This window comes from Trifolium pratense, linkage group LG5 (genome assembly GCF_020283565.1).
Source record: "Trifolium pratense cultivar HEN17-A07 linkage group LG5, ARS_RC_1.1, whole genome shotgun sequence".
Lineage (NCBI taxonomy): Eukaryota > Viridiplantae > Streptophyta > Magnoliopsida > Fabales > Fabaceae > Trifolium > Trifolium pratense.
Genome location: NC_060063.1, coordinates 13,407,974 through 13,480,062, shown reverse-complemented (window position 1 = coordinate 13,480,062; position 72,089 = coordinate 13,407,974). Strand labels below are relative to the sequence as shown.

At 35.1% G+C, this 72,089-nt stretch overlaps 3 protein-coding genes across 3 annotated transcripts; 2 read left to right on the top strand and 1 right to left on the bottom strand.

The window, feature by feature from the left end:
- Positions 1-27,479: 27,479 nt before the first annotated feature.
- LOC123882908 (eukaryotic initiation factor 4A-10) lies at positions 27,480-31,285 on the top strand. The gene is made up of 5 exons (XM_045931560.1): positions 27,480-27,706; positions 28,888-28,960; positions 29,073-29,179; positions 29,413-29,843; positions 30,439-31,285. Exons 2-5 carry the CDS (start codon positions 28,893-28,895, stop codon positions 31,072-31,074), a joined length of 1,242 nt encoding a protein of 413 aa, XP_045787516.1. The 5' UTR covers positions 27,480-27,706; positions 28,888-28,892; the 3' UTR covers positions 31,075-31,285.
- Positions 31,286-34,937: 3,652 nt separating this feature from the next.
- On the top strand, positions 34,938-45,395 carry LOC123882906 (diacylglycerol O-acyltransferase 1C-like). The gene is made up of 16 exons (XM_045931558.1): positions 34,938-35,540; positions 35,966-36,046; positions 36,396-36,469; positions 36,569-36,644; positions 36,809-36,876; positions 38,448-38,580; positions 38,835-38,933; positions 40,768-40,869; positions 40,989-41,125; positions 42,328-42,409; positions 42,520-42,540; positions 43,085-43,147; positions 43,990-44,037; positions 44,635-44,697; positions 44,992-45,045; positions 45,133-45,395. Exons 1-16 carry the CDS (start codon positions 35,154-35,156, stop codon positions 45,235-45,237), a joined length of 1,593 nt encoding a protein of 530 aa, XP_045787514.1. The 5' UTR covers positions 34,938-35,153; the 3' UTR covers positions 45,238-45,395.
- Positions 45,396-46,126: 731 nt separating this feature from the next.
- On the bottom strand, positions 46,127-66,028 carry LOC123882907 (serine carboxypeptidase-like 45). Its single transcript, XM_045931559.1, has 14 exons — positions 65,457-66,028; positions 64,464-64,626; positions 64,298-64,341; positions 50,461-50,587; positions 49,977-50,081; positions 49,801-49,896; positions 49,605-49,697; positions 49,435-49,505; positions 48,324-48,518; positions 48,151-48,234; positions 47,936-48,060; positions 47,506-47,598; positions 47,294-47,408; positions 46,127-46,412 (listed from the first exon to the last, which is right to left on the bottom strand). The coding sequence occupies exons 2-14, from the start codon at positions 64,582-64,584 to the stop codon at positions 46,251-46,253; spliced, it is 1,431 nt and encodes a 476-aa protein (XP_045787515.1). The 5' UTR covers positions 64,585-64,626; positions 65,457-66,028; the 3' UTR covers positions 46,127-46,250.
- Positions 66,029-72,089: the final 6,061 nt, after the last annotated feature.

The following is a 72,089-nucleotide window of genomic DNA, read 5'->3' as shown; positions in this document are numbered from 1 at the left end:
TCTGGAAGCACAAAGATTTATTTGAAATAAATCTTTTATATTTTTGCAGCAATCTTCACAAGATATATTTTTGAAACAAATATTATATTTTCTAAAAATATAATTCCTTTAGAAAATAGAACTAGGGTTCAGCTGCCTTCTAAAACACATTGATCACGTGCGCCTTGTTGAGTAAGAAATCACGAAACAATTCTTCAATCAAATCTTCGAAAGATTGAGTAGAAAATAAAAACGCTAGCTGGCGCGAACAATCAGACATACAAGTGTTGTTACATCTGTCGCAACACTTGGCGTAAGCACATATGTCTCAACACTTGGCTAAAATATGTTTTTGCAAAATGTAGCCAACATACAAAAACCCAACAATCTCCCCCTTTGGCAAATTTTGGCTAAAACAATATTAGACCAGTATAGAGAGATACAGTATTACCTTTCCTTCGAGTCAACATGATCACACAACTAGGAAAGAAAGTAACACATAGTAAGACTACTTCCAAGAGCGGTAAGTAGCATCAGAGGCATGCAATAGCAGGAATAAACACATATAGCCTCACAGAGCAGATAGAGAGAAATAAACTCTCATAGTGGATTCAAAGATAGGAGAAATAAACTCCTACAATCAGAGTACATCCATTCAACAAAAGATCACCAGGGAAAAATAAATTCCCACAAACATAGAACTAGGAAAAATAAATTCCCAGCCACCAGAGAATAAAGCCAAGATGTCTCAGCATCTGGCATCACACTTGTCACTTATTCATACTACCACTCCCCCTGAATTTATGCATGACAGAGCACAAGCATACAATGTAATCAACCGTAGGAACTACAACATCCTTGTAATAGCAGAAGCATTCAATCAGAGTGATCAACGCTTAATGGTTGTTGTAGACACACATGTGTGCATTCATAAATAAGCATGTACAAGTTACCCATATTTCTATGAATGTAACTAACTAAGTCACCCATATTGCTATGAATGTGACCCAAATCACCCATATTTCTATGACTGTGATCCTAAGCATAAAAGTCATCCATATTTCTATGATTATGACTAAGCACGATGAATCATCCATATTTCTATGACTATGATTATGATCATGCCCTATGCTACAAATTTAAATGCTTTTTGGAATTCTTGCAACACATCACACAGAGCTGAAGGTAACATTTACTCCACTCAGACATAGGCCTAGAAGATTAACACATCGCAGAAAGAACCGCAACAACATACACACCAGATGTCAGCACATCTGTCCACACATCACGCAGATAGATCTTACATATCACAGATCACTACTCCCCCTTTTTAGCCACAAATTCTGACAAATAAAGTCAGTGTGCATTAAACAACAGAACAGAGGCATAGAGGTACCATAGCAGTATCAGAAGTGCAAGTTACATAACAGAGAGAACTAAACTCTCACAAAAGAACCACATAGGGAGAAATAAACTCCCACATACTGAGAAAAATAAATTCTCACACATCAGATCAGGATGTCTAGACATCAGGCATGACATCACACATCAGGAACATAGCACTCCCACAACCATCAAGCACGCTATCAGAGCATAAGCTATCAGAACACATTATCAGGCTAGCTACATACTACTTCTCCTCCTGAATATCATTACTCCCCCTTAACACATGCATATATAAATATAACTCACACTCCCCCTCAATACGAGCATAGAAGCCTAAGAACAACAATACGAGCATAGAAGCATAAGAACAGAGACTTCACCAAATGTAGGAACATCGGTCCACACATTTGTCCACACACACACTACTCCTCCTTTTTAGTCATAATTTTGACAAACATCATACATATCAGAACACAGAGTAGCAAAAACAGAAATATCCAGAGTGCACATATTACAGACCATAGGCACATACAGGTGCTAGAAATCCAGGGTCTAGCCCACAAAAGATACGGAAAACAGAAGTAGTGGAAAGAGAACATGCGAACTTTCATCCACAATACCATAACCAAACTCCAACAGTATAGCATGAAGATCATAAGTCATAAGGTATAAACTTATACTATCTTCATCACATCAACTACATAGTGCACCAAGATACTACTACTGAGGATAACACCATGGGATACATACCTTATCATATATAAATCAGTAGTGGAGGAACTATATCATATCCACCACATCAAACTCCATAGTCAGTACTTCATAAAATAGACATTTTCCCCTTATTTCCACAACATGACAAGAGCATGAGAAAATATTGTTCTTGGAAACAAAATGTACCAACCGGCAAAGAAAACAATGTTAGGAACATGTGGTCCGACAAAAGAAATCTATAGTAAGAAGTCAAAGACACTCCCTTTTTGGCTTTGGAGTGCTTCTGATCTTTCAATCTCAAAGAGTTGTCTCATAATACTCTTAGAGATTACACCCATAAAGGCTATTGGTAGCTTCACCATAAACGTTGTAGTTTGCTTCATAGTCAAAAACATACTCACAAAAAATTCAGCTTCTCATAACATTATCTCCTTTAAAACATAAATTTCTATTTCTAGACATTTTCTTCAAAATGAATTAAACATTCTCTAAGAGGACAGAAGAGATGTCAACTTTCTTCCTGTCAAGTGACATGATGCCCAGAACAACATCCTCAATATTTGGCTCATAGTCAACCACATTCTAGCATTTTGGTGACAGATGTTGTACACAATGTTGGAACACTTGAGATAACACGATGTTGAGACAGATGTTACAACATCTCGTACCAGAACAGACAAGTTATTCAACACAGATGAGTATTATTCAGTTCCAATCTCAAGAGACATATACCAAAAGCATCTTCAACAATATATATATTGTCATCACATAAGATTATCAAACTAGAGGTTTCAGAAACAGGTCTGAAATAGTCACTTACCATAGTAGTAATCACCTTTGATCATCACATTATCGCATATGATCATAACACATCTGAACACATATAATACTTCTCAACAGAATGCACATCCAAACAATCGCACCATGCTAGTTCTCTTTTTAGTCACACTTTGAGCAACAACTTTGGTCAAGTGGAAGATCATCAAGATCAGTTTCTTCTACCACATTCAAAACATCAATACTCCAAACCACCATTAGTTGATCTTCAACCTCATTAGATTAAGGACTCTCAGAACCATATAAGCATCAGTTTGGGGGATTGCAGAACAGGTTTCAACAACACTAACGGGTTGGTCCAGGATGTTTCAACATTCGATATGACATTAGACATATGTTAGGTTCCTTTGGGGGACTCAACGACAACTTTGTTGGAACAAAATTGATTTAAGAATGTTTGCCCCTAAATCTATAAAGGTTTTGATGATAACAAAGTATTAATTAACAATTGGAAGGACTAAAAATTTATTTTGAGTGCGCAGATATAAGCATCATATAAGCTCTGAGTGAAGTTCAGAGGATGTGAATTCAGAAGTTCACAAGCGCTCAGAAGATGTTGGACTTCAGAAGTTACAACATTCAGAGGATGAAGACTTCAGAACTTCTTGTCTGTCTACAAGCTTCATCAACCTCTGAAGATCTCTTTGAAAGCTGTGAAGATTCTCTTTGTTAGTCAACTCTTCTACCAATGAAGAAAAGGACCTTTCAAGCCTGATCAGTTCAGCTACCTCTGTTTTGTCTGTCCTAACTTGAGAACGTGGGTCTTCAGTTTTGTTAGCTGAATAAGGAAAGTCCACTCTGCAGTAGTCAAAGTACCTGAAACTCTTTCTTAGTTTTGGATACAACCAACTGCATCAAGACAGACTGCTTGAAGACAAAAGATTATCAACTCCAACGGTTCTTTTTGCAACGACTCTTTTCTAGTGGTATATATATACTAGAAGATTCAGCTACATGATACATACAATTATCAAGATTTGAACGTGCGCTGAACAAACTCTGAACTCTGTGTTATACAAGCTCTGAACCTCTGTCAAGTGTTTTTTGCACTTTAGCCAAATACTCTGTACTACTTTGTATTTGCTCACTTTAGGTTCATCTAAGAGCATTTGTATATTTTTATATACTTTACTATTTACTTGAGGAAACTTAAGCTTGTGTGCTTAAGTGTGAAACTTAAGCTTGTGTGCTTAAGTGTGAAGTCTTAAGCTTGTGTGCTTAAGCATTGTTGAGAAGTCTCTTGCTTGTGTGCTTGAGCAGGTGTAATCTTGTGTGATTATAGTGAACTCCCTTGGAAGTGCAAGGGGACTGGACTACTCTCGTTTTGTGAGAGGAACCAGTATAAATTGCTTGTGTGATCTCTCTCTCTCTTTATCTTGTTATTTATTGTGTTACTTTTCCGCTGCAAACGTAGTTGAGCTAAGAACTTGAAAAAGTTTTAACTTAGCGAAAACACAATTCAACCCCCCCCCCTTCTTGTGTTTTCACACCTTCAATTGGCATCAGAGCACCTGGTCTGTTACTTTCACTTAACAGTGAGACAGTAAAGATCTTGTGAGAACACTATGTCTGGAGGAGATGATAGTAGTACCAGAACTACTGGTGAAGGTGAGGCCAGTGGTGCTGGTGGTGGTCCTAGAAATGCTTTTGGTTATGACTACTTAAGTAATGAATCACATGAACATAGTGGCAATAGAAAAGCCCCTATATTCAATGGTGATGCTTCATTATTTGAGTGGTGGAAAGAGAGACTGTATAGCAATATTACTGCTATTGATCATGAGTTATGGGATTTGGTTGAGTTGGGAGTAACTTTTGAAAACTTGAATGAACATGGTAGGTTGTCCATGGAGAATAGAAAGTTACTCACACCAGCTAACCTAAAAATCTACACAAAACATCATAGAGTAAAGGACATTGTTGTTGGTGCTATTAGACATGAGGACTATGTCAGAATAGAGAACAAGTCTACTGCTAAATCTATCTTTGATTCTATGTGTGCTACCTATGATGGTAATGAAAAGGTTCAAGAGGCTAAAGCTAGTCTTTTGATAAGACAATATGAACTTTTCACTATGCAACAAGATGAAAACATTGAGACTATGTTTACAAGGTTTCAAATCCTTGTATCTGGTCTTAAAGCTCTTAAGAGAAGTTATTCAACCTATGACCATGTTCAGAAGATTCTGAGAAGTCTTCCTATTGCTTGGAGACCTAAGGTCACTGCAATAGAGGAAGCTCAAAATCTCAAGACTCTGAGTCTTGAAGCTCTGATAAGCAATCTCAGAAGCCATGAGATGGTTCTGGATGCTGACTCAGAAACTAAGAAGAAGTCTAAGTCAGTGGCTTTACAGTCAACTAAGACTACTTCTAAGGCTCTTAAGACTCAGCTTCTTGATATTGAAGAAGAATCTTCTGCTGATGGTCAAGAGGATGAGATGAATGAGGATGAGTTTGCTTTATTCACCAAGTTTCAGCAATGGAACAGATTTAACAAAAGAAATTTCAGAGGAGGTAACAGCTCCAGAAATTTTGTCAGCAAAAAGGATGATCAGAAGAACTGCTTCAACTGTAAGAAGCCAGGACACTTTATTGCTGATTGTCCAGAAATGTCTGCTAAAGACAAAAGCAAAAGATACAGCTCAAAGAAGCAACAATTCAAGAGCAGATTGAAAAAGAGTCTGATGGCTACTTTTGAAGAGCTATCATCTGAGGAAGAAGTTGAGGAAGAAGAAGAGGCAAATCTAGCCCTGATGGCTTCAGCTGACTCAGATGTAGACTCAGACGATGAATCAGAATCAGGATCAGATTCTGAAGTAACTGATGAGGTATTTTCTGACTGCTCTAAATCTCAACTTATAACTGCACTTAACAAGGTCATTGAGAAACATCTCAGAGTGTTGGGTAAACAAAAAGTTTTTCAAGAAAAGCTCAACACTCTGACTGAACAAGCAGAACATTTTCAAGGTCTATATCAAGAAACTCTGAATAGAGTAAATGATCTTGAAAAGGGTTGTGCTGTGTGTCACAAACCTACTGATGAACAAGAAATGGCTCTTCAACAGTTTGTGCATCTCAACCTTGGTAAGAGCAAAGCTGCTAATCTTGTTTATAATGTCATAAGACATAGAGGAGAAGGACTTGGCTATGAATATGGTAGAACATATTCAAAGCTAAAGACCTATCCCAAAAAGGTTGGAAAATCTTGGGTTTACTATGTTGTACCTCAGAGTGAAGAAGGAAAGAAATTTGGTACTCTGGAAGATGAGGACAATAATCTGAGAGATTTGGGAAATGACAACTCAGAGGAACCAAGTTCCTCAGGATCTGGGAAGAAAAGCTCAGAAGATAAAAGCTATTCAGAACTTGACAGTATAAGTTCAGATGTTCTGAAAGTTTCAAAATCTGAGGCTTCAACTTCTGGAACCAGAGGAATTCTAGTTCATGAGAAAAGTCAACCTAAAGGCTCAGAAGTTTTTAAAAGAAAGTCAAACCTCAAACCTCAGAGGCAACATAGGACTAAGGTTATTTATGATTCTAGAGTCAGTAAATATAACCAGTCAAATCAATGGACTGGTGATAAATACAAACTCTGGGAGCATAAACAATCCAAGTCCTGGAATAATAACAGAACTCAAACTAAGAAACATTTTCAAAAGAGTTATTATTCCAAACCAAAATCTTTCTCTCACACTCAACAACACAGTAAACAATTGTGGACTAACAAGCGTGGACCCAGAAGATGGGTACCAAAAGCTGAAATTATGTACCATTCAGATTTACCAACTAGGAAAGGATATGTCCTACCTAGTGTGTGGAAACAAGTCTTATGCAAGGGAAGAAGGGCTTATGTCCTAGATCAATGGCTGACAAGTTCTCAAGTTAACAATCAGAACTTGGGAAATGAAGAGGAAGAATACTGGGATGACTTTATCATTAACATTGATGAAGAGTTCCATCGCAATGATTAAAGTTGTTTCTCATACAGCCTGCCACTCAAAGAAATATCATGAAACATTCATGGTATCTGGATAGTGGATGTTCAAGGCATATGACTGGTGACAAACAACTATTTTCCAAGCTGACTATGAAAGAAGGAGGATCTGTTGGCTTTGGAGGTAATCAAAAGGGAAAGATAATAGGTACAGGTACAGTAGGTAATTCTTCCCTATCTATTAATGATGTTTGGTTAGTAGATGGACTCAAACATAACCTATTGAGCATAAGTCAATTTTGCGACAATGGTTATGTAGTTGTCTTTAATAAGGAATCATGTACTGTGTCTAAACAATCTGATAACTCCATGATATTCAAAGGTCTGAGAAAGAACAATGTTTATAAAATTAATCTTTCTGATTTGAATGAACAAAAAGTGATGTGTCTTTTGACCTTGAGTGAAGAAAAATGGATCTGGCATAAGAGGTTAGGCCATGCTAACTGGAGGTTAATCTCTAAGCTTAGCAAGCTTGACCTTGTCAGAGGTTTACCTAAAATCAAATATCACTCAAATACACTTTGTGGTTCATGTCAAAAAGGAAAGATTACAAAATCTTCTTTTAAACCTAAGAACATTGTCTCTACCTCAAGACCATTGGAACTTCTTCACATTGATCTTTTTGGGCCAGTTCAAACTGCCTCTATCAATGGAAAGAAGTATGGATTAGTAATTGTTGATGATTACAGTAGATGGACTTGGGTAAAATTCCTAAGAACAAAAGATGAAGCTTATGATGAGTTTAGCATCTTCTGCAAACAAATTCAAAATGAAAAAGGCTACACTATTTTAAAAGTTAGAAGTGATCATGGTGGAGAATTTGAAAATGAACCTTTTGAAAACTTTTGTGAAAAATATGGCATTCTGCATGAATTCTCTTCTCCTAGAACTCCTCAACAAAATGGGGTTGTAGAAAGGAAGAATAGAACTCTGCAAGAAATGGCCAGAACCATGATGCATGAAACAAATGTAGCAAAGTTTTTATGGGCAGAAGCTGTAAACACAGCATGTTATGTTCAAAATAGAATCTATATCAGATCTAAGTTGAACAAAACTGCTTATGAATTGTTCAAAGGAAGAAAGCCTGATATTTCTTATTTTCATCAGTTTGGATGTACTTGTTACATCTTAAATAACAAAGTCCATCTAAAGAAATTTGATGCTAGAGGCTATAAGGGTATTTTTATAGGATACTCTGAACGCTCAAAAGCATACAGACTGTATATTTCTGAAACACATACTGTGGAAGAAAGTATGCATGTCAAATTTGATGACAAAGAGCCTGACCAAGTGTCAGAGCTTGTGGAAGGTTTGTCTAGATTTCAGGTATCAGAGGATCAATATTCAGATATTCCAAACTACTCAGAACATCCATTTTCTGAAGAACCTCTGAACACAATAGTTCCTACAGACTCTGAACAACCAAGAACTGAAGCATCTGCTGAACCTAATGTTGATGAGTCTGAAGATGATGAGCCCCCAAGAAATACTTTCAAATACAAGTCATCACATCCAGAGGAACTGATATTAGGCAACAAGGATAGTCCAAGGAAGACAAGATCTCAACTGAGAAATGAGGAATCATTAGTTGGTCTTATTTCAATGATGGAACCTTCAAAGATTGATGAAGCTCTGAAGGATGATGCTTGGATTGTAGCAATGCAAGAAGAGCTGAATCAATTTCAAAGGAATGATGTGTGGACTCTAGTGCCCAAACCTTCACACAAGAACATTATTGGAACAAAATGGTTATTCAGAAACAAGCTGAATGAACAAGGTGAAGTGGTAAGGAACAAGGCTAGATTGGTTGCACAAGGTTATAGTCAACAAGAGGGGATTGACTATACTGAAACCTTTGCACCAGTTGATAGACTTGAAGCAATCAGGTTACTTCTATCTTATGCTGTTAATCATGGAATAACTTTGTATCAGATGGATGTTAAAAGTGCCTTCTTAAATGGTTTCATTTCTGAAGAAGTATATGTTAAGCAACCTCCTGGTTTTGAAGATGTCTCAAACCCAGAACATGTTTTTAAATTGAAGAAATCACTGTATGGTCTGAAACAAGCTCCAAGAGCTTGGTATGATAGACTCAGTAATTTCCTTCTTGAAAAGGGTTTTGAAAAAGGAAAGGTTGACTGCACACTCTTTAGAAAAACAACCAAAGAAGACATTTTAATTATTCAAATTTATGTTGATGATATTATTTTTGGTTCTACTAATGCTGCTTTGTGCAAGAATTTTTCTAAGATAATGCAGGATGAATTTGAAATGAGCATGATGGGAGAGTTGAAGTTCTTTCTTGGAATTCAAATCAATCAGAAGAAGGAAGGAACTTATGTTCATCAATCAAAATACACTAAAGAACTTCTGAAGAAATTCAATCTAGATGACTGCAAGATAATGAATACTCCTATGCATCCAACTACCAACATGGGCAAGTCAGATGATGAAGGAAAAGTAGATCAAAAGGTCTACAGAGGTATGATTGGTTCCTTACTCTATCTGACAGCCTCTAGACCAGATATTTTATTCAGTGTATGCTTATGTGCAAGATTCCAGTCAGATCCTAGAGAGTCTCATCTTACAGCTGTAAAGAGAATCTTCAGGTATCTGAAAGGAACAACTAATCTTGGACTTCTCTATAAGAAATCCAATGATTATGTGCTAAATGGATTCTGTGATGCTGATTATGCTGGAGATAAAATTGAAAGAAAATCCACAAGTGGCAATTGTCAATTTGTTGGTGAAAACCTTATCTCCTGGGCTAGTAAAAGACAAACTACTATAGCTTTGTCTACAGCAGAAGCAGAATACATTTCAGCAGCTAAGTGTTGCACACAACTACTCTGGTTAAAATATCAGTTAGAAGATTATCAGGTAAGCAGTAACAATATTCCTTTATATTGTGATAACACTGCAGCCATTCATTTATCTAAAAATCCTATTCTACACTCTAGAGCCAAACATATTGAAATTAAACACCATTTTATCAGAGATTATGTTCAGAGAGGCATTATAGATATTAAGTTTGTTGATACTGAAAATCAATGGGCTGATATATTTACTAAAGCTTTATCTGTTGAAAGATTTGATTTTATAAAGAAACATCTGAACATGTTTTCAATCTCTGAATGAAAATTTTTTTTTTGGCAATTAAAGTGTAAGAGGTTAAGTATATCAGAACTTATGATTCAGATCATCTGAAACACAAGCTCTGAAGTACCTAACCCTGATAGAGATTTTTAAATAACTCAGAGGCTCTGAACTATTTAAGTGGGAAACGTTTAGTATTCACTGCTGAACAGTTGTCCATTAAAATAGCAGTTACCGAGTAAATTTCTGCACGTGGTCTACGTGTGTCAGGTAGTGGGTGGTTAATGATGATTTTTGGTATTCAACTTTCTGTCAATTAGCGTAACTTCCCAAATTTGCTATTTTCGTGTTAACTGTGTGCACTTAAATAAAACTTACACAATACACTTGCACACTATTCACTTTCACAACCTACACTTTCATATTCTCTCTAAACCTTCAACAAACTTTCTTTCTCTCTCGTTAGTTTTCCAAACCTTACCCTAATCTCCAACTATGGCTGGTGCTTCGTCTTCTTCGTCAAAAAGGATTCCACCGTTTATTTTCAAGAACCTTCAGATTGTTGGGAACGAGATGGAATTCCCAGAGTCTGAACTCACATTTCTGTCAGAAAAGATAGTTGATTTCGACGGTTTGAAAGCTAATGGTTTCGACGTTAAGCCGTACTTTATCACTCAAGGTTGGGATAAGTACTTCGACATGCTTAACGGTCCTATCTACCCAGATTTGTTGAAGAAATTCTGGATGAAGGCAAAGGTGTTTGATAAGCATGAAGCTAAGAAGGAAGAGCTTGCTGCTATAGAAAGAGACCCTAGTCTGAAAGGTAAAACTAGGAAGGAAATGGGTTTGCTGGATTATACAGGTGTACAGATTAGGTCAAATATCTGTGGGATGAACATGGCACTCTCGCCTATTCATTTCAATGCTCTTCTTGGTCTGCCTAACTCTGGAATAGAGTTAGATGTGTTTGAAAAGGATACAAGATTCAGAGATGATCTTCTGCATCTCATATGCACAGACTTCTCCTTAAAAGGGAAAGTAAAGGGTTTGACTGATGAATGTCGAGTTCTTTTTAAGATCATCATAGCAGCTATCAGTCCAAGGGTTGGTGGGACTGATACAATCTCCTGGACGCATCGTCATCTGCTGTATTTTCTTCTGACAGGAAAGAAGGTAAATCTTGGAGATTACTTCTTTGAAAGGATTTGTGAAGCCATCTTTGCAAGTAAATCTCAGAGGAAAACTACTATAGTTTATCCTAGGCTGTTGTCAGACCTTCTGCATCAAGGTCATGTTGTTCAGAACTTGAAGAAATTTCACCCAGAGCTTGTGGAGAAGAAGTTCACTCCTGAAATTCTTCATGCTAGTTTCCTTACTAAGATGCGCCTTATTGCATCTAAGCCTGTTGCACCTCCACAAGAGCTATCTGTTAGACCTGAAGATCGTATGTATGTAGAAGGCTACCCAGTTATATCTGAAGCTGATGCTGAGCATGTGATTCAGGACTACTTAGAAGTGCTCAGACAAGAAGGTTTGGTTGTTGATAGAAGTATGGTTCCTCCAGCTCCTGTAAACATGTATAAGCCTAAGAGGAAACCAAAGAGGAAAGCTGATTCTCAGGATGAGCAAGTTAAGCCAGATCTTCTTGCTCAGAAGAAGGTTAAGGTTGAGCAATCTATGGCTGAACAGAGAACTAAGAGGAAGCATGAGGAAACTGCAACCAAGGCTGCTGAAGGAGCTTCCAAAAAGCCTATGGTTGTTGAAGTTGACAGTTCATCTGAGGAATCTGACTCTGAAGATGAAACTGAGTCTGATGAAGAGACAATTGCTGAAAGCCTTCGTAGAAGACCTGCTCCTATTTCCAAAGATAAAGGTAAGTCTACTAAGTATGTCTTTAATGAAAATGAGATTGGAATAGGTTACACCAAACCTCTCAGAACTATTTTACCAACCTCTGATAATCCAACCTCTGATAATCCAACCTCTGATAACCCCTTATCTGAACTAGAAAAACATTTGAGTCCTGACCCTCTTAATAATCACCCTCCTTCTCATGAAACTCAACCTAACATTCCACCATCTGAACCTCAACCAGATATTCCTGTCACTGAACCAAACTCCCCTATCAAACAACCTTCTCCACAAAAATCTCCTAACCCAACGTCTGAACAAATTGCTCCTGAACCATTCCCTGAACCTAAATCTCCTGAACCAACAGCTGAACATAAAACTCCTGAACCATCTCCGGAACATATTTACCCTGAATCAACTTCTGACATTTCATCATCTGAACCAACCCCTGAACACCATCCTAACCCGAGTGCTGAACATGCTTCTCCTGAGCGTATTCACACTTGTGCTCCCAAGCCTTCAGAGGCAGAAGTTGTGGTTATTATTGACAACCCTGCCAATGAAACACCCAACCTCTCTACCATTCCCAATCCTTCACCATCATCATCCAACCCTTTTGGTAATCTATCCGCTCAGATTCATGAAGACTTAGTTAGATTATCTCTGCTTAAGGACAGGTTTCTAGTTTGTCCTTCTGATGTGGACTTGGAAGTTTCAAACATTAAGGCAAGGATTTGCAATGCTCTGGATGGTGCTGCTGAGAAAATTAAGGCTGAAATTGGAAGAAGAGACTTGGATATGATAAGCTTCTTGAAGGATAGTATGGCTAGGGCTGAATTGAAACGGTTAACCATGTTTAATCATGCTGGATTTGAACTTGCTAGGCTGGAAGAAATTGCTGCTGTTGAACACCGTCTGAATGCCTTCAAAGTCATCTGGATAGACTCCAAGCTGTTTCAGAGTCTTGAAGCTCAGAGGTCTGAGTCTGAAAGATTCGAAGAAGCTGCTGCTAGAGTTGCCGAGTTGGCAAATGAGCTACCTAATGAGGATGTCACAGAAGAGGATGTACTGAATGTGCTGAACCAGGATGATGTCCTGATGATTGATTACCCAGAGGAAGGTGAACCCTCTGATAAAGGCAAGGCACCCTTGGTTGAAGAACAAGTGCCTATGGTTGAAGATCAAGCTCCTGTTGTGGCTGATCAATTGCAGATACTTCAAGAAGCCCTGAGGGAACAGCAAGAAGGTTTAGAACGTCAAAGAGCTGCTCAAGAGACATTGGAAACCAAGGTGGATGGTTTAGTTTCCAATGTGGGATCCTTGAATGATAAATTCGACCAACTCCTAGCCTTTCTTAAGAAACCCTAGGATTCTCTGCACTTGTTTTAAGCTTTATTTTTTTCTGAACACTTTATCTGGTTTATCTATTTTAAGTTGTTTTGTTTATGTTTTGCTTGCTTACTTCTTTCTTGTTCACTTGGTATTTATATTGTCTTGATAAATAAGAACATAAGAACACAAGATGCTTTTTAAAACGAAAATTTTTTATTAATGCTCCAACAATGTTGAGTACATTGGTAAAAAGAAAAAGAAAAACAGACAACCTAATCCTAATCAGATGGATAATACTCAGAAGAAATCTCAGATTTCTCCTCAGCATCCTCTGATGAAATCTCTATGGGATCTGGGTTTTGTGCTTCTTCTTCTTCTTCTTGTTCCTCTTCTGGAACATAGCTAGCCAAGAACTCAACATAGTCAGCATCATCTTCATTCTCTTCAGCTTCAGAGTCTGATGAGATGATTATTATCTCCGCATCTTGTGGTTTCTTGTTATCTTCTTTATCTTTCTCATCGTCTTCGCGTTTCTCTTCGTTCTTCTTTCTCTTAAACTCAGCGATGCGTAAACTGAATCTTTTCATTATTCCTACCTTCTCTTGCTTCACTTGTTTATTCTTGTTTTTACGTGAAGCAGGCATGTTAACTTGTTCCTTTTTATAAACCTTTGAGCGCGTTGGTTTTCGTTTTTTGAAATTAATTCACCTTTGTACCAACCACTCTTCTTCTTTGACTGTCTTGATTATATAAATTTTTTTTACTTTTTGATAATGACAAAAGGGGGAGTAGTTACGCATTAATTGATAAGTGATAAGTTCAAAACTGAAACCACGCTTTTATGCTTTTATCTCGCTTTTATCCGTTAAATTAAAAGTTGTTACTTTTAAGTTGTTTTACGTATTTCAATGCGGAGACTAAGTTAGTTGAAACTAAAATAAATTTCATAAGTAAGGATAAGTTAAGAGTGCAATTTTAACTTAGCCTTATGAGACTTAGGGGGAGAGCTTGCAAACCTCTCACTCTGAAGAAAGATATGAAACTTATTTTATTTCAAAATTATCTTAATCTTATACTAAATTAAAATATCATGGATAAAACATAAAGTTCAGACTTTATGAAGTATCAATCTTAGGGGGAGCTTGCAAACCTCATAAACCTAAGAGAAACATGATAAGTTAATTTAACAACAATTGTCAATTAATACTGATGTTTGTCATCATCAAAAAGGGGGAGATTGTTGGAACAAAATTGATTTAAGAATGTTTGCCCCTAAATCTATAAAGGTTTTGATGATAACAAAGTATTAATTAACAATTGGAAGGACTAAAAATTTATTTTGAGTGCGCAGATATAAGCATCATATAAGCTCTGAGTGAAGTTCAGAGGATGTGAATTCAGAAGTTCACAAGCGCTCAGAAGATGTTGGACTTCAGAAGTTACAACATTCAGAGGATGAAGACTTCAGAACTTCTTGTCTGTCTACAAGCTTCATCAACCTCTGAAGATCTCTTTGAAAGCTGTGAAGATTCTCTTTGTTAGTCAACTCTTCTACCAATGAAGAAAAGGACCTTTCAAGCCTGATCAGTTCAGCTACCTCTGTTTTGTCTGTCCTAACTTGAGAACGTGGGTCTTCAGTTTTGTTAGCTGAATAAGGAAAGTCCACTCTGCAGTAGTCAAAGTACCTGAAACTCTTTCTTAGTTTTGGATACAACCAACTGCATCAAGACAGACTGCTTGAAGACAAAAGATTATCAACTCCAACGGTTCTTTTTGCAACGACTCTTTTCTAGTGGTATATATATACTAGAAGATTCAGCTACATGATACATACAATTATCAAGATTTGAACGTGCGCTGAACAAACTCTGAACTCTGTGTTATACAAGCTCTGAACCTCTGTCAAGTGTTTTTTGCACTTTAGCCAAATACTCTGTACTACTTTGTATTTGCTCACTTTAGGTTCATCTAAGAGCATTTGTATATTTTTATATACTTTACTATTTACTTGAGGAAACTTAAGCTTGTGTGCTTAAGTGTGAAACTTAAGCTTGTGTGCTTAAGTGTGAAGTCTTAAGCTTGTGTGCTTAAGCATTGTTGAGAAGTCTCTTGCTTGTGTGCTTGAGCAGGTGTAATCTTGTGTGATTATAGTGAACTCCCTTGGAAGTGCAAGGGGACTGGACTACTCTCGTTTTGTGAGAGGAACCAGTATAAATTGCTTGTGTGATCTCTCTCTCTCTTTATCTTGTTATTTATTGTGTTACTTTTCCGCTGCAAACGTAGTTGAGCTAAGAACTTGAAAAAGTTTTAACTTAGCGAAAACACAATTCAACCCCCCCCCTTCTTGTGTTTTCACACCTTCAAACTTTAGTGAGGGATGACAAAGTGTCAGAACCAACAACCTTGGAAGATGACATATGCACAATTTCAACAACAATGTCATCAACAACAGCAACATTCATACTAGATTGACAGTTTGAGAGGTACATCTGACAGATGTTCCAACACTACCCACAACATTTGAACTGACAAAATCTTTAACATGAGTAACAACATTTGATTCGACATTAGGGTTTTTGATAGGTTCAAGATACAAACATGTCATAGTATGAGATTCATTGACAACAACAAAAGGATCACCATTCCTACCATTACTTTTGGGATTCATCTTTCGTCTTTGTTCTCTATTAGCCAAGATATGACATTTACTCCCAAACACATGGAAATATTTATCATTTGGTTTTCTCCCCTTCCAAAGCTCATAGAGGATAGATGAGAACTCATGACTAATTCTTCAGAGGAGCAGAAGTTAGAAAATTTAGCAGTTTCAAATTCCTTTCGATGGTCACTTTTTGATCCTAATAATTATACCCTCCTTCTCTCTTTGGAGGCGTTTGACAAAGGTCTTTGAAGACATTAAAAGTATTTGATTTTTCTTTAATAAAATTTACCCAAGTAAATCTGGAGGAATCATCAACAACTAAAAAGACATACTTTTTTTCGACCAAGATTTCCAACTTGGATAGGTCTCATCAAATCAGCAATCATCTATTTTCTGGTCATGAACCCAGAACTTTTCGTGCCAGATGTTGCAACATTATGTGAGACATTTGTCCCTTCAACTAGTCTATAGTGCAATGTGAGAGGAGATTCCCTCTTACAGACAACATCAGAGCTGATCAAAATACTTGGATGCTGATCAAGAATAATACTACAAAGCACAGTGGGAAATGTTGTTGGCATCTTCACAGCCAAAGACTTAGCATGCTCAGCTTCAGGTTCTCCACTCCTACCTAAAAACTTATTAATCACAGCAGGTGAAAATTCAACACATCAACCCATGTAAAAAAAAAAACCTTCATGAATTCTTTACTCAAAGGATCATCACAGTCTTCAGTTTCTTGAGAGTTCTACTAGACTCATTTAAGTCAGTTATCATTTGCTGCCTAGTGAGAGCACCAGCTTTTGCTGGACAGATGTACCAACACCTGCTGCAACATTTGTCCCTGCAAGCAGCCTTTGCTCAATATTCAGCTTTCCTTTTCTTTTACAAGGGACATCAGTGTCCACAAGAATATTTGGATGTTGGTCAAGAACAATACCACACAGTAAAGTAGGAAATGCTATGGGTAGTTGTAGAGCAAAAGATTTAGCATGTTCTAAAGTGGCATAAAAGACATAAGCACCATAATCAAACCTGGCCTTAGTTCCAACAACATAAATGAACCTAGCCAATTCTTTGGCTACATTACTGGAATGAGTGGTAGGAACCCAATTAACAGCAGCAAATTGTTCTACAAATTTCATTATCTGTGACTTCCAGCTCAGCTACTTCCTCATCACTTCTTCCCAAAAATTTGTTAATTATGGAGGGAGAGAGATGAACACACTTGCCTCTCACACAAACCTGCCTATACTCAGGGTTTTTAGGATCATCACAATTGTCACCAATATTCACTACAAATCCTCTTACCAGCTTATCAAAACAGTCACCTAGATCAGACACTGTTCTCATCACACCTTCATTCCTTTCACACTTCTTCTGAATGTGTCACCAAATGTAGCTACACTTGTCTCCCTTTCAAAGTCTGATTTACTAGAAGGGGGTTCTTTCTTTTCAGACTCTTTTTCTTCTCCCCAGTAACAGATACATTATTACTCTTTTTCCTTGGTGGACCATAAAAAGGTTTCTTCCCAACAAATCTTGTCACCTTTCATGATTTAGATTTCTGGACAAGTGTATTGACAGTTGTCACATTTTTACCAGCCCTACTTCTGATTCTTCCTACAACATTAGGATCATCACCCACACTTTTGTCAACAGAAGGTTCTTTATCAGCAAACAAAGACCTAATACTCTCATCAGATTTAGAATAACCCATAACATTATTACCAGAGTTATTATCAGTCCTTACTACTACTGGAATTCTTTCTTGCTCAATAGTATCCACCTGGTCAGGATTATCTTGATCATTCTTGCCTACACCAGTATCAGGTGCCACAAATGTATAAACATCTGGCACAACATTAGTCTCAAGAACAGTTTCCTTGATATACTCATCAATACAGTAACTATTGACCTTAGTAGAAGCATCAACAGCAGAATTAACATTTGCCGAAGAATTTAAATCATATTTCCCTTGATTAGCGTGCACCAGACAATGGAGAGAGAGATACAAGACATACCTTCTTTCACTTCAACAAAAACACACACCAGAGGCATGCAGCAGCGTAATTGGGTTCACCGAGCCCACATAGCACATTGACAGACAGATATAAATTCTCACAAAAGAACATATTAGATCGGGATGACTAGATTCATAGCATAACACATCCACAAACATCACGACAAAGACTAGCACTCTACTAATCAGAGCATGAGCTGCAAGATCACCAACAGGCTAACTATCCTCAAGATTTTTAGACACAATCTTCATACTCTCATCAGATTGAGAGTTCACAACACAGTGATCAGCAGAATTATTACCAGTCATAATTACTTTTGTAGTATTCTCTTTCTTAGTAGTATTCATCTGGTAAGAAATATCTGAAACATTATGATCTATTATAGTTTCAGGTGTTGCAGATGTATCAAAATATGTGGCAGTTGCAGGTGCCACAAATGTACCTACACTTGGTACAACATTTGTCTCAGGGATAGTTTCCTTGAGAGTTTCACCAACACAATCACTTGTGGCCTTAGTGGAAGCACCAAAGTCACAATTAACAACAGCAGGGGGACACAAGAGGATCAACCATCAGTAGTTGATTAACCTTCAATACCAGATCATCCACACATGTTTGAACAACACTCTAACCCTTTTACTTAACAAGGACACATCTTGATCACTGTCCTTGCAGAACCACACTCTGTATCATGACCTTTTGAATAGGCAAGATGTCATGCTTAATAGGTGTGAAGTCACTCACAAACTCCAAAACTTCTTAGTTTGCTTAAAAGCTTAACTAAGATTCTGATTATCAGCCCTTTTCTCGAGTGACTTGCAGTAGATAACCAAAGACAATTATCAGACCTCAGTATCTGACAATATTTTGCTGCCCTTACATCCACTACTAGTGGAATCAATAGTCATGCATTGCTAGAGCATACTATTAAAGAAAGATCAGAACCTCCACATTCTGATTCACATAGGCAGATAAGCTTCTTCTGACCATACAACTCGAGCACTCCTATGCATAATTCCAAGCACCTTACATGCCCAACTGTCATCCAACACGATTCTGCATAATCTGCAGGTCAGATGTACCAACATCTGGGAGCACATCAGTCCCCTTCTCAGGTACCATAATAAGAGATCCTTTATCAAAGCCACTGGATGTTGGCTTGTAGGATTGGAAGCAAAAATAAATTGCTCATAACTACCTTCAGATCTCTCTTCAACAAACTCATGTATGAGTGCCTTTATGAGTGGACTTGAGATCACCCTCAAGTATCGTTGGCATCTCCAACAAGTTAGTTGAACCTCACCAGAGGAGAACAGAGTGTAGCACACTCAAAACCACCAGGAGTTTTCCCATCATATATGTATGCAGCGGAATTCAAACCAGAAAACTCCTCAACAAACTTCAGGCACACCATAATGACCTTTGCACAAACTCCACACTTCAGGTGCAACAGGTTAACATAGGTTTGAAAATAAATCAAACCATATAGCAGCTCAACACCAAAGCTACACACCTTGCCATGAATAGTCCATCCCCCACTTCTAGGGACCATTCAAACAAATATGAACTTCTTCAAGTCCAAACAACTTTTTAGAATTTCTTACTTGTTCATAACCAGAAAGTATCTTCCCTAGGATCTCACCCAGATACAGAACAGGATGCCTGCTCTGATACCAATTAGAATTCTGGTACACAGTAGACAAGTGTTGTCCACGATGTGCAGACACTTGTTGCAACACTTGTCTTAGCAGTAAGAACAATAAAACAGAGCATTAAAAACATATACTGAAAAGCATAAACGACACACATAATTGTTAACCCAGTTCAGCCTAACAGCCTAATCTGGGGGATACCAATCCAGGAGGAAATTCACTATCAGCAGTATTAATTCAGAGCTAAACTCCCTCGTTTACAACTCCTCACTTAATCCCTACCCAATGCAACTTCTACCTAGGAACTCCTAGATATGAGACCCCGTCTCACTCCCCTCAACCTTACAACCAGTAAGGATTTCAATAACAATAGAATGGAGACACTCTCCTTGACAAAGATGAAGACACACTTCAATAACATCACCACCTAGCCAACGACTAAGTTCACAATTTGGAGTTGCTTAAAAGCTTCCTCCAATTACAATACTCAACTCATTACCTATAGGTTTCTGAGTGAGGACATAGTGACCATCTCACAACCCGAGTGGTTCACTTTACACCAACTCTCCTAGAGAGTGGCTTAAAGACACGAAACCCTTAAAAGACTACATCTTTGATATTCTATTTTTGCTTCAAGTTTCGGTGTATAATAAGGGTTAGCAGCACCCTTTAAATAGCAGAGCCTCGTGGGCTTTTCATAATGCTTCAGCTCCAATAAATCTTCTAGATGCAAAATATATTTTTTTACCAAATCTTTATTTGCATCAAATATTCCTCCCATAAATATATTTGTCGTAAATATATTTTAAAATTAAATCTTCTAATCTTCTGGAAGCACAAAGATTTATTTGAAATAAATCTTTTATATTTTCTGCAGCAATCTTCACAAGATATATTTTTGAAACAAATATTATATTTTCTAAAAGTTATTTTATTCCTTTAGAAAATAGAACTAGGGTTCAGCTGCCTTCTGAAACACATTGATCACGTGCGCCTTGTTGAGTAAGAAACCACGAAACAATTCTTCAATCAAATCTTCGAAAGATTGAGTAGAAAATAAAAACGCTAGCTGGCGCGAACAATCAGACATACAAGTGTTGTTACATCTGTCGCAACACTTGGCGTAAGCACATATGTCTCAACACTTGGCTAAAAGATGTTTTTGCAAAATGTAGCCAACATACAAAAACCCAACAATATGTTATATTTAAATCAACTTTTTATTTATTTTGTCAAAAAAGTCAAACTATTATTTTATAATGTTTTTATAATATTAAAATTTAATAAAAAAAATTACAATTTGTAATTTGCATAGCCAAAAATTAGTTAAAATTAAACTGCATAAAATTGAAACGGATCAAGTCAAATTTTTTAATTTATAGCAAACCGAGTCATGAATAAATTTATTGAGAATTGGATAATTAGGCTCAAGCACCAATACTCTTTCACTCTCAAGAAAAAAGAAAGAGAAAAAGAAAATAATTTTAGAGAGCGGAGGCCGCACGGTTTTTGAAAAGGAAAAGGGAACAAAATGTTTCTATAACTTAATCCCCAAGTTTAGAATATAATATAATAATAATTAATTAATTTTACTCTTCATTCACTCATTTCCTCTACTTGGTCCCCAAGTTTGAATTTTTTTTTTGTTACGACGGAATCAGAGATGATCCAATCTAGGACCTCCAGCATACTACCCAAACCCTTCACCACTAGACCAAAGTTTGAAAATTTAGTCCAAAAAAGAAAGTTTGGAAAAAATTTAAAATAACGTCTCGTTTGGTGCACATGATAGTGACAGGATAAACACATATTTTGTCATGTATTTGGTGCACATCTACTTCTAATATTAAAATCGATTTCCACAAAATTTACTAATTTATCCTCATTAGTTTTAACTACGTTGCAACTTTTATATCCTTCATTGTAATTTCATTAAAAAAATATAAAAAAAATATAAAAATAATATAAGATAAATACAATAAAAAATCATATACTTAAAAATTAGAACAAAATAGAACAATCTATACACATAAAAATAGCAACAAAGCATATTAATACAAACAAACTTAAACAAGAAAAGAAACATAAATAATTTAACTTATTTTTGAGCTTATGCAAACAACTTATTTTATGTATTATTATAACTTATAAGTTTGTTAGGGTAGTTTATGATAAAATAGCTTATAAAAATACAATTTTCATTACTGTGAACTTATAAAATAGCATAAAACTTAATTTATACTCCCTCCGTTTCAAATTACTTGTCGTTTTAGAAAGAAAAAAAATTGTTTCAAATTACTTGTCGTTTTGATAATTTAAGGTTATATTTTTTCTATTATAACCTCATATAAATTCTAAATATTTAGGAGTAGTTGTTGAAACCGTAAAAGATTTAATATATATTTGAAAAACTAAAGTTTTATTTTTTTTTTGGTACATAACATATTAATTTTTTTTTACATAATATATTAAACTTATTGGAAAGAGAAAGTGTGTGCAAAAAAAAAAAAGAAATTTATTGGTAATTAAAAAAAGGGTATAATAGGAAAATAAGGTGCAAAAATAGACTTTTTTAATTTTTTTCTTTCTATAACGACAATTAATTTGAAACAGAGGGAGTATTACATAAGTTGTTTGCATAAGGTCAAAAATAAGCTAATCCAAACAGGTATTATCCTAAATATTTCTAATTAAATTTCTAATTTTTTGATTAAATGAAGGTGATAATGAAGATGATATCATTATTTTTATCATATCATGTGTTTGGTGTACACTTGATATTGACATGATAAGATTAAATGAAAAAATTATTCTTGTAAACCAAATACATTATTTTATAAAAAAATAATTTTATATTTTTAATTAACATAAAATAAAATAAAAAAAAGAAAGACATATATTGCCAAAATTTAAATTGTAATGTATCAAATTAAAATTTAAAAAAACAAAGAAATCTTATCTTTAATTTAACACCCAACCCAAAATAAGTATTAGAATAACAAAGTGTCAATAGAATAAGATTAATGACGGTGGTTCTGCAAGTGCACAAAATTGCTACCAAGTAATAAAGTGATAAGTTTATCATTCTCCACAGGATTGTGCCAAAATTACTAGTTTCGCTTAGGAATATGGATAGTTGCATTCGCTTTGGTGTTTTGAAAGGTATCTTTGCATGTAATAGTAAATGACAGAAAATTAAAGACAGAAATTAAATGACAGAATAATAAATGGTGCGTGTGTGTCCACACGGGGTGGTTAAGTGTAGTCAGATCACTCCCTTACTCATGCTTGGTGGTTATTCCCTTGTTTCCCTCTATCAAGAATTAAACTATTAAAAATAGGTTCAGAAACAATCATTCCTTATTTCTATTACAAACTGTTCAGAGCCTAGTTAGTGGTTACCCTTACTCTGTTTAAGTATCATCGCCCCAGGTTCCACTTTTTTGTTAAAAACGTTGGTATCATTACCTTAGTGGCTCCATGTGTCACAAGCCGTCATGTGTGCCTCTAACTAGTCCTAACTCTGCCTCAGGTAGAAATTATCATGTTTTATAATCCTATACTAAGACCTCATATACTGAATTTAATGGTCTCATCTTGGCCATAGCATACCGTCCTTCGTTCGGGATTACTAGCTTCGTTTCATATGTGATTTCCACTAGGTCCTTAGATTTTATTCTAAAATGATCAATATTAAAATAAATATAAAACCAGACGATAAAAGAGTTTGAAAGTAGAAACAATTGAATATATACCCAAATTGTACAAAATACAAAACCAAACATTCGTAAGGGAGTTCCTCGACTCCACCTAACCTAGGAAAAATAAATTACAAGGACAGAAAGAAAAGAACCTTGTTGGCCTTGGAGTTCCTTGACCTCATTGCCTCCTCCTCAGAGCTCTCCTAACTCTTGGTGAATATTCAAAGTACTGAATATTTTGGAATTTCTTGGAATGAATAATAGTGGATGAGGAAGGCTCTATTTATAGTTTTTTAGCTGGTTTTGGGCTTTTATGCGCGTCCATCGTGGCCATGATGGCGTGTATTTTCGCCTCATCGTGTCCACGATGCATCATATCGTGGTACGATGGAAGATCTTCTCAGGATTTTCTGCGTTTTTTTCAAGTCATCATCGTACCACGCCGGGATTCATCGTGGGTATGATGGCTGCACTGTTTTATTATGTTTTTGCCCCTTTTTGCTGCTTTTTCCACTTTTCTTGTTTATGGGCCAGATAACTCCACTTTTCCAAGTGTTTGCTTGTTTTTGGGCTTCAACTGCTATTATTACTACTAAAAACATCATATAATTGACTGCCATCAATTAGTAATAGGTTAAACTTATCCTTTCCAACCAATTGTTAGTGGTTCAGTGTTGATTGATGCTGAACTTGGTAGGAAGGACCACAGTTCGATCCCCCGCAACTGTGATCGGGAGGGCTGGAATCACTTGATGTCAGAACTGACCCCCAATTGGTGCACCAAACAATGGATAAAAATAGGATACAATAATTTTATCATATCTTGTCTTCATATCCTGCGCGCCAAACATACCCTTAATAACTAGAGCTTCGACCTGTGCGGTGCACCGGTCTAATAACCTAATATGTAACAAAAAAATTATAATATTAAAAGTTATTTTAAAAAAACTTTATTGTAAGCAAATGATGCGAGTTTGATTTTCACTGTAGATATATTTAAAACTGCAATAAAAAGAGAGGGAATATAGAAGAGAAGATTATAAATGCATTTAATATTAGGTTAACATATTAGGATTTTAACTTTAATTACAATTGAAGCACATGCTCTAGTGGTTGAAAAACTTTATTTTAAGCAAATTATGCGGGTTCGATTCCAACTGTAGACAAACTATTTTTTTTAATATAAAACTGCAATAAAAAGAGAGGGAAACTGATTAGGTTTAGGGTTAGCTTATCAGAATAAGCTTAGAATATAAGAGATAAGGCAGTCCAATCAAATGGTCTTCAATTATTTTTTTTACTAAAAAAAAACTCTTAAAATTATCCAATTTATTTTAAGATAGAATCTCGTCACTAATAAATATTCCCTCCGTCCCGTTTTATAAGAGCTACTTTGACTAAATGACACTGTTCACTTATCTTACTTTACCTTTTTTTTAATAATATATAGATGTAAATATTAGCATATAAGATCTTGTTTGATTTGTTTTGATGGGTATTTTCAAAATATCAAGTTTTTATAATTTTTACTAATTAAGAATTAATGATATCCATACAGCAAAGTAAAAAACAGATCTCCATATTAATCATGCTTACACAAACATATAACCGTTGTATAATTTTCAAAATCGAAATCTGGAAAATTTACCATAACACTTTATACGAGTATTTTGGTTTGCGAAATACATATACAAAGTTTTTCGGTGTATAATTTACAAAATCGAAATTCGCTAAAATTAATAAACCGAGATACTTTCTATGAGTGTTTCAATATACAAAATTGAAATTCAAAAAAATTAATAAATCGAAACATTTTCTATGAGTATTCCGATTTTTAAAATTAAAATTAAAAAAATTAACAATCCAGAAGACTCACCTAAATTTTGTTCTGGTGCACAATTTCCAAAAAATTGAAAGAATGGTGAAAAAATGAAGGGTAAGAAGTTAAATGTAAAATGGTAAAACTAGTATATTAAGTGTATGATTGGTATTAGGGTGAATATTACGGTGTATTTGAGTATTTCGGTTTAGTAAAAAAAAGTATATGATTGGTATCACGGTGAATATGTCAAAATTACGATGATCAATCATGACTTTCTAAAAACTACAGAGTGTAGCTTCTACAAAATCACCACAGGTCCCCGTGATTCCGAGTCTCTCAATGTGACGCCAACCATACATTAAGTAGTTGATAAGGGACATGGTGAAGGTAAAATTGGAATAGAGATTCCCTTCACTAGTCTCACACTCGTGCGATGCACGGGTATTATGCGGTATTTTATATTATAATAATGTTGAATTCACTTCTTTCAATCACATGCGCAATAACATCTAAAACAATTAAAATAGACACATATTATCCAAATTAAAATATCAATCAATATATGAGATTTAAATTAAAACGAAAGCTAATAATCATTACTAACTATTTTTTCTTCTTCAGTTGAATTCAAAATATCTTGGAATGGCATAAAATCAAAATGGTTCATTGGAATGTGTGGAGCATCGATCTTGGTAAATGTAGTAGTGTGCGATGTACGAACATTATGCGTTGTTTTATAATGAAGCGTCAAAAAATTATTTGTATCAATAATAAATTAATAATTGAAACAATAGATATTATCAAAATAATATTAGCAATAAAACTTAATTAAAACTATTAACAATATTGTAATTGCATTTCAAACGATTTATTTGTAGTGTTTCGTAAATATCATGCAAAGTCCCACTACAGAAATATCACAAATTAGACAATAAGAATGCTAAGAAAAAAAATAAATATTGAATATTAAAAGGGAAAGAAATGAAGAAATAAGGATGAGAAAGAGGGTTTGGTAGAAGGGTTATACAATGACTATGATAAAGTGTTAAAATAGAATAAAGAGCATCAAAATCTATATATACTTGCAAAATCAACAATATAGACTCACTCGTCAAATACAAAGAAAAAGAAACATACAGTAAAATCATAAAATTTCAGAAACATATCATTCTTCTACAACACTAATAACCCTTCCAAATAGAAATTTCACATGCCCATATATGTATGAGGAGGGATGTAAGACATATATATATTATAAAATAATAAATTCACAAAACTGTTTTTATTATAATGGGAATGTCAATCAAAAGGTTTGACACTAAAAAAACATTAAAAGATGTTATTATCTAACTCTTGATTTATCCACAAAAAGAAATGATCTAAAGACTATGATTGATTGATACAATTAGGGTTAGGACTAGTGGTAGGAGAACTATCTAGAATTTATATATATAGATTTGTTTTTTCCATTTTCCTTCTTCATTACAATAGTTTTGAAGAGTTTTCAAATATATATTAATTTTTTTTATGAACATATTATATTAATCAGTTAAATGCACTAAATGTCTGTATATTTTCCAAATATTATTAGTAATGGCGAAGATAAAAAATAGAGATCTTAACTCGTCAAATTGGAATCAAGATTCTCTCCATTTTTTTTTGTCAAGTAGCCTAGTGGCTAGAAAATTAACCTTAAAGGTAAATAAGTGGAGTGTCCAGAGTTCGAACTCCAACTCCTGCACATATGGTGTGATATCTCCACCAACTGAGTTAAGCTCACGGGGACAATGACTTTGTTTGGTAAAAAAATAGCGGATAGCTGATAAGCTAGCTTTTGACGGATAAGCTTATAGCGGATAGCTTATGAGCTAGCTTTTAGCTTATAGCGAATAATGTAGCTGATTGAATTTGTAGTGTTTGGTAAAATTAGCGGTTGAACTAGCTTATAAGAATGAAATGACATAAAAAGATATATTTAATTAATATTTATTTTTTTTCAAGTAAGATGATAGAGGTAAAATCGGAAGAAAAAATGATAAGTATATAAGCTCATAAGCTACTTGAAATAGCATTTGAAATATAAGCTATAAGCTAGTAAAATAAGCTATAAGATTTTTTTTTTTTTAAAAAAAAAATTGTTACCAAACAGAGCTTTTAGCTTATAAGCTAAAAACTAGTTTATTGGCCTTACCAAACAGAGCCGATGAGTCCAATTAAATTTTTTTTTAGTCCAATTATTTAATTATTATATATACTCCTTATATATATATATATATATATATTATAGAAAATCTTCAAATATAAATTATATAATAACTTTTTATAAAAACTTTTATGAATTTGTTTTTTTTTTCTCATGTCAAATGGCGGTTTGACCTGGGGGTACGGGACCAGGGCTAAATACGTAAAATCACATACACTCCCATAGCCAAACGCAAACTAGGGTATGTTTTTTTTGTTGCTATAATCTTCTGTCTTTTCACAGTTCTCACTCACTTGCTTTTCGCAAACAAAAAAAAAACGCTCTTCGCTCTCTCTCTTTCCTCAACTCCGCGGCTTAGATCTGAGGAGTTTTGGAAACCCTAATAACCATTCTCCGATCAACAACTTCATCGCACTTTTTCTCTCCGATCAATAACTCTTTCATCTCCTTAAGGTCGCTTTTTTCTTCTTTCCTCTTTTCCGATTCGATTCTATCTTTTCGCTTTTTTCATATTCGCAGTATCGATCGTTTTCTGAGTAATTTTTTCTTTTGTTTTAATCGATTTACTTGATATAGAGTTTTTAACTTTTGGATCTGTTTGGATTTGTGGTTTTCTATTGTTGATTTTGCACACTGTTTTAATGTTTTTTGAAGTTTGATTGTTATAGATTCTGTTTCTTTTTGGTTTGGTTGTAGCTTATGGTGATTTTGATTGCTTAATTTTCGTTTTAGGTTATGGTTTTGTTAATTAATTTTAAGATCGTATTATATTTATTTTAATCTTTTTTTTTTATCTATTGAGTTAATTTATGCTAATGGTTTGTTTAGTTTTGCTTGTGTTTTTCTTCTTTGTGTGAGTTGACAGAATTATATTTTGGAAACTTGATTTTATTTGAAGTGAGTTCGAACGAAGTGATTTATGTATTGGGATATTTGAAAGTGTATTTTTTTATTGGGATGTATGTATGTATAGTTTGAAATAAATTACTTTGAATTTTTAATAAGCAAAAGGGTATGCACTTTTCTTGAGGTAGATTGAAAATAGTTAAAAGTGTTTGTTTGGTTTGGTTTAAAGGAGGAGGGAGGTGAGTGATCGAAATTGATAGTAATAGTAATTTTTTTGTTAAGACGCGAAGCATGCTAACAAATTATCTGTTTAGTATAATGGGAGGGAAGAGATTTTAATGCAGAAAAGTGTTTAATTTGTATACCATTATAGCTTTTATCTTTTATTATAACAGTTTTTATTATAAAAATTAATTTTTTTGAAACTAGTATTATTTTCCTTCCGAATCTTCCCAGTACTGAAGGGAGCTAAATTGAATTTGGAGGGATTTTGCTGTCCTTCACCCGAATAAACTCCGTGCAAGTTTCTTCAAAAGATGATGTTATCTTGAAAATATTAGGTTACTTCATTTGACACTAATGAGATTTTTATAATTGCTGAAGGAAATAACATTGTCTCTGAGTAGATGCCATGTATGCTACAAACATGAATTTTTGTTTGCTTAACATGTTTTAAGGCAATGAATGGCACATTTGAGCTGGAAATGGATTTTGTTTGGATTGGCTGATTGCCAAATTAAACTTGCTCTAGAAATTGCGTGGTAATATTATTTCTTTTCATCTTGCAGCAATCATGGCAGGCGTTGCACCAGAGGGTTCTCAGTTTGATGCTAAGCAATTTGATTCCAAAATGAATGAGTTGTAAGAACTTATTGTCATTGCTTTGTTCTTGTTTTGAAGTGAAGTGTACAATTCTGTTTTATTATGTTATTCTAATTATGTTTGTTTGATTTTGATAACTCGGCGGCTACAGGCTCACAACTGATGCACAGGACTTCTTCACATCTTATGATGAGGTTTATGATAGTTTTGATGCTATGGGCTTGCAAGAGAATCTTCTTAGAGGCATTTATGCATATGGTAGAATTTATCTTTTTTATCTTCCTTTTTTACTTTCTTCTTTCCTATCTTTAACTTTTAAACAAAATGGGATTTTTTTCATGCTTTCATCTAATTAAAATTGAAATGTAATAGTTTGGGCTCTTTTGGTCCTAAATTTTGTTCGGTTTGGTGCCACTTGCTCTTGATTTCTTTATTGATATAAATGTATGGCCAAATGGCAAATACTTAACCTAATTAGGTTTGTATTTTAGGTTTTGAGAAGCCATCTGCAATTCAGCAACGTGGAATAGTTCCATTTTGCAAGGGACTTGATGTTATACAACAGGCTCAGTCTGGAACAGGAAAGACAGCAACCTTCTGCTCTGGGATTCTGCAGCAACTTGACTACAGTTTGACAGAATGCCAAGCCTTGGTCTTGGCACCAACTCGTGAGCTTGCTCAGCAGATTGAGAAGGTCATGCGTGCACTTGGAGATTATCTAGGTGTGAAGGTGCATGCCTGTGTGGGAGGAACCAGTGTGCGTGAAGACCAACGCATTCTGTCAAGTGGTGTTCATGTCGTTGTTGGTACCCCTGGTCGTGTATTTGACATGCTGCGCAGACAGTCGCTTCGACCTGATGTCATCAAAATGTTTGTATTGGATGAAGCTGATGAAATGCTTTCTCGTGGTTTTAAGGATCAGGTGCCTTTTAATTTTTATTCCTCTTACGATTTTTTTGAACAAGTTATTTCTCTTACAATTAATTTTTAACATTTAATTTTTTTATAGTATAGAATCACTACTTTTTCATACGTGATTTTTTTTGTGGAGTTCGTTGAGTTATAGAATCACATTTCTAGGTATACTTTTTCTGGGAATTCTATCTCTAGGAGTTCAAAATGGGAAATATATTTTCTGGGCATGTTTTTGCATACCTGGAAAACAAACACCTGTACTGTCGGTAGCTAAACTATTACATGGAAATAAGTTCCTTTCAGTTATCTTAAAGATTTAATTTTTATTTGCCTATTTAAATTTAAATAATAACAGGTAGGATTAGTTTTAAAACTTGTTTGAATCATGGGAATATATATTCTGAAGCGCACTTTACTAGCAAAATCATTGCTTGAGTGTAAATAAACACACTCTTATACTGTTGAAGCGAAATTAAAAAAATGAAAATAACTTCCTTTCATTTATCTTGAAGATTTAATCTTCATTGATTTTTATTTGCTTATTGATTTAATGTCCTAAAAGAATTAATGCGTACATGTTATAACCTTCATTTTATTTTCAGATCTATGATATATTCCAGCTGTTGCCATCTAAGATTCAAGTGGGAGTTTTCTCTGCTACCATGCCTCCTGAGGCGCTTGAGATCACAAGGAAGTTTATGAACAAACCTGTGAGAATTCTTGTGAAGCGTGATGAGCTCACCTTGGAGGGTATTAAACAATTTTATGTCAATGTTGATAAAGAGGAATGGAAGCTCGACACACTCTGTGATCTTTATGAGACATTGGCAATCACTCAGAGTGTCATTTTTGTCAACACCAGACGGAAGGTTGACTGGCTGACTGACAAGATGAGAAGCCGTGACCACACTGTCTCAGCAACACACGGAGACATGGACCAGAATACTAGAGACATTATTATGCGTGAATTCCGTTCTGGATCTTCCCGTGTTTTAATTACTACTGATCTTCTTGCACGTGGTATTGATGTGCAGCAAGTGTCTTTAGTTATAAATTATGATCTCCCCACACAGCCTGAAAACTACCTCCATCGTATTGGTCGTAGTGGAAGGTTCGGTAGGAAAGGTGTTGCCATTAACTTTGTGACAACAGATGATGAAAGAATGCTGAGTGACATCCAGAAGTTCTACAATGTGATAATTGAGGAGCTGCCTTCCAATGTTGCCGAACTTCTGTGATGAGATTTTTTCTTCGATCATACTAGAGGGAAGTTGGTTTCTGAGGTAAGTGGTATGTAATGTTTCCCCCCTTTTTGGCCCATTTGTTGTATTTCTGTTTTCAAACCTTGTTTGACCTTTTTAATAGGTGTAGTAATTTATTTTACATTTTCAGTCTGAATATCCTAAGTGATAAGTACTCGCAACATGGAATCCATTATTATTGTCTGAATTGGTGTGTTGATCGTTTTTGCACCTTTCCTAATGAGCAAGTTTTAGATTTAAGTTTTTAGTTATTATTCTGATTCTAATATACGCTGAAATAATTTGATTTAGCAAAGCCGAATCGCTGGCATGGTTGGCACCCAGTAAGTGTTTGTTCATTGGGGACGGTGTGCCATAACATTTGATGATTTAATATCCAGTCAAGTTACATATATTATGCTTTTATTAGTTATAAAACATTGCATTCTCTTGATTGATTGCTGCACAACTATATTCAAATGGCGTTTTTAGTAAAAAAAAATATAGTAGTATTCAAATGGTGTTTAATAAGCTGAACATGGCATTCAGCATCATTTGTAATGATCAGTGTTGTCAAATAAATTTGAATAAATTGCTATTATGCACTACAATATTGAGTACAGGTGTTTGTCTAATATAAGGCATATGGTGGTGATATAAAATTGTAGTTTATGTCAACAAAAAATATTGCTATTTTGTAAAAAAAAAAAAACTAGCTTATGTCCATACAGTTGGGTGGAACTTAACACAATATTTTGTATATAACATGGAATCTATTGGCAATGTTGGATCGGTTTACTGAGTTTCGAATTCTCTAATCTCTAGTCAATTTTGAAAATCAAATTCAAAAACTTTGATTCATAACTAAATATAAGATAATTTGTAATATTTATTTTATATAACTGATTTAATTGATGACTTTAACTGACTTTTTTGATAGTATTTATTTATTTATGAGAGAAAAAAAATTATTATTTGGTTCCAAACTACTACAAGAGAAAAAGAAAAAAGAAACTACTCCCTCTGTTTATATCCATTTCCACATGCTGATGTTTGACCAGATTTGAAGTGCAAAATGTAAGATAAAAATTTATTACTCTTGTAACGCTTGGCTGGCCTGATGGCTGTTCCGTTCCGTATCAATGTTCTGGTTTAATCTCAGAGAAATGGTGCAACCATTGCATTCACCTTAATTCGTTTTAGTTGTTAATGTTCATTCTGCAATTGGCACAATATAATATTTAAACTCAAAAAAAATGGTGTCTACTACATTCACCTTAACTATGGCATATCAACAAATTTCATCCCTTTCTCATTTCAACCCACAATTTTCAATTCACTTTCTTTGTTCAATTACTGGATGAAAATCTCACTATTTTCTCTTTTCAATCCACACCATTTGTGTTGAATCAATTACGTTGAATCAAAATCTGAAGAAAAAAGAAAAGAAAAGGGAAAACGGGATTTGAAAGGTTGAGCTTCAATCAATGTATTATAGGTTAGAGTAGTGGAAGGTCGGGATACTTGTGTTGCATGTCGCATGTCGATTTGGGTTGCAATCTTTTTCTATTTATTTATAAAATACTGATTTTAATACTTTAAATCTGGTCTGTTGAAAATAAAAATCGCCATGCGTGGAACTCGATAACTAGAGCAGATCCGAACTCTTCATAATAGGTTTTGAATTTTCCTTGTGCCAAAACTCAACCCAAATTCCTCCTAGTCAAAGAGCGAGCTCTCAACCAAGTAACTTTTCGAGAGACGGACATAGTTTGAACTTTGTAATTTTGTATAGTCTTTCGATGTCCATATAACATATAGTCAAGTTATGACGTAAGAAGGTATTTGTAGCTTCATTCACAATAAACATAAAAGTTAACGGTTACTTTAACGGAAAAACTAACATATAGGGCACACTTTAAAGTATTAAAGATAAAAATAATGTATTAAAAATTGTGCATTTTATTTTTTTAAAAGTTAAAAATTTATTATTTCAAGAAATAATTACCATTTCTAAAATCTTTAACAATAGTTTGACCGTACTTTAATTATATTGTCAATAATAAGATGTGTCTCCTAAGTATTTTTTCCCCTCCTATGGAGGAACCTTCCAACCCCATTTCCTTCACACTTTCCCCTTCACAACATCCGGTGCTTCGTCCATCAATCTTCTTAAAAAAATCTAATCACTAACAAACAATCGCAATTCACACACACCCCAAAACAAAAGACAAAATATACAATTAATAAAATGCCAATACAAATTCCAAAGTTTCTGTTCGGTTACTGGATTTTTATTATTATATTCTTCACATACAAATAAAAATTCTTATCTTGAATTAGATTTATTTACGGTAGGAATATTACGTGTTACTGTATATATAAGGAGTAAGAATTAAAACTTTGAGTCTCGTTAGCATAACTCAATTAATAAATAGGGACATAATAGATTATTGCAGGATCGGGTTTGAATCGTGATACTCAAACTTATTCATCTTAAAACTGATTTGTCATTCCAACGATCGTATGCCTCCAAATTTATATATCATTGGTTGAACTTGTAATGAGTTAAAGCTAATCTGCCACTCCGACTAAACGAAACACCGCGTTAAGATGAGATAACCAAAAAATGCCGCACAAGTCGACGAACAAACAACAACACCGCACTTAGGTGACAAACACAGAAAAATAACAATTCAAATATATGTGAATAACATTTATTTAGATATATGACAAGAAGAAATGATGGACATGAGTGATTTCGGATAAAAAAATAAGGAGGATAATGGTACAATAAGGCGTGTTGCAACACTGTTTTGGTGCATATTGCATTATCGATACTCAAAGTTTTGTTCATGTTCAATTTTAAAGCGACTCTCAATTACTGGTGGATGCGGTCTGGTTGAAGCATAGAGGCAACTCCGAGTTACTTTATTTGTTGCTAATATTTTTTATATTATGTTGTCGTTTGTAAACTTTGAGATAAAATTTGTTAGAAGACAAACAAATTTAATGTTCATACTCTTGCAAGGGCAATCAATTCTTGAACTAGTTTTTATAAATTTGAGTTTATTCCTTTTTATATCGAGCTTTTATTGATTAATGAAATATATTAAATTTGTTTTGAGGAAAAAAAGTATGTCATTTCTTTCTCGTCATACCTCGCACAAGTGGCCCATCACAATTGACAAGACAACACCCACTCTCTAATTTTTTAATAAGCTTCACTCTCTACTTTTTAATTTATTAATTACCCAAAAACTAATCGTATTTTTGGTCTTTTATTTTATCAAACTCACAAAAATAATCTTCCTATTTTAAAATCAAATTTTTGGTCTCTATTTTTGGATTTGTTGCAATTTTGGTCCTAATTCATTTTTTTCTCACTAAAAATAATGTTTTATTTGCATCCTCCAACATCGAATTTAAAGATGAAATGCCATAATTGAGATCAAAGTTCACTTGTTTTGACACCAAAATTCGTCATTTTTAGGACCAAAATAAAAGCATGAGTTAGAACCAAAATTACAACAAATATAAAAATAAATGACCAAAAAATTCAATTTTAAAATAGAGAAACTATTTTCATGATTTAACAAAATAAAAAGACAAAAAGTACAATGAAACCTTACTCAAAATATAATTAGAGCTTAATTAACCTTCCTCTCTTTCTTACACATTTTGTTTTTATCACATTCTGATATTTCACTTCTATTATATATCAATCATGAAGTGAATTTGACGTAGTAAATGCATGAGCGATACCGTTTATCCAATTTAGATCGACTGTTGAGATTATTTAACTATGTCATAACTAATCTGTTATATAAGCCGTCTGATTTCAAATTAACAACTGTGATTAAATACAGCGCGAAGTGAGCGTATATGCTACACGACCTCATTTAGAATCTTTTTTTTCCATTAATTAAAATTACATTCTCTTGTTTTCTGACTCTCTCTCTCTCTCTCTCTCTCTCTCTCTGTAAAATCACTTTCCTCAGTCCGTTATAAAACAGAATCAATAAAAATTAGTTAAGTGTAATTTCACACCGTCAGGTTCCGTCACCGATCACCTGATGGCAATTTCCGATGTACCGGAAAGCACCGTAACCACTGCAACTGCAACCGTAACAACCATCCAAACCGACTCAGATCTCCGCCACTCTTCTCTACGTCATAGACCAAGCGCCACATCAACCGGAGGCCTATTCGACGCCGAAAGTGCAGCTCAAGATGCGGTTAGAGATTCAGGCTCCGACGATTCATTGAACGGTAAGAACAACAAAGAGGTTAAGGATCGAAAAACGGATCATGCAGGAATTGATAATGCGGTTCAGAACAACGTCACTGATCAAGAAAATGTCACCGATGTTACCGATTTCAAATTCACTTACCGTCCTTCAGTTCCCGCTCACCGGAGAAACAAGGAAAGTCCTCTTAGCTCCGGCAACATTTTTAGACAGGTTGATTTCTCGCTCTGTTTGTTGATTTCAGTTTTGCATGGCTCATTTCGTGACTCATAATCCACTTAATTAACCGATAATTTTATTTTAAAATGTAACTAATCGCATTTTGTTGCTGATATAATAGTAATAATAATTAAATATCATGAACTAATGAGGTTATGGAGTTGAGAGAAAATTATAAGCTATTTTTATTTTTAATATAAAAATATTAAATTAAAGTATGATTAATTGATTAATTTATGTGTTTGATTAAATAGAATGGTACTTTTGAGTTTGTGTAAACTACTTTTGTTTGTTTTGGCATTTTCTGTAATTGTTTTATTTTGGGAATAATTACTAACTACTTTTTTTTGAAAACTCGGTATTTGGCTAAAGAACCGGCTGATTAGAATAATTATTAACTACTAATCGATGAATTACAGAGTCATGCAGGACTGTTCAATCTCTGTATTGTGGTGCTTGTTGCAGTAAACAGTAGGCTTATCATTGAGAATCTAATGAAGGTTTGCTTCTAACTTTTATTCTTGCTAATGTGTATCTATAAAAATGCTAAATGTTACAACATGATTTTCGTTGAAACCACACTACCGTTTATTCCTTCAAATGACAGTTTCATATTTTTCAGATTTATTTTAATTGATATTTGATTAGACAGAGAAGTGCAGCCATGTACTTAATCGTGGGTTTCGTGGTGAATTCTTTCGTATACTATAGCGTTTACTCGTCTATATATCCTGCAAAATTTTAATTTCCAACTTGTAAAAAAATAACTTTATGTGTGTAGGCCTGAAAAGTCCCCTGAAGTAGTGTAGGCAGTATTACTTTTCTAATTTTTTTTTTATATGTTTGCAGTATGGATGGTTGATTAGGTCTGGCTTTTGGTTTAGTTCAAAATCTTTCAGAGATTGGCCTCTCTTCATGTGTTGGTATTGAGTTTGATGATCTCCTTAAGAATAACTTTATTCCTGACATCTACTAAATAATCAACATGACATTCTGTAACAATATTTATGCTTCTTTCACAGTCTTAGTCTTGCAATATTTCCGCTTGCTGCCTTTGTAGTTGAAAAATTAGCACAAAAAAAGAGTATTTCCGAACCAGTAAGTGATTTTCCCAAGTAAGCTTTTATTGTATTTCATGTCTGTTCCTTGATTGTTGTGCAAGTAACAACAGTTTCAGAGCATAATTAATTGTGGTGTGATATTTTTAGTCACATAATTTTTAATATTTAACATGCATGTGAATATTGATTTGAATGTTGCAGGTTGTTGTTCTACTACACATTGTAATTACAACTGTTGCAATTATCTATCCAGTTTTAGTAATCCTCAGGTCAGTATATATAGACTTATAGGTGACTCCTGTGAATCTGTATAAACTTTTTCAGACAATTGTGATCACACATGTATGTATCATATGTCAATGAAATATATGAGCATTATGTCATTATCTAGGAAGGAATATTTAAACATTATTTTTGCATCATGAGAAAAGTTTCAAAGCTGTTTGGGGAACCTCATTTTAGTATTTGGTTCGTAGAATGAAGAAGTTAAATTATCTTTCAAATTATCATAATTAGAACCACAGAAAGCAATGTCAAAGGAACAGACATTTTTTTTTTTTGGATTACAAGAGAGCCGTAGCCCGAAAAGGAAAAACTACCGCATTACAGGATGCAGGTTTGAACAACCAACAAAGTCAGCTAAATAGTATTTGAGCAGGACATTCCTCATATAAAATCGGTGGTCATCCCAATTTTGCTGAAGCAGACTAACAATCCTCTGCACTAAACACCATCCAGCAGCTGCTCCCCCTTGTTTTGAAGCAAGAACTGAGACGACCGCCAAATAGTCAATATTTAACTCGAAATGGAGATATCCACGAGCACGCACTAACTGCAACCCTTCCAAAACTCCCCAAAGTTCCGCTACATATGGCACTACAAACACCCAGACCTTTAGTAAAGCGACACATCCAACCACCATCTCACCCCTAATAACTCCTCCACATCCTGCCACACCACCACCTTTGGAAGCACCATTGGTGTTGATTTTAACCCAACCTGGATCCGCAGGCCAACGGATATCAGTCATTACTTTATTCCTCAAATCAACAGTTGAACTAACATTAATCTGATTTGCATAGTGCTGAACTCGTCTGCTAATTTCCAACCAAGGTCTGTTCGGCATTATGAAGTCATCATCATGAATCAATTTATTACGCCAAGTCCACAGAGCATGACAGGCCTTTGCCCAAAAATTCACCCACTTCTGTTGATTGAAATTAATCTTAATCCAATCCGATAAATCTACTGTAAAGAAAGCCTCACATTGCTGCAAATTGACAGCATTTAACCAAATAACCATAGCCAAGGGACAATCTCTAAGGACACGAAGAGTGGTTTCCATCACATTCCCACAACGGTAACAGTAAGGTTCACCAATGTGCACGTAGTTCAATCTATATCTTGTAAGTAATCTATCATGTTTTATTAACCAAACAAAGCTACGTATTCTTTCAGGGACTTCAATTTTCCACACCTTATCCCAATCATTTGTCATAGCATGCTGTTTAAAATTGCACAAAAGCTCATAAACACTAGCCACTGAGTAATCACCAATACTGGCACCATGCACACACTAATGTCAAGGAACATCAATTTTGAACAACTTTGCTGCTTCTTCATACTTATTTCATCTCATGTGATAAATCCCTATGGCTTTTTAGCATAAAAGTTGACCGCATCTCTGTGGCATTTTTTTTTAAAACAGTTATTTTCCTTATGAGGGATACTGAAAAAATGTATACTTGATGGATATAATATCTAAAATTGAAGGTGTTGGTCATTTCATGGATATCAGTATAGCATAGATATCTTATGGATCTGTTGCTCTGCTGTTCAGGTGTGATTCTGCTTTTTTATCAGGTGCCACATTGATGCTATTGACTTGCATCGTGTGGTTAAAATTGGTGTCATATGCACATACAAGCTATGATATGAGAGCACTCACGGTTTCAAATGAAAAGATAGCAAAGGTAATGTTTAGTTTTAACAGCAAAATTCTGCACGATCAGACTGTAGTCTGTGGTACTACTGTACTATGACTTAATGACATGGAAAAATACTGTTTTATTTCCTAATTTTTATGATAAAATCCATTCTGCTTCCCCTCCAAAGCTCTGTTCTTGGCTTCTTGATGCATGGTGACATTATGCTATAATCTGTTCAAATGAGTGTCTGATGAAAGTTATGTTTTTCCCGTTATTCAATCATGTTACCTGTGGTATAGGGAGAAACAGTGCCCGATACTTTGGATATGGAGTACCCACACAATGTGAGCTTCAATAGTTTAGCATACTTCATGGTTGCGCCTACATTATGCTACCAGGTAACAGAAACTTTTAACCAAAGTGTTGATGTATATAATTCTTCCGCGTGCATTTATTTGGTCATTGTTGCCTTATTTTCGATTCACATCTACTGACATCTGCATGCATTTATTTTTTCTGATTGAAGCACATACAATGCATGTTAGTAAAATTCAATTAAGGATCTTGATATTATGATTCTCACTAAACCATGAACTTCTCTTAGTGTTCTTGATTGAAATTGTTCTCTCCTCTCTGCCGTTTCCTTTCCTGTATCTTTTGATGGTGAAGTTACCTTTTTGTTTATGTCCACACTTTTCTTTTGATGGTGAAGTTACCTTTTTGCTTATGTCTCACTAAACCTTTTTGTTATATGACCACACTTTTCTATTATGTATATGTCCTTTTTCTTATGTAGTTATTTCTCTTATAACTACCTATTTATAAAAGGAAGAAGATAGGGATTTGAATTTATTTTGAATTTCAAAATAAAACCCCTATTGACTAATTACCATTATAGACCAAACAACCATCACACTAGGCCATTTTTTATTTAAATCCAATTTTTTAGTTAAATGAACCATATTAATAGATTATTATTAAAATAATCTAAAAATTCACTCTTTTATGGACTTATTTATGGCTACATTTTTGGTTTGGAAAGTGTTTGAGGTTTTTAGTTAGAGAGAGGCCTTGTCAGAATCTGTTGCACACCCTTTCTCTCTAGTTTTCTCTTTATCTGCTGGTTTTTCTATGTACTGCTTCCACAACTTGTCTCTGATCCTTAAATCAATTCATCCCACTGTCTATTCTGGCATCTTTTTGGCTATCTACTTAGTTTTTATATTCCCTGTTGGCTTCTCCTATCTCTGATTTAGTTTACCCCAACTTTTATCCCGGCTGCTCAAGTGTGATAGGTGTGTGATCTAACTCAAGTATGAATAGAAAATATGAATCTTCATTGAATATTTATTTAATCTCTATGCAAGTAACAGAATGTGAGGTATTTGAGAGACCTGGACTCAACACAAGAATGATCTTCTTGTTCAAAAAAACACAAGAATGACCTTAATTGATACCTTCTACTAACCTTATGACTCCTTTATATAGAAAACCTAACACACAACAAACACCTAACTTCTATAACTCACTAAATGCCATCAGTTAGTGTAGTTAGTTACACTGCAATCAGTTAGTTATACAGGGTCAGTTAGTTACATTGGATCATTATCCCCTATTTTCCCTCCTATACCTTCCTAATAGGAGGTTCCAGTCCCCTATCAGTGTGATTAGCCTTGGCTTATTTCAATTTGCATATATAATTTGGCTCCAGCTATTGTGGTAGATGTGATCTGGCCCTAGCTCTTATCCAAAATGTGGTCTAAACTCAACTCTTATGCCATATGTGATTTAGTTTTACTCTTTTCTCTGATGCAGTTCGGCCCCGACTTTGTCTAAATATACCTTCCAGTGGTGTTCAATATCTCCAAAATATCTCACCAAACCATTATCCTATCGTAAAATATTTTAGAATATCTTACCACTATTTTATTGGCTTTTTAATTTCCTTATTTACATGAGTTATTCTTTATTTAAATTATGATTAGAGTTCTTTCTCTTTCTTTTTTATGGGATTAGGATTATAGTTCTAATATAAATGTTAATGTAAATGTGGGTTATTGTTTTATCTATTGTAACATATTCACAGCAGTATTAATATAATTTTATTATTCCAAGAATTCCTTTTCCTCCCTCTATACATGGAAGACAAAGCACTATACCTTCAACCAAGCTATGATTTTACTCATGTGTATTTTGCACTTATGTTTCTAATGTGATGAATTAATCTTACAGCCAAGCTATCCTCGCACACCTTCGGTTCGAAAGGGTTGGGTCTGTCGACAACTTCTCAAACTGATAATCTTTACAGGAGTTATGGGATTTATAATAGAACAGGTAAGAAGTAGCTGTTAATAAATGTAATTGTCATTCAATCCGTTTTCCCTTCAATTTTCTATTCAATTATCTGCAGATATTTTGAGTGATGACATTTTTTTTTAAAAATGATTTTGCAGTATATGAACCCTATTGTCCAGAATTCACAACATCCTTTGAAGGGAAACTTTCTATATGCCATTGAGAGAATTCTGAAGCTTTCTGTTCCTAATGTTTATGTTTGGCTCTGCATGTTCTACTGCTTTTTCCATCTTTGGTGTGTATTTCCTCTTTGCTCTGTGTTTCAAACACACACACACACATAGGGATGTCAACGAGGAGGGGAATGTGCGGAGGAAGCTTCCCCGTTCCCCGCCCCGAAGTGCCCGCGGGGGAGTTTTTGTCTCCATCTCCGTCCCTACGGAGGAATATTTGTCTCCATCCCCATCCCCATAGACCTCCACAGTACCCACGGAGATCCACAAATATCGAATATTAATAAAATTTCTATATTTTTTGGTCAAAATTATGAGAGTAGTATGACATTATTTTTCCGGTTTTATTTATAAACAAATATTTTGCATCTTTCTTTTTTTAAAAATAAATACAACACATAATGCATTCATACAAAAACCTAATAGCCAAAACATTCCATAATATATAGCAAAGTATGCCTAATCATACAAAAATTCATAACCAAAATATCTCAAAACTGTTTGGTAATTGATAAATATCCAACCAAATTAGACAAATAAAGTTACTTTTGACAAAATATTAAGTAATTATCCAAAACAATAATGTCAAAAAGTATATATGGATGGATTCGGTGAATCCGCGGGGACGGATGCTTCGTCCCCGATCCCCACTCCGAAGTGCCTGCGGGGAAGTTTTTGCCTCCATCGCCGTCCCCACGGGGAAAAAATCTCTGTTTTCGGAGCTCCGAACGGGGCAATCCCCGCGGGGATCCTCTCTGACGGATGCAAATTGACATCCCTACACACACACACACATTCTCTTTTAAAAGCATATTACAATAAAATTGCCTTCACTCACCATAAATTGATGTATCAAAGTCCTACTTTATTGTGTTCGTTGTAGCTTGTCAGCACTAGCAATAGGCACCAAAACTAGCTTCTTCCCTGACAATGTTCAAAGGATTATACATTTATGCGTCTGTTATTGCTTGATTTTTCAACCCTTATGAAATGGAGTGTTTTATTTTATTGATGACCTGTACTATATTTGCCGAGAGATATGAGGAGATCCTGTTCTCCTTTTTCAATCTCTTCTTTCTTCTTATCTATAAAATTATTCTGCTATTGAATAGTTTAGACTTGTATTTGCATGCACAAGTGCTACCCATTATGTTCTGATATGTGTCTTCTTTATGTAGATTATTAAAAGTAAATATTTTCTTTGATAGTGTTTTCATATTAATAGTTACGACATTTAATCCTTCGAGCCACTGTTGGAATATAGGTTAAATATACTCGCGGAGCTTTTACGGTTCGGTGATCGTGAGTTCTACAGAGATTGGTGGAATGCCCAAACAGTTGAAGAGGTAAGCTCTTTGTCCTGGTGTGTTCTAGGGTCTTTTTAGTTAGAATACTTCCATGAAGAAAATCCATGACTCGTTTTTGTTGAATGCATTTACGCTGCTGCGGTCATCAGTATTGGAGGATGTGGAATATGGTATGTTTCCCTTTCAGTCTTGTCTCTACAAAATGATTTCCTGATGTAATTTTTTGGATGGAATTACTGTAAATGTATATTTGATATCAGAGATTTGAGAGAGAAATTATGACTTTCTGAATGATTTTTTCCTAAATAATCTGTGAGGTTACAATTTATTTATACATTAGTTACAGCTTGCCTTGCAAAGCCTCTAGCAAGCCTTAACAGAATTGTAACTGCTAATCATCTGACACTATTTAACAGGAACCACATCAGAGTTGGAATATTCTAGAAACTAACATAACTATAATTTTTAGAAACTCTACACAAAGCCTAGTCATACACACGCAGTACTCTATCAGTGGATGAAATCTAAGGTTATTTTAAAATATTATGTAAGCTAGAAAGTTTGTATTTTCAACTATGGCTTTCTGGCTTACCTTTCCAATATTTTAACGAGTATATGGCCCTGGACCCAGATTTCAGAACATATCAGAATTTTTAAAAATTGTGTAGTTCTAATCCATTGCTATTCAACTGAGTGGATTCCTTCATATTGCAGCCTGTTCACAAATGGATGGTTCGTCACGTGTATTTTCCCTGCATAAGGTTTGGTATACCCAAGGTAATCAAGCATCCTACTATCTTGCTGAATGACCTCTGAGCAATACTTTCTAAGCATACTTTAGACACAACTAACATATTTGTATTCAAAGTAATTTGTTTCTCTAGGACGTTGGTCATCATGATAACTAAATTATAAATTATAATGTGAACAATAATAATGCTATATCTATAGAAATATAAATAAATTATCTTTTCATGCATTACTTGTATAATTTGACATTTTTGGAGTAAGAATGAACTTATTCGGATGTTTTTTCCCCATCAAGCAAGTTAATGTTTTCCATTACTTAAATCAATCATGAAAATGTGCAATTTTCTGGAATTCAAGTTCCCTTAACATGTAATTTTTCTAAAATCTGACCCCATTTCATTTTTATTTGGTTCATTACGTTTTTTTTGGTACATAGACGAAATGGCAAAGCCATCATAAACTCACACACACAAAGTGAGGGAGCCGGGGTTGGAACCCCGGTCATGGCGTCCGGCCTAACAATTTCGGCATATTGAAGACTTGGGTATCGGTAGAAAGTTTTCAACTGATACACAATATTCAAACTTTGCATTTTCTGTTTTGTTACTTCAGATGACTTTTGTATCTGTATCAGGCACCGAGCATGCATTTGTATTTAGATTGACATGATTAAACAAGAAGGTGGAGCTCACTTTATTTCTAGTGTGCTAACCTTGTTGTCCTTCAATATTTGAGTCTTTTTTTTAAGCCATCGGTTAATAACATTATTGTTTATCATTTCTTTGGATTGGAATATCTTTTGTTAAAACATAGATATATTGTTTTTGCTTAGTTTTCTGTGTTTGTGTTGTGATTTTCATCCTATACAGGGTGCTGCTGCTTTGATTGCTTTCCTTGTTTCTGCTGTGTTCCATGAGGTGCGTTCCCCATCTAATGCGTCTCCCTTTTTATTTTGTTTGTTTACATTTTAAAGGGAGGGAACTTTATTCCAAAGAGGTGTATGGTCCACCTTTCTTAGATAATAAGCATGGCTCTTCCACTCCTATTGCAGATATAAATCCAATCTTCCTTTGACCCTTCTTGCTTGAATATCAACATTGTTAATTACTTTCCTTAAATGCATCATAATATTCAGTATCCATACTTTACTCATTAACTATTAATGCCTTCAATCGTCCCCTTTGGGATGTGTAACCTGTGAGAAGGCTCTTTCATAGAAGATCAAGGAAATCCAATATGTGAATCTCAAGACAATATTTTTTAACATCATATCTGCTAGATGATACTGATACTACAACTGATATCTTAAAAATGGATTCTTATATGGCATTCAGCAAACTGTTATATATTGCTCCCTCCGTTCCTTTTTAAGTGTCGTTTTAGAAGAATTTTTTTGTTCCTATTTAAGTGTAGTTACAATGTTTTCTTTAATTAGTTGAGTTATTTATTGTAATTCTATAGTTATAACATCAAATACAATGTTTGCTCATAAATTTTCTTTCATCTGAGTGTAGCTATGCATTGCTGTTCCTTGCCACATGTTCAAGTTGTGGGCTTTTATTGGAATTATGTTTCAGGTAAAGGCTTAGTGCCATATTCTCCTGTTTGTACATTGAATTTGGCTATTATTGAGTTTCAGTTATTATTTTTAATACAAAATTTACTTTTTGTGGTACCCAACTCCCAAAACAATAAATTTCCACTCAAACAGGAATGAAAATCTGAAGTAATAGTTTTCATTTTTCTACAGTCAAGTGAAAGAAAATGTTTTCTAGACAAATTTGTGCAGTTTCAGTTGTTTATAAATATGATATCTTTTGTATTTTATATCAGTTGACATGTAATGATGAATATTTTTGTGCTCTTTCTAGGTTCCTTTGGTCTTGATAACTAATTACCTGAAAAATAAATACAAAAACTCAATGGTATGTCGCTAAAGTTTCCCATTCAAGAATTTTAGTCTATTAATAATCTACCATATCGGTTTTTAATTACTATTTTCTTCTTGCCAGGTTGGAAATATGATTTTTTGGTTCATATTTTGTATTCTTGGTCAACCTATGTGCGTACTACTATATTATCATGACTTGATGAATAGGAAAGGGGAAATTGACTGAAGTAGAATTACATCATTAATGTACATATGTTGCTCTATGTTATCTCTAGTGAGTGGTGACTATCTTCCAATTTGACAGTGGTTCCTATGGGTTAAGCATTTCAATGTGATCTACTTCGCCTTTTTGAAGTTAACTCATCTATGTATTTACTTAATTGATTTGGCACTTCAGCAATACACAAGCAATTTTGAATGCGGCACACTAACAACATTATGTGCTAAAGTGAAGACTTAACTGGTCTCAGATAATGTCGACATAGCTGTATAGCCTAAATGGTTTAACACTATCTATGCATAATGATGGCCAGCATCAGTGTGAAACTTGATTTCTCTGCAAGCATGTTTTTAATTTCATAAGTGAGTACTTGGAGAAGGGTGCCGTTCTTTGAATTTCAAGAGATTTGTGGGATTTGAAATTGCATTTTCGGTTTTATGACTTGCATTTGAGACAAATTATTGCATAACATGGGCTGGTAGGTCAGATGTAGGAATAGCATTTTTGGTTTAGTGACGGTTTTTTTCCGGATGGGTGCAGATTTTAAGAATAATGGGAAAAGAACCACCTCCGGTGTAATTATGGCAAAGTTATAGCTCGAAAGGAATAGACTACGGTCAAGTAGCTCAAGGACAGAGTGGGAAACAATTAGGAAGGATCTAGAAAAATTGTTCGCTGAGTCATTGCCTATTCTAAGGCATGTTTTTTTTTTTTTTTTACCAAAACAAACTTAACTCATATTATTGATTAAAACATAATCAACACAAGGAGGAATGAAATTAAAACTACGAAAACTTGCCCAAGAAATGGCTACCCTTGTAAGGCTATGAGTGACCATATACGTTTGTCTCCTATCAAACATTACCTCAAAGTTTACCTTTAAATGATAGTCAAATTTCAATCGACTCTACATATTCATTTGAACTGTAAAAAATGTCTTTCATGTCAATATTTCAAAACTCTAATTAATTCAAATTTAATTACAATAAAATCAAATGTTTATGAATCAAACAATTAAATTAAAATGGTACAGTGATGTTCACTGGGAGAGGTTTTCCTTCGATAAAACTCTTAAAGAGCCGGAGGGACCTCCTTGGTTGAGAAGCTGCAGCTGCATGACCTGCTCCTTTGATGGTTGCAAAGGTGAGGTTGTCCCCATAAGTTTCGGTCCATCCAGCAACCTAAACAGTCAAATATTAAAATAAGTTAGTTTCAAATATTAAAATAAGTTAGTTTTAAAGGTTGGAATGAAAATATAGTAATGTAAGTAAAAAACCTAATTTTTTTTGAAAACGCAAAAAATTATATTGATAGAACCTCCTACAAAGCACAAGAAGCACTTTGAAGGATAAAATTATACAACCACCTTTTCAGATAGGCACAACAGGATACAGCCAAGCAAAATAAATTAAGCCTAAGCCTCTTGAACACCTAATAAATCAACACTAAAAGAAATGCTACAAGTCTTTTATATATTTTTCCAGTCGTAATTCTAGACCCTTGACACAATGCAACCTGAAGCCACTAGTAAAGAATAAACACAGCTAGAGCTGCAGACGAGCTACATGATAAATGACTACAAAACTATAGAACAGAAAAAGAAAAAAAGAAAAAAACACTGCTTGATCCTTTGAGGTAAGAAAAGAACGTCTTAGGATCTCGGTCACTGCCACAAACAACTAGCGGACTAACGAAGAAAATGATTAAAACTCAATTCTTCCGCCGCAGCCTATCGGACAGAATTTGAGATGCAACCAAGACAGTTCAGCTGCAAAATTAGCTTACCACACAAAGGATAAAAGATTCGACACCGCCAGACCAGAAACAGAACTAGAAAAAAACAACTCAGCCTCTGTCAAGGGTACATAGAAAGACGCAAAACAAAAACGAAACCCAAACCATCCAATTTAGCAGAGAAAACGTGCTGCCAGCCAGATGAGCAGAAATTAAAAAACCTAATGACTTGTTATATTGTTTTTTTAAGAGGGACTTACTATATTACATTGTTTGCCAAAAAATTATTAACATATCACCAAAATAACAAAAATATTTAAATATTTACCTGTGGTCCATCAAACCAGGATCTGTGGCCCTCGCGGTCCAGACCAATATCCTTGGCCAATCCTTGTAATAGAGAATGTGTCCCTATTAATGGAAGGTAAGCATCTTGGTCTCCACTGCATACAAAAATAATTTTACTTAGTGATATATGAATGTAATGACAATGTAATTAACTATAAAGTTGGAAGAATTAAAAAAAAAAAACTAACTAACCTATAAACCATTACTCTTACTCCGGACTTAACAAGTCTCCCAAGTAGAGATATGATCGGATCCTCAAAATTCTTCCGGTTGTAGAGGAGGACACTGTAACGAAAGAAAATGGTTTTCATGAAGAAAATAAAAAAAAACATTTGATAATATATATATATATATATATATATATATATATATATATATATATATATATATATATATATATATATATATATATATATATATATATATATATATATATATATATATATATATATATTGTTATAATGATAATATTATATTTATTGAAAACATAGATTTTATTTTCAATATATATTTTATTTATTAATATTTTATAACAATAAATATTTTTTTTTAGAACCAATAACAATAAATATTTTAAGATTATAAAAATACAGTAAAAAAAAAAAATCAATAAATCACTTACGTACTACATATCGTCCACTCGGTAATCCCCATCAGCTTTGCATGAATTGCTTCACGCACTTCTCCTCGGTTCATGTACGAGGGGGTTTCATGCTCCACACACACATCTCTTTTCTCTCCATCATCCTACACCAAAGATGAGATGAAAGGAAACATGAGAATATTAACAGAAAAATTAAGAAAAACTAGATTTAAAGAGGGTGGATGAGTACATACCATTGGAGTCTCATTAACCCATTGAAACTCGGATGGGAGGCAAATGTCTTCCATAATATTGAAGGAGTCCACAAGACGACCAACCTGTCCATTGAAGTTGGTCAATCGTTGATCTATTTACTTAATAAAGAGACGATTTTTAAAAAAGTATATGTATATACATATCCACTTACCTCTTTGGAAAATTGATACAACACTTGCTTACAAGTGGTACTAAGTGTCCCATATATATTTTCCCTCATAATTTGGGCATAGTTGCAGACAGTCCGCAACATGCCATATGTTTCCACAGATATTAACCCATGTGACCATAAAAATTCGGCCCTAGAGTTGTAATCCGTGGTAAATTCCAGAAGAGGATTGCCCATCTGCAAATGTGAGAACAAGTGTTAGTACTTATTCATCATACACAAGTTTTCTTATCATGTAATTACTCCCTCCATTCCTTATTATAAGCAATAAAACATCAAAATAAAAAATTGGCAAACAATAATTAAGCACAAAACAGACAAGCACACTTGAAAACAAACCAAAAGGCCTCAAACTAGTACAACCCTGGACCTAATACAGACACACAAATAATAATCCAATTACAAGGCAGCCAGAGAAAGCTCAATCCGGACACCAAGGAAAATGAAAAAGAGCATAGACCTCAATCCGACACAACCGGACGAGGAATTTGGGATACAACCAAGATATCCACAGATGACAACCACAAATCAAATGCTCCACAGAAGACAAATGAGATGTCAGTATGTCACTAACTGTCATAAAAGAAGCATACAACCTATGCATAAACAATACACTGAACAGCACCCCAGGACTCTATTTAAACCACTATGTCTTAAATCAAACCAAACCAGTTATGAAACTACACCAAATCTGATGCACCAGCTAACAGAATCCTACAACAGCATCCAATGCAACAAATACTTGATCACATACCAGAGATTAAGAAACTAGGATTAGCACCTTATATCCATTACCGAACTGAACCTCCTAGACACACTCTATTGATTCACATTATAATCCATGTTACTATCTTTAACTTTACTTCCTTAATATGTGCGAACAATAAAAGGAGGTGCACACAGATGTTGTTTCTTTATGATACATGAAGGATTATTTTTGTAAATGTATTTTAAATCAAAAGAAATAGTTAATTTTAACTGATTTCCTAAATATGTATCAAATTCATTAAATTTGCTTATAAAATAGAATGGAGAGAGTATTAATTAATTAATTAATTAATTAAAAATTAATCATATCAAATACTATACTTACAGCTATCCCCTTCAAATTGAAGCTTGGTTTAGACTGGAGAATGAGCTCTGCAATCTGGGGAGCCCAATGCCCTGAAAACAAGTATGAGTTGCATTAGTAAAAAGAAATTGAATTAATAAATGGAAAATTTCAAAACTAAATAATTAACAATCATTAAGTAAATAAACTACCTGCATAGCTTACTCCGGTAATGAAAACATCACTATTCTGGTACTTTTGGAACCTGGTGAACCAACCTTGGAGGAAAACAAGGGAATCCCTTGCTGCAAAACACAGTTAGAGTTAGGTATCACGTATCAGATGAAATTGAATAGAAATCTAAATTCAAAATTAAAGTAAAATATTGATTGTTTTTGTTATAACAACCTGTCCTCTCATCGTTCACCATGAAATAATCAGAGGTGTTGGTGGAATAAGAAAAGCCAACACCTGCAGGGGATTCCAAATACAGCATATTGGCCACTGCACAACAAGGAAAGAAATTTAATTTTTAGTATAAGCAAAATTGAACAAACATACAATAAAAATTTGATCGGGGTTACCTCGGTTCCAGCTGTACCGATTTTTTACTAGACCACCCTTTTTGGTGGGATGGAAAGGACCATGCTCAGAAAAAGCTCCTTGGCCGATAGAAGAACAGCCAGGTCCTTTGAAATCCAAAGAAAGAAACATTATCAGAATATTTGTTTACAAAATTAAATTAATATACTAATTTCAAAAACAGTAAACTAATTTCATGCTTCCATTTTCATTTCAATCTCATTCAATCAAGCATTCCTTTAGTATTTGGACTTTTAAAGTCTAACCAATAATCATCACGCATTCCTTTTGTATTTGCAATTTTGCATCAAAAAATATAACAGTAAACTAATTTCAGAAACAGAGAGCAACAAAAAAATAACAGATTCTTACGTTGTTTATGAACCAATTTTTATCAGTAAACAAACACCAAGGAAAAAAACACACTATAAGAAATTGATAGACAAATAAAATGATGAAAGATATGAGAAAGTTATTAAACAATACCTCCACTTAACCATAGGACTACAGGTTTTGATACAGCATCAAACTCGGATTCAACAAAATAGTAGAAGAGGTTCCTTTGGTTGACTTCGTCAACAGTAATGTAGCCAGCAAACTGTTGGAAGTCAACCTTGTTGGCGCAGCTGAAGCTTTTGGCTTCGATCACTTTGGCCTGCACAGGCCTAGCAAGCAAGGATACACGCGCGCGCTGCACTGCACTCTGGCCACGCCAATGAGCACAGTTTCTGCAGGATCTACTATCCTTGTTGCTGCAACAATGGTGAATGAATGGAAAGAATGAAAAGCACTTGATTAACAGAGGAAGAAGAAGATGATTAGAAAAAAATAGAATCAGTTTTATTCATCCACAATGGGGAAAAGTAGTTGGATTACAATCACTAATCATGAGCCATTTATTTATACTACTAGATCATCACATTAGTTGATGATTCTCTTAGGCCCTAACCAACTAACAACTTCCTAACTGACTCTAACACACTCTAACAACCTAGGTGAATCAAACCTAACTGATTCTAACAAACTACACTTAACAAACTAACTAACTTGCTTCTCAAGCAACTAGTTACACTTTCACTTTTGCTTAACTTGCACACCAAGTCAGCTTGCACAATATGAATTAATCATCTAAAGTCTTCTTAGATTCAACACACCCCCTTAATTCATGTTGTCCACTGTCTCAATTCCCATTTCACTTCTCAACTTTTCAAATACCTGCACTGTTACAGCCTTGGTTAACAAGTCTGCAACTTGCTCATCACTTCTGCAGTGCATTAGGGCCAAGTTACCATTGCTTACCTGCTCTCTTAAGTAATGGAACCTTAGCTCTATATGCTTGCTTCTTCCATGAGCAATAGGGTTCTTTGCAAGATTGATAGCAGACATATTATCAATCTTCAAAGTAACTGTCTCACACTTGTCTTGACTGATCTCTTCAATTAGGTTTTTCAACCAAATAGCTTGACAAGTGCTGAGTGATGCTGCTATGTATTCAGCCTCACATGAGGATAAGGCCACTACAGGTTCCTTCTTTGAACACCATGATATTGGTGATCCACCATAGAAAAACATATAACCAGCAGTTGATTTTCTATCTTCATGATCACCACACCAATTTGAATCTGTATAGCCCACTAGCTTGCATTCTCTGTCTCTGTCACTTGCAGGGAACATAATACCATAGTTTATAGTCCCTTTCACATACCTAAGTATCCTTTTTACTGCAATCAAGTGTGAACCTTTAGGCCTTTCCATAAACCTGCTAGCAATCCCTACACTGTAAGCCAAGTCTGGTCTTGTATTGCACAAATACCTCAGAGAACCAATCATCTTTCTATAGAATGTAGGGTCTACATCCTCTTCTTCTACACACTTAGTTAGCTGTGACCTTGGCTCAGCAGGTGACAATGCAACATTGCATTTGTCCATCTCAAACTTCTTCAAAATCTCTGATGCATATCTAGTCTGGTGCATTAAGATTCCTTGCTCATTCCTCAGAAACTCAATGCCTAGAAAATATGTCATGAGGCCTAGATCTGTCATTTCAAACTCTTCCTTCAAGTCACCCTTGAACTCACTAATATAAGATTCATTGCTTCCTGTGATAAGCAAATCATCTACATATAGACAAATTATAATGACTCCCTTTGCAGCATCTTTCTTGACATACACTCCATGTTCTGTGACACATTTCTTAAACCCTATTTCATTTAAGAACTTGTCAATCCTTTTGTTCCAGGCTCTTGGAGCTTGTTTCAGACCATAGAGTGCCTTCTTAAGCTTATACACCTTAAGCTCTTGACCTTTCACTTCATAACCAGGTGGCTGGGCAACATACACTTCCTCTTCTATAGGACCATTCAGAAAAGCTGACTTCACATCCATTTGATACATTGGCCAATCATTTAGGTTAGCAAGAGCAGTTACTAACCTAATTATTTCCATTCTAGTAACAGGTGCAAACACTTCATCATAGTCAATACCTTCTTTCTGAAGAAATCCCTTTGCCACTAGCCTTGCTTTGTATCTGGTTATCTCACCCTTTGAGTTCACTTTCAGCTTGTAAACCCACTTCACATCTATTGCTTTATTTCTCTGTGGAAGATCCACCAGCTCCCATGTTTGATTGCTTTCAATTGAATCCAATTCTTCTTTCATAGCACCTCTCCACTTTTCACTTTGTAGAGCACTATGCACATCAATTGGTTCAGATTCAGCCATGAATGCTAAATGGATCAACTCACCATCATTGTTCACTTGCCCATCTGAGTTCATTTCACACTCTTGTAATCTTGCTGGTAGAACTCTAGGCCTATTTGATCTTCTTACCTCAGGCACTGGCTGATTTACTTGTTCTTCACTAACTTCTTCAATCATCACACTAGTTGACTTCTTTCTGTCATTAGTGTTCCAGTCCCATTCCTTGAGTTCATCAATTATTACATCTCTACTGATCACTACATTGTTGTTGATTGGATCATAGAGTTTGTAACCTCCAGTTGAGTGATAACCAACCAATATCATCATTGTTGACTTATCATCCAACTTCTTCCTCAATTGATCTGGTGTGTGTTTGAAAACTAGTGAACCAAACACTCTCATATGATTCACATTTGGCTTGTGTCCTGACCAACATTCTTCTGGTGTGATACCCTTCAATCTCTTTGTAGGGCATCTGTTTAATGTGTAAGTAGCAGTAGACACTGCTTCACCCCATAACTCCTTAGGTAAATGCTTTCCCTTCAGCATACACCTCACCATATCCATTATTGTTCTATTCTTTCTTTCAGCAGTCCCATTTTGCTGTGGAGTATATGGTGGGACTATGTCATGCACAATGCCTTCATTGTCACAGAATTTTGCAAATTCATGTGATACATACTCTCCACCCCCATCTGTTCTTAGGGTTTTGAGCCTCTTACCACTTTGTCTTTCAACTGTAGCTTTAAATTTCTTAAAAATTTCAAACACATCACTTTTCTTGCTTATCGAGTAAGTCCATAGTTTTCTGCTAAAGTCATCTATGAAACTTACAAAGTACCTGTTACCTCCAATTGAGTTCACTTGCATTGGACCACATACATCTGAATACACCACTTCAAGTACACTATTGGTTTTACTTGCTGCATGCTTGCTGAAGCTCCCTCTGTGCTGCTTTGATTGTACACACTCTTCACAAATCTCTTCAGGCACTTGCAGGCTTGGCAAGCCTGTCACCATCTTTGATTTTTGCAGCAAGCTGAGGTCCTTGAAATTCAAGTGCCCCATTCTATAGTGCCATCTCCACTCTTCTCTGCTTGATGCAGTCATCAAGCACTTGTGATTCAGAACATTGAGCCCAATCTTGAATGTCCTATTCTTTGACATTTCAGTTTTTAACATCAAGTTACCTTTAGTGTTGTACACTTTCAGCAACCTATTCTCCATTACAATTCTGTAATCTTTCTCTAGCAATTGGCCTATACTGAGTAGATTACATTTCATACCTGGTATGTACAATACACCAGAAATCACTGAACACTTGCCATCCTTTCTTTTGATGGTTACATCACCAATAGCTTGTACTGCAAGGCTGCTATTGTCTGCAAACTTAACATTGTGATTCTGAGTAGCTTTTAGGCTTGTGAACCAATCTTTCCTCCCTGTCATGTGTGTTGTACATCCAGTGTCAAGATACCATTTCTCTTGAAGATCACTTTCATCTTTTGTAGTTACAAGAAACATAACTGACCCTTCATCATCATCATCATTTCTAGCAATTTTGGCCTCAGCATCACTTGATTCCTCTCTGAATTTACATTCATCTGCAAAATGACCATAATTTTGGCAATTATAGCATTGAATGTGTTTCTTATCAAACTTGCCTCTTCCACCTCTGCCACCTCTTCCACCTCTTCCACCTCTTCCACCTCCATTGTAACCACCTCTACCGCCATTGAATTGTTTCTTCTGATTTCCACCTCCTTTGGTATCTTGATTCTCTTTTCCATTTCCATTCTGATAACTATCTTTTCCCTTATTGCCTTGCCATTTTCCCTTTCCTTTCTTATTCTTGTTACCCTGCTGTACTTGTAATGCTACCTCACCATTGGATTTATCAGAATTTCTCTGATTCATCCTTTGCTCATGTGCTTCTAAAGACCCTTGCAGTTCCTCAACCTTGATAGTGTCAAGATCCTTAGACTCTTCTATTGCAGCTACCACATAGTCAAACTTAGGAGTTAAAGATCTCAGTATCTTTTCAACTCTCATTGTACCAGACACAATTTCACCACATGCTTTCATTTCATTAACTAATTTTGCAATCTTTGTAAAGAACTCACTTACAGTTTCTTTTTCTTCCATTTGTAGCTGTGCAAACTTGCTTCTTAGGGTTTGTAGCTTCACTTTCTTCACCTTCTGATCTCCAGCATAAGCTATAGCCAAAATATCCCAAGCTTGCTTAGCTGATTCACAATCTCCAACCTTTTCAAAGATATCAGGGCTTACACTTTGATGAATTATGAACAATGCCTTGTAGTCTTTCTTCTTCAATTCTTTGTGTCGAGTTCTTTGAACCTCTGTTGCACCTTCTGAGAGTGATTCCACACCATTAATCACTTGATCCATCACATCTTGATAATTGAACAAGACTTTCATCTGTTTGCTCCAATTATCATAATTCTTTCCATCCAAGACTGGAAGATTCGCAGGGAATTGACCATTGTTAAAGGTTGCCATGGTTAAAGCACGAACCAGGCTCTTGATGCCAGATGTTGGCGCAGCTGAAGCTTTTGGCTTCGATCACTTTGGCCTGCACAGGCCTAGCAAGCAAGGATACACGCGCGCGCTGCACTGCACTCTGGCCACGCCAATGAGCACAGTTTCTGCAGGATCTACTATCCTTGTTGCTGCAACAATGGTGAATGAATGGAAAGAATGAAAAGCACTTTGTAACGACCCAATTTTCGTATTATTATTTTAATGTGTTAAAATATTTTATTTAACGTGGCATTTTAATTAAGTTAATAACTAGAGTTATTTATCGAGTACTTTAGTTATTAAGCGTATAGTGAGAGTTATCGTGTTATTGGGCCAAGCCAATTGGGCTTGAGGCCCAATGGGCCTTGTGAGTGTGTGTGGCGCCATATGGCATGAAGCAAGGGAGAGAACATTTCATTTTCTCATAACTTTGTGTTCTTGAGAGGAGAAGAGGAGAGCTTGGGAGCTAGGGCAAAGGGAGAGCTAGGGATTCGGGATCTTCGTCGTGTTTTCTTCGAATCCAGGTAAGAGAGTAGATTTCATATTCGTGGGTGACTCGAGGAAGGGGAGAATGTCGATTTCTCCTCACCCGAACTTCCTCCACCCCATTTTCGTTTTAGCTTAGAACGGATTTTCTTGATGGAAATCGTTCCTAAGATTCTTAATATGTTTAACATGCTTTTAACATGATTAATGAACGGATTTAATGGTTAAAAACGAGTTTTATAACAGATTAAACTCAAGAACTTTGTGTTCTTGAGAGTTTTGATGAAAAAGTGTTCAATCTTTACTTTTTCGATGTTTATGACGTAGATCTGAGAAATGAACTGTCCTTTTGTGTTTAGATATGCTTGTTGCACTTGAATATGAACTTATTTGGAGTTTATAACATGAAAAATGATTTATGTGAGAGTCTTGAGAGTTTAGAGTTTGAAAAGAGAAATGTAGAAAATTGTTATCTATGAGGTCTGAACCTTTACGTGCAATTTTGACCTCTTTTCGTTGTGAACTGGTTTTAGTGGCCAACATAAAAGTTGTAGCCCTGTTTGTTAGCTTTCCAACGAGTATATGTGCGTCTCCATTGGACTTTCGTAGCCCAAGTTATGATCGTTGCAATGAGAGGCTGTCCTGCAGAAATCAGAACCAGTTCATTCTGCAGAGAATTCGCCCCAGGCGAAATATATTTCGCCCCAGGCGAAAATTGGTCAGTGAGAACCAGTCATTCTGCAGTTATTTCGCCCCAGGCGAAATATATTTCGCCTCAGGCGAAAATGTTGCAGTTTTCACCAATTTTTCATCTGCTGTCTTCCTTTGCATGTATTTTCGATCAGTGGCTGATTCTTACATGATTGTTGATGATTGTTGATGCTTGTTGATGAAGAATGATGTGTTGATGAATTGTTGATTATATTTGTGAATTATAATTGTTGTTGATTGTTGATGATGTTTGTTTAAATATCAAAGAAGTATATTAAGGTGTTAATCAACTTAATAAAGAAGGATATTAGAGTATGTTATTCTAATAAAGAAGTATATCGAATTATGTTATTCGATAAAGACGGATATTAAGGTATTGATTATCTTAATAAAGACGGACGTTGGATAGTGTTCCACGTTATTGTTGACGGGCTATATGCCAAAATTGTTGATGAATATATTCATGAGTTTTGAGTGCATGCATCATGAATATTTAGGGATATTGGCTTGTCCAATAAAGAAGGATATCGAACTATATTTGTTTGATAAAGACGGATATCGGAGGTGAAATACTCTGATAAAGACGATGGTACCACATGCATTAGAGGTGTCTAGAGGACATAACATGAATGTGAAGCATTAGATTGCATTAGGGATTATGTGTGCATTTTATTATAAATGATGTTTGACACATACTTGGTAAATGTTGATTGTTAATCCGTATGTGTTACGCAGAGTCCGTCATGACTATAAAATGAACAACGCAGGGTCCGTCATGACCATAATCTGAACAATGTATTTGTGGTGTTAGATTACATTAGGAACTTTATGTATATTCCTATTTGTAACTGAGTTATGTGCTATTTGTGGATGTTTTGGTATTGTCCGAGACGACGTGAAACTATATGTTTGGTGTATTTTGTGGATGATTGATTATGTGATAAATGAAGTATATGCATGATATATGAATATGCATGAATGATGGTGATGTATATGTATAATGTATGATTATGCATGTTGTTATGAAGAAGTGTTTAAGTACCATTTACTTACACTTGTATATTTTGAGTATGTTATCTAACTCTCTTTTATGCGTTATGTGCTGGACCGTTGGGGGTCCAGATTTTACAGGATTTTGTGGTATTCGATGTCGAGTCGTCGGTGAAGCTCCGCTCTGATTGTGACACGGGAACAGGGGTTTTATATTGTATATAGAGTCTCCTTATCTAGGTTGTTTTGTATAATCAATAAATATATTATTTGATTTAAGATTTGTATAAACAAGTATTTTTACTAATGAACTAAATTAGTATTATTTTGATTGAAGAATGTAATACTCGAACCACAACTTTTATAATATCGAACATTACTTTCCGTTGCGTATTTTGAAAAAGATTTTACTAAAGGTAGAAATATTTAAATAATGGGTTTGGGTGTTACAATTGGTATCAGAGCCTGGTTGTCTTCGGACTGTGTGGGTTATGTGTCGATCAGAGCAGGTCTGTGCAGTCAGACCAAGTGAGTGTAGTGTGTCAGTCGTGTTTGTCTAACAATTTTGTGTTGTTTGTTTTGTGAAATCATTCATGTTGTTCATTTAGGAACTATGAGTGGTGTGAATTGGATTAATAGATCCATTGTTTTGTTGAGTAATGGTGTGAGTGCTATACTTCTATGTTTATAATAGTTGTATATGCGTAGAGTTTAACCTTTTTGTAGTTTAAACTTGATGGATTGATGCTTATTTGCTAATTGTTGATGATCCGGCATGATATAAAACTGCATGTGATGATCCGGCATGATATAAAACTGCATGTGACGATCCGGCATGATATAAAACTGCATGTCGTAATGATTTGAAATAATTTTAAAAACTAATATTATTTCTTGAAGATTTTGGTGAAAATATAGAGTTATTTTCTTTTGAGTGAGTGAAAATTAATTTTTCAAAATGGTGAGAAGAGTAGGATATTAATGTGTCCTGATATGTGTTTGTTATATGTTTGTTTATAACATGTGCTAGATGATTACTAGGCATTTGAAGTGCTATGCGTTTTATGAGTAAAAACATGAAGATCTCATAATTCTATGTTGTAATTGTGATGCATGATTCTAATTGTGCTTTCAAGTCTATAATGATGTTATATGCTTGATGTTTTGGATTTTGGTGGATTAGTGAGTCGAGAAAACGAGAGTTTAGTGAGCGTAAGTTCAAAACCGTAGCAGAGCACCCAGATTTTTGGATGTGCTCGCTAGGCGAAGAATGAACCTCGCTGAGTCTCGCTAAGTCTTGCTATATCCTGTGAATGTTTTTGACTTGTCTCGCCGGGAACTCGCTAGCTTTTGCTAAGCGAGGGAGCCAGACAAGAATTTTATTTTGTTGATGTCGTGTCCTAAGTTGATTGGATGTGAGTTTCTTGTCTTCTTGTGTTTGTTAGGACTAGAATAAATGTGAATATGAATTGTTGCTATGCAATATTCATTTTCTTGTGTTGTTTGATTTCCTAACTTTGAAAAGTGAGGGAAGTATAGGTTACTTGGATGCTTGCATGAATTTGTGTTAGTGTTTAGGTATCGTGGGTTAGGTTTTGCCCTGTATGCGACATGCGTGTAAACGATGTCGATACTAGTTTCTTCTTTTGGGAAGAATGTGTTTAGAGACGATAGAACCGTTAGGTGTGAGCACCGGAAGTTCTAGTGGAAGAGTGTAGGTGGGTTTGAAATAAGTGGGGGAGAAGGTTATATCCCTCTGAGATGTTTCGAACGTGAGAAGATTGGATGAGTAGAGATGTTCTTGAAGCGGAATATTCAGGAGTTGGTAACGTTGTTTGAAGTGGAACGAATGGGAGCAACAAGTTGTGAGAAACTACTAGAAGAGAAGTTGTCGGGCCAAGTGTTTCGTCGTGGGGCGTTAGTGAGATTGGTTAAGTAAGATGAAGAGCATTCGGGACGATCAAGGATCGTGTGTTGCACTAGAAGTATGGATATATGGTTTGTGTGGAGCGAAGTTGAAGTACCTATTCGATTAGAAGAAGTTGAATATGTAGAAGTGGAAGTGATTAGGATTCTTGAGAGGTGATGATTTTGAAGTAAGTTGTCATCCAAGGGGATCAGATGTTGTACCGGATGTTGGAGTAAGAAGTTTTACGTGAGTCGTGCATATGGTAGTATGTTGAATTGGTTGAACAAGTCGGAGTTCTAAGTCTAGTGTGCGAGGTGATTTCTAGAAGAGGTTTGAGAAACTTAGAGAAAGAGATGTGAAGATTAGTGAACTGTTGGTGTTAATTAATTGATGAAGGAAGTAGGTTTTAAAGTAGATGAGAATGGAATTGAGAAATATCATAATAGGATTGGTATGTTTGTTGAATCGTTGGAAGTAAGGACTGTATTAGTAGTCGAGTTTATTCGAAGATGGAAGTAGGATAACAATTCGAAAGATTTTGTGAGAGGCTTGCCGAAGAAAGGGTAATTGGATTTGGATAATGACAGGGCAATTTGTGTCGAAGTTGAATGAGATCCTAGAAGTGGAGATGAAGCTAAAAGAGAGGTATCATTTTTGAATGATGAAGAATAAGAAAGTTAGCCGTTGGAGAACGTGTTGAGAATGAGTAGTATGAGGTCATGTTGGAAGTGACTTGTGTTAGGTGAGAATTTGCGAAAAGGATTACCGCACATATGAGTAGATGTTGTGTTTGAGCACATATAGTAAGGAGTTGAAGGTGATGCCTAAGGTAAGTGTCAGAGAGCATTTGGTAGTGCCCACAAGATAAGAGTGAGTAAGTATTTGCTAAGGAATTTGGATTCATGGAATGGAAGAGTCGGTGGAGACTAGTTTTGTTAGATGCATCGTGGATGTTGATGAGGTATGGTCACAATCGGTGACAATGAAGTAAAGGATTTTAAATTGTTTCATCATGGATGCTGAAACGGTAGTGACTTGGTGCATAACTTAAAATGTATTTTTGGACGAGAATTTTTAGAAATTTTCTAGAAATGTCATGTTGGGAGTAGACAAGGAGTCATGAGTAAGAATACTAAGACAAAAGTTGATTAGAATTTAATGGATAGAGTTAGATCGTATGGCGAATATTTGGAGCTTTGTAGATTTAATTCAAGAGTTTGATTTTGGTATCGAATGTACTAAGGAGGAGTTTAAAGATAACTATCCAAAGAGAGATGATGATTGGTAGAGGTCGGAGGTGAATAAGAAACCGATGGGTGAATAAACGAAGAAGAGTATACTTGTTGCAATGCAAGATGATGAGGAACATGGATAGATGGATTATGAGAGAATTGAAGATGTTGTTGGAATCAACGAGATAGAGGTTATGATTGTTTGGAGAACCAATTTTAGGCGGTAGCCTAATTTTGAAGTAGCAAATTGCTAAGGGATTAAGGAGAAGTGGTATTGGAAAATGTTGCATTAAGGAATGCAAATGTTGGTTGAGAGATTACTTGGGAACGGAATAGTCGTGTTGGGATTTGACTCAATGATTGGAGATACGTGAGAAAAGGAATTTGACGGTTAGAGACGGTAGTTTTTAGCTTGTGTCAATGAAGTTTGAGAATGTTGGTCATCAAGTGATTGTTGGAATTGAACTATCAAGTGATAAGTTGGAATAAGATTCGAATATGAATAAGTGATGTAACACGGTTAAGTGATTCATGAGGGAATCAGAGAATTATGGAGTTGTGGAAGTATTCCACGGAAGTATCTTTCGGAGAGTCGATTGGTTATACCTGTTTTGGGGTAGAGTTGTGAGTACCGTAGAATGTAAATCTATGGATGTTTCGTGCGAAGTGGACGTTTAGCGGTTCGATAAGAATGGTTTATGCCGATATCATGATTGTTGACTATCTATCGACAAATTGAGGAACTGGCCGTCCTTGATCTCTTGTTGATAAATGGACAAAAATTGTGTTGGATGGGATAAACTAATTTTGTCATACTTAGTAATGTGTAGCGTTTTGAACGTTTCGTTGGAAGGTCGGATACAGGAGTTATCCGGAGTTGTTTTAGTAGCGTAATTTTCGAGGGCGAAAATCTTTTAAGTGGGGGAGAGTTGTAACGACCCAATTTTCGTATTATTATTTTAATGTGTTAAAATATTTTATTTAACGTGGCATTTTAATTAAGTTAATAACTAGAGTTATTTATCGAGTACTTTAGTTATTAAGCGTATAGTGAGAGTTATCGTGTTATTGGGCCAAGCCAATTGGGCTTGAGGCCCAATGGGCCTTGTGAGTGTGTGTGGCGCCATATGGCATGAAGCAAGGGAGAGAACATTTCATTTTCTCATAACTTTGTGTTCTTGAGAGGAGAAGAGGAGAGCTTGGGAGCTAGGGCAAAGGGAGAGCTAGGGATTCGGGATCTTCGTCGTGTTTTCTTCGAATCCAGGTAAGAGAGTAGATTTCATATTCGTGGGTGACTCGAGGAAGGGGAGAATGTCGATTTCTCCTCACCCGAACTTCCTCCACCCCATTTTCGTTTTAGCTTAGAACGGATTTTCTTGATGGAAATCGTTCCTAAGATTCTTAATATGTTTAACATGCTTTTAACATGATTAATGAACGGATTTAATGGTTAAAAACGAGTTTTATAACAGATTAAACTCAAGAACTTTGTGTTCTTGAGAGTTTTGATGAAAAAGTGTTCAATCTTTACTTTTTCGATGTTTATGACGTAGATCTGAGAAATGAACTGTCCTTTTGTGTTTAGATATGCTTGTTGCACTTGAATATGAACTTATTTGGAGTTTATAACATGAAAAATGATTTATGTGAGAGTCTTGAGAGTTTAGAGTTTGAAAAGAGAAATGTAGAAAATTGTTATCTATGAGGTCTGAACCTTTACGTGCAATTTTGACCTCTTTTCGTTGTGAACTGGTTTTAGTGGCCAACATAAAAGTTGTAGCCCTGTTTGTTAGCTTTCCAACGAGTATATGTACGTCTCCATTGGACTTTCGTAGCCCAAGTTATGATCGTTGCAATGAGAGGCTGTCCTGCAGAAATCAGAACCAGTTCATTCTGCAGAGAATTCGCCCCAGGCGAAATATATTTCGCCCCAGGCGAAAATTGGTCAGTGAGAACCAGTCATTCTGCAGTTATTTCGCCCCAGGCGAAATATATTTCGCCTCAGGCGAAAATGTTGCAGTTTTCACCAATTTTTCATCTGCTGTCTTCCTTTGCATGTATTTTCGATCAGTGGCTGATTCTTACATGATTGTTGATGATTGTTGATGCTTGTTGATGCTTGTTGATGAAGAATGATGTGTTGATGAATTGTTGATTATATTTGTGAATTATAATTGTTGTTGATTGTTGATGATGTTTGTTTAAATATCAAAGAAGTATATTAAGGTGTTAATCAACTTAATAAAGAAGGATATTAGAGTATGTTATTCTAATAAAGAAGTATATCGAATTATGTTATTCGATAAAGACGGATATTAAGGTATTGATTATCTTAATAAAGACGGACGTTGGATAGTGTTCCACGTTATTGTTGACGGGCTATATGCCAAAATTGTTGATGAATATATTCATGAGTTTTGAGTGCATGCATCATGAATATTTAGGGATATTGGCTTGTCCAATAAAGAAGGATATCGAACTATATTTGTTTGATAAAGACGGATATCGGAGGTGAAATACTCTGATAAAGACGATGGTACCACATGCATTAGAGGTGTCTAGAGGACATAACATGAATGTGAAGCATTAGATTGCATTAGGGATTATGTGTGCATTTTATTATAAATGATGTTTGACACATACTTGGTAAATGTTGATTGTTAATCCGTATGTGTTACGCAGAGTCCGTCATGACTATAAAATGAACAACGCAGGGTCCGTCATGACCATAATCTGAACAATGTATTTGTGGTGTTAGATTACATTAGGAACTTTATGTATATTCCTATTTGTAACTGAGTTATGTGCTATTTGTGGATGTTTTGGTATTGTCCGAGACGACGTGAAACTATATGTTTGGTGTATTTTGTGGATGATTGATTATGTGATAAATGAAGTATATGCATGATATATGAATATGCATGAATGATGGTGATGTATATGTATAATGTATGATTATGCATGTTGTTATGAAGAAGTGTTTAAGTACCATTTACTTACACTTGTATATTTTGAGTATGTTATCTAACTCTCTTTTATGCGTTATGTGCTGGACCGTTGGGGGTCCAGATTTTACAGGATTTTGTGGTATTCGATGTCGAGTCGTCGGTGAAGCTCCGCTCTGATTGTGACACGGGAACAGGGGTTTTATATTGTATATAGAGTCTCCTTATCTAGGTTGTTTTGTATAATCAATAAATATATTATTTGATTTAAGATTTGTATAAACAAGTATTTTTACTAATGAACTAAATTAGTATTATTTTGATTGAAGAATGTAATACTCGAACCACAACTTTTATAATATCGAACATTACTTTCCGTTGCGTATTTTGAAAAAGATTTTACTAAAGGTAGAAATATTTAAATAATGGGTTTGGGTGTTACACACTTGATTAACAGAGGAAGAAGAAGATGATTAGAAAAAAATAGAATCAGTTTTATTCATCCACAATGGGGAAAAGTAGTTGGATTACAATCACTAATCATGAGCCATTTATTTATACTACTAGATCATCACATTAGTTGATGATTCTCTTAGGCCCTAACCAACTAACAACTTCCTAACTGACTCTAACACACTCTAACAACCTAGGTGAATCAAACCTAACTGATTCTAACAAACTACACTTAACAAACTAACTAACTTGCTTCTCAAGCAACTAGTTACACTTTCACTTTTGCTTAACTTGCACACCAAGTCAGCTTGCACAATATGAATTAATCATCTAAAGTCTTCTTAGATTCAACAAACCTTAGGCTGATCCGGTAAACGGATCACCTTGTCAGCTTCGGATGCTAAGTATTTTAACAGACAAAAAGGAAAAAGAAATCAGTCATGATAAAATAATAACAATAACAAGAGATAACAAAGAGGAAGGTTTGAGAAGAAGTAAAGTAATTGTAGAATTGGTTTTTACCTTGAGTAGGAAGATCAGAGAAAGGTAGTTCCATATGTACTGAGTGTTGGCTCAAGTAGTAAGCCAACAAGACAATGCAGGTTGCAATTGCAACCAATAAACCACTACGGATATGAATCATTATTGTTGATGTGGTTGGCGAGTAGTAGAACAGTATTGAAAACTGTTACAAAATAGTAAGTTAGAACTTAGAAGTCAAATGAAAATCCAATTGCTCCTGCTCTATTGATACACATAAATAGCAGTGCAATTAACAATGAAAAACACAGTCCGAAATTGAAGCCTCACTCACGGTACCAAATGATTGAGATGTAAAGAGTAAATAAAACATTTTTATTAAATATTTTTAGGACTGTTCATGGTTCAGTTAAGCAGAACGGTACTTATAATTTTTTGAAGTTATGGTTTCCTGAATTGTTAAGCACAAGTTAAGCACTTTTTTTGCCCTTTTAAATTCATAATATTAAAAGGAAGCAACTTCCTTATAGAAACATGATCAAACTAATAAATTAAAACTTAGTATCAAAACAGTGGCATGTCGAATGGTAACTAACCAAATTAAACATGCATTTTAGCCAAAGGCTTAAATGAAATCAAATTATTAAGTTGTTGAAACTAGCTAGATTCAATACACCCTTAATTAATAATTGAAGCCACTAGGTTTGGTCTAGTGGTGAGGGGTTTGGGTAGTATGTTATAAGTCATGGGTTGTTTCCCAACTCATTGTAAACCAAAAAAAAAAAATATATGAACAAGCAAGAAAACTTAGATGCTACAAACTTAATAATTCAGAATAATTGACTCTACAAACTTAGATGAAGCTGACAACTAAGAATAATTCAGAATAATTTACTCTACAAAATCATGCTACCACAACCTCAGAAGCATCTGTTTGCTTTTTGTATACATCTGTCTATTCAGAATTGAAACCAGAAGCAACAATGAACGTAAATCCAAAAGCAAACGCAGAAATAGAAAGGGATTGGGGTTTACCTTATCAGAATTGAAAAAGATATAATCAAACGTAGAAGGTTCCTGACTTGAGGTTGAGAATAGGATTCGATGGAAAACGGTATCAAGCTTAATTACTTTCCGTTGTGATCAATTGTAGTACCGATGTGTGTTTATGAAAGTGGAGCTTCGGGAAAGATTCATGTGCTTTTTTGTTCCTCCTCCACCTTTCTTCTTCTTCTTCTTCTTCTTCTTCTTCTTCTTCTTCTTCTTCTTCTTCTTCTTCTTCTTCTTCTTCTTCTTCTTCTTCTCTTTGATTGACATTCCATGCATTTGTGGTTCATCATAATAACACACACTATGAATGAATTCCACATATAGAAACTATGCTTTAAACAACTTTAGTCTAAACCAGCAAAAATTACACAACTATAGAAACTATATATACTTTGCAAAATGTTTTAAACAAGTTTAGTCTCAAAACAGAAAAATGGAATCCAACAAGAACAAAAACAAAAACAAAAGAAAAGAGGACTTATTTCACTTAAATAATGCAAACAAAGCCACCTGTCCCGCACTATTATATATTTTATCATATACTACCTCTGTCTCTTGACAAAAGTGAGTTGTGCTTAGAGCTGTAAAAAGGGCCTTAAGGGGCCGGCCCTTTAAGGGGCGGACCCACTTATTCCTGATTATTAATTTTATTTAAATTTTAAACAATTTTTCTAGTGTCGTGAACTTATTCTCGTTTTCTTCAATCAGCACTGTCCACGATCGGCACCCTAAAAAAACTGTGTTTAAAATTTAAATAAAATTAATAATCAGGAATAAGTGGGTCCACCCCTTAAAGGGCCGGCCCCTTAAGGCCCTTTTTACAGCTCTAGTTGTGGTGTTAAACTTATTGGTATTGTTTTTATAATTTTATCCTTTAAAAAAGAGAATGAGTTATTGCTTTCTAAAATATTTATAATAGATTGTAAAAAAACAAGCACTTTAATTAAGGTATGTTGGTAAAAAAATATTAATGTCCTTGAAAATTTGAAAGATGACTTAAGAAAAGGAACAAAAAAAATAAAAAATTCTAAAAATAGTCTTATACTTAAGGACGGAGGTAGTAAAAAGTTTAAAGGATGGAAGGCATTCCGGGGGTTGAAGGGTGGTGGAGCTTGTTGAGCTATCCAAAAGATTGATTGGGGAACAAACGTTTCTTCAAGGGGGACGTACGAACTTAATTACTCCGGAGTCTGAAGAGGATGTGGTGAATCTTGTGGGTGCTGCCAAACATCCTATGGTAGTGGGAGGCAAGATCTTCATGAGGGCGGAAGACATTCCGAGAGATGAAGGGGAGGTACAACTTGCGGGAAGCAGGTGGAGGATGGTGCCTAGGTCAAGGATCAAGTGAGACTTGGACTTGACCGGTGATCTTGAATGAGAGAGTTCAAGGAGGATGGAGAGCAACACGGTGGTTGATGTGTAAATTGGCATCACCACTAATTAGAAGTCAAGGTGGAGAATTATTAAAGATTGACTTGAAAATCAGGAAACATAAAGATTATATTTATTTTTAAACTAGATATGTTTAAAAATAAAGAAAGATTATATTTGTTTATTCTGCTTGTTATAGCTTGTCATTTTATTGCTCCACATATCAAGTTCTTTTATTGGTGTGATTTTATCGACAAATTCACAACACCTTACTATTCCTTTATTATCTGGTGGATTAATTTCTAAGCAGTAAGTTCAGATTTTGTATCTGATGACAGTCAATTATATGATGTTTTTAGTAGTAATTTAGGTAGTTTTAATAGCAGTCGAAGCCCAAAAGCAAGCAAATACCTGAAAAAGTGAAGTTACTTGGCCCAGAAGCAAGAAAAGTGGAAAAAACAGCTAAAAAGGGTAAAAATGTAATAAACAGCGCGCACCATCGTGCCCACGATGAGATCCGGCGTAGCGAGATGAGAAGGCGGTTTAAATTGAAGAAAATCTGCAACAAATCTTTCCCATCGTACCACGATGACTTGTCATCGTGGCACGATGATGACCGCAAAAGCACGCAGAAAATCTTGAAGAAATCTTCCATCATACCACACGATATGATCCATCATGGCCACAATGAGGCAAAATTTCACGCCATCATGGCCACAATGAGGCAAAATTTCACGCCATCTATAGCTGTGACTTTCATGTCAAACTTCTTAGGTAAAGACCTAAGCATTTTCCTTACCAGCTTTTCTTCAGGTATCTTTTCACCCAAGGCATCAAATTGATTATCATAATCAAGTATGGTCATGTGAAAATCCTGAATAGTTTCATCATCATTCATTCTTAGATTCTCAAACTTAGTGGTTAGGAGTTGTAGCTTTGACAGCTTCACTTTAGAGGTACCTTCATGAACAGTCTCAAGAATTGTCCAAGCTTCCTTAGCAGAGACACACTTTTTGATGAGTCTGAATATGTGCTTGTCAACACCATTATATAGTGCATATAATGCTTTTGAGTTTGCAAGAGCAAGCTCATCCTCTTCTTTGGACCATTCTTTAGCAGATTTCAACTCAAGAGTTGGTTTACCATCTTTGTCCATCTTCACAGGTGGAGTCCACCCTCTCAGAACTGCCTTCCATGTCTTGCTATCAATTTGTTTTAGGAAGGCCATCATGCGGGACTTCCAATAGTCATAGTTTGAAGCACCAACCAGAAGAGGTGGTCTGGTAACAAACCCTCCTTCTTTGTCCATCCTTGCCAGAAAAAGTTTCCCTGGAGCTCACCCTAAAATTCAGAACAGGGTGCCTGCTCTGATGCCAATTGAAATTCCTGGCACACAGTGGACATGTGTTGATCAAGGTGTGTCAACACTTGTCTGTTGTAGACAGATGTTGGTACCGGTGCGTCAACACTTGTCTATAAACAGAGCACTTAACATAAAACAATAAAAACAGTAAAGTAAATAACACACAAGAGTTGTTAACCCAGTTCAGCCTAAAGCCTACTCTGGGGGATACCAATCCAGGAATGAAGTCCACTATCAGCAGTATTACTTCGAAGCTAAACTCACCCGTTTACAACTTCTCACTTAATCACTACCCAATGATACTTCTACCTAGGAACTCCTAGATATGAGACCCCGTCCTAATTCCCACCTTAACAACACAGACAGCGTTGTTATAAACTTCAACGATTACAAGAGGTGGAGACACACTCCTATGAAACTAGGATTCACTCTTGCTTAAAAGCTTGCGAGCAAACCACACAACACACTAGAACAATCTCCGTACTTCAAAGCTTAGGAGAAGTTCACACTTACAACTCAATAAACTCAGGTCCTAAGCTTGCATCAATGAGATATAAGAAGGGCTCACAATTAACACTCTAAAATCCCTAAAACACACGGTTTGTAAGACACGATTTTAGATGCTTGAAACCATATGCTTGCCTTCGTATTTATAGTAGTAGAACGACTTGGGCTTCAAGACAAAATTAGGGCTTCTAGAATTGCGGCAGCAGTGATATATTTTTGAAAATAATAGTTCTATGTTTGCAACACAAAAATATATTTTCCAAAAATATAATTCCTTTAGAAAATATAACTAGGGTTTCGGCTGCCTCCTGAAACACATTAAACACGTGCGCCTTCCTCTGTACGAAACCTTGAAACAATTCTTCAATCAAATCTTCAAAAGATTGAGTAGAAATTAAAACCCGCTAGCTGGCGTGCACAAATACACAGACAGGTGTTGTTCCAAAGTGTACCAACATTTGTCACAACACTTGGGGTCAGCACATATGTCTCAACACTTGGCTAAAATATGTTTTTGCAAAATGTAGCCAACATACAAAAACCCAACATTCACTAATTGCATCATCACCCATTGATTCATCCACACCTGCACTAGCTACCTCAGCTGCAGCTGTTAGGATTTAAGAGGAGTTTTTCAAAAAAAAATTAATCCTCTTAGCGGAACAATCCCGATGAACGGATCTTGATTAAACCATTAATCACAAATCAAAGAACACAAAACCACAAGTTTATGTGTTTACCTCTTGAAGTGCAGAACCTTTGAAGTAGAAACTGTTTCTGATCACGAGCAAAGCAAAGTAGCGATGCATCTACTCAGTCCACACGAACAGACCTTCTCCGATGACCAGTGCTAGCCAATTCCACCAGAGATTCAGAGAGAACCGGGTTTAGAGAGCGGCGGCTAGGTTTCACTTTGTAAATTAGGTTAAGCTTTTAAAACTTCATCACAAGGGTTCTATTTATAGGAACCACTTGTCTGGTCATCAAGCCAAACACTGCACCGTACCTTACGGTGGACCGCATTTCTCTATTTTTCATAAATTAAATAATAAGTCTTACTTATTTATTTCTCTCATCTATCTGTTCTTTGTGTGTGACCCTATAGGTTCTCGTAACGTTGGCAATAATATTAAATCACATATTTAATATTATAAACAATGAGCGGTATTTAGCAACACATCACTGCTACCCAAGTGACGAGAATGTCATGTGATCTGACGAAACCTTTCCGTGATAACGATCGTGTGTATAATTACCCCTTTGCCCTTATATCTATATTGAACACAAGGCATAGATCGTGTCACCCTTGTATGGTTCAATATCTTATTTCTTGATCCCATAATATACTGAACAACGAATAAGCTCAATATCTCATATTGACTTAGTTCGGCGTGGCCACGCATTTTATCAGTCATATTCCATCAAGAGGCCTACAGATATTGCTCCTGTTATGTAGGAGGGGCAAATTCCATCTAGGTCACTCATGTCCCTCAGCATGATTTGTAGAGTACCCATCAACCGACTTTATAGTCATCCTGTTACGGACAATGTTTGAACGGCAACTAAGTACTCTACTCCACATCTAGGGTCCATAGTGGTTTCAGGTCGAAGGGTGGTATACACCATTATCACTATGAGAATAACTTATGACACTTTTCATAACATACTATGTAGTATTCTCATGGCGGGTCAATCCAATATAAATATTACTCCTAATATTTATATCTATGTGAAGACTTGATATCTCATATCCATGACTCGTGAGATGAAGTCATCAGTCTACTCACATAATAATCTCTATGTTTTACTATTATCCCACATCACAGTAAAACTTGACTATGGATACTTTAAGAATAGTGTCTTTATGTTTAATGGAGTCTCACTATTAAGTCACACTTAATGTTCCATTTATTAGACTAGTTATTCTAGGGACTTTATTAGTTTGAAACAAACATAATAAAGAAATGCCTTATTATATATATTAAATATATAAATCAAAGCCATCATACAAAAGACGATTCTATCAAAATAGATTGGCTTTTAGGGCTTACTCCAACAATCTCCCACTAGCACTAAAGCCAATCAGATATTAACTCAACATCTATTGGACTAGTGTCATCATCAAACATCTTCTATGCAAGATTTTCTATTAGTGGATAAGGAACTCTTTCCTATGTTGGTACCCGATACATCTTCCAATTTACACTTTTGATCTTCTATCAAAAGGAAGAAATAAAGTGTCAAAACTTGTATTTGAATCGTTGGTGAGATCTGGTTTTCCGTTGCTTGCAAGATTAAACCATTACCATCTTTAATGAGGTCAAGGGAATCTGCAACGTAAGGAAAACAATTTTCTGCCTCATCTTATGAGACAAACGATTCAAATCATATATTTGACCTTTGAAATTGATATATCAATCTTCTGAAGCTTGTAAGCTTACAGATTTGACATCCGAGCATAAAGTTTATTCCATACTACAATCTGGGTATACTGTTCTTCGGTTTTGGACAATCAGTATCATTGTAACTCATTTACAATGATCATTTCCAGATCCGATCAAGAAGCCATCCTTAGTGATTTTAAGATATCCATGGATATTCTTGATGGTGATCTAATGACAATCACTAGAAATAATTGGTACATATTGTTTATGCTAATAGCATATAGTACATCTGGTCTAGTACATATCATGATATACATGATCAATCCAATTGCCAAAGCATTTGGATACTTCTCATGCATCCCTTTCTCATCCAATGAGGTTGGATATTGTCTTTGAGACAAAGTACATCATGTGACGTATGCAATGATTTCAATAAAATTAAGCACACGAGGTGTCTGTACACTTTATCAAATATGTATGTAGGCTAAGGTTGAGATATGTCAACAATCTATCTCTATAGATTTTGATTCCTATCTTTTAGGAAGTCTCACCTAAGCATTTAATCAAGAAACAATTACCTAATCATGTCTTACATGTGTAGTGTATGAAAATTGTCTTGATGATCAGTATGTCATCCACATACAATACCAGATTAATTTAAATACTCCCACTGAATTTCTTGTGTGCACAAGATTTCCTTTATTAATCTTAGTTTTCGTAAAACTTGATCAACGAAACCGATAATTCAACTTTGAGAAATTTGAACAAATTCATAAATGAATTTTGTAATTTTTACACTTTCTAGCATCCTTTAGATTAACGAAACCCCATCCATATGTCAAATACATATGTAAGGTCATTCCAATTAAGGAATGTAACCTCGTTGTCCATCTGCCAGAACTCGTAATAAAAGATACAACAATTGCAAGTGAAATCAAATGAGTTTAAGTACTATGATTGAAATAAAGGTTTCATCATTTGTGTGAAACTTTT

Excerpts from the sequence above, each read along its gene's own strand:
- LOC123882908 (XM_045931560.1), top strand. The coding sequence starts at position 28,893 with ATGGCAGGCGTTGCACCAGAGGGTTCTCAGTTTGATGCTAAGCAATTT. Across the intron at positions 28,961-29,072 it reads GATTCCAAAATGAATGAGTT|GCTCACAACTGATGCACAGG; the intron begins GTAAGAACTTAT and ends CGGCGGCTACAG. Across the intron at positions 29,180-29,412 it reads TAGAGGCATTTATGCATATG|GTTTTGAGAAGCCATCTGCA; the intron begins GTAGAATTTATC and ends TTTGTATTTTAG.
- LOC123882906 (XM_045931558.1), top strand. The coding sequence starts at position 35,154 with ATGGCAATTTCCGATGTACCGGAAAGCACCGTAACCACTGCAACTGCA. Across the intron at positions 38,934-40,767 it reads CGCCTACATTATGCTACCAG|CCAAGCTATCCTCGCACACC; the intron begins GTAACAGAAACT and ends TTAATCTTACAG. Across the intron at positions 43,148-43,989 it reads TAAGGTTTGGTATACCCAAG|GGTGCTGCTGCTTTGATTGC; the intron begins GTAATCAAGCAT and ends CATCCTATACAG.
- LOC123882907 (XM_045931559.1), bottom strand. The coding sequence starts at position 64,584 with ATGATTCATATCCGTAGTGGTTTATTGGTTGCAATTGCAACCTGCATT. Across the intron at positions 48,519-49,434 it reads TCAATTTGAAGGGGATAGCT|ATGGGCAATCCTCTTCTGGA; the intron begins GTAAGTATAGTA and ends TCACATTTGCAG. Across the intron at positions 47,599-47,935 it reads GAGTGGACGATATGTAGTAC|TGTCCTCCTCTACAACCGGA; the intron begins GTAAGTGATTTA and ends CTTTCGTTACAG.